The sequence below is a fragment of the Asterias rubens genome, chromosome 16 (assembly GCF_902459465.1).
Source record: "Asterias rubens chromosome 16, eAstRub1.3, whole genome shotgun sequence".
NCBI lineage: Eukaryota > Metazoa > Echinodermata > Asteroidea > Forcipulatida > Asteriidae > Asterias > Asterias rubens.
This window is the reverse complement of record NC_047077.1, coordinates 13,075,419-13,147,507: the sequence shown is the minus strand read 5'-3', so window position 1 is coordinate 13,147,507 and position 72,089 is coordinate 13,075,419. Positions and strand designations below refer to the sequence as shown.

The window sequence follows — 72,089 nt, the reverse complement described above, 5'->3', positions numbered from 1 at the left end:
AGTGTTTGTGTATGTCGGGGTCACTGACACATGGGGCAAAACACTGTGCACAGCCTCTGTGCCGTCAATGGGGCGGGGTGCGCTTGATAAGATGGCAACCGATGTGGACAAATAGAAAGGAAACAAATGCAATGATTGACAACATACTCCGACTTCGTTAATGTTTGGCGACATCAGTGATTCGTCCTTGTTAAGATGGATTACACATAGCGTCACGGTATGTCATAATTATTTGATGATTTATATTTGTCAAAGTTATACAATAAAATAAGTGAAACTGAAGCAGAATCCTATACTCAAAATCCCATCGCTTTCTAAATCAGCCTGACCCGAATGAGTCAGTCACATTTAGACCCAGGTAATTTCCGACCCAGTTCTTTCAAGAGTTCAGCACTGATCAGCAATCACATCTTATACAACCCAACACCACCTTTGTTCAGTTGGCTGTAGACAACTTCTCCTACGGTTTAAAGCTACCGTTTGTTATGTATTTGTTACAAAGCTGCAAATTTTTCACTTTCTGTCCAAGTCAGAATTTCTCTGAAAGGTCATGTCATCTAATACATTTGCTGTCGGACGTCTTCAATCAACCTGTTCTTAGCTTACTAGGTTTACAAGCCCCAAGGTGCGTTATCAAAACTCAAACGACCACGCATAAAACACCGATACTACGGAAAGAAAACATACTCTGGTCGAGTTGACTTACCAATAGCAGAAGATTATATATTGCCCGAGTACTGTTTCAACTATCAAGATATCGCAAAGAAGATTTATGTCTTCCCACGACCTTTCCTGTTTTTTAGCGCTAGAAGCCCATTTGCAAAACGATAAATTTCTCACCTCAAGATCTTTATTAAAGTGTGTCATTTTTTATGTTGAGCTATTAATTTGGTTATTTTGTAGGTGAGATTCGCCTGTCAAGCTGAAACACCTCCGGAAGCTATTCGCTGTTTAAAGGCAGTGGACACTATTGGTAATAACTCAAAATAATTATTAGCATAAAACCTTACTTGGTAACGAGTAATGGGGAGCCGTTTGTAGTATTAGTATAAACATTTTTAGAAACGGCTCCCTCTGAAGTAACGTAGTTTTCGAGAAAGAAATAATTTTCCACGGATTTGATTTCGAGAGCTCAGGATTAGACTTTGAGGTCTCGAAATCAAGTATCTGAAAGCACACAACTTTGCGTGACAAGGTTTTTTTACCCGGTCATTCTTATCTCGCAACTTCGACGACCAATTGAGCTCAAATTTTCAAAGGTTTATTATTTTATGCACATGTTGAGATACACCAAGTGAGAAGACTGGTCTTTGACAATTATCAATAGTGTCTATTGTCTTTAAGGGGATGACAATGATTGAGAACGCTCGCTACTACTCCCATCACATCGAACTTGTTCTCACTACGTTCTGAAAAAAATATATTCTTGTTGCAAGACGTTGTTTATTCACATCACTCAACTATCGCGATCCACCACTCGCTCCCTCCTCGTCGTACACATTACTATTGACTTGCACCAAGACTACAATTTTAAGAATGTATTCATACTTTTTTCTTTAAATATTTACACATCGCTTGTTTTGCTTCGTATGATGTTAAAAAAATAATGTACTGATTTTTGTAAATTATTCACCGATTATTATTGTTTGTTACTTAACCTTGAGCTCAAAATGGTCTCGCAGTTGCAAGAGAGTACAGCAAGAAAAGAAAAAAAACATTGTTGCATTGCTTTGTGTGCTTTCAGATGCAAAATAAAAGTCTGCAGCTAAAATATTTGTTTGTTATTTGAGTAAGAAATTACCTCTTTCTCAAAAACTACTTTACCTCAGAGGGAGCTGTTTCTCACAATGTTTTATACTATCAAAAGCTATGCATTGCTTGTTACCAAGTAATAGCGTTTATGCTAACAGTTATATTGAGTAATTACCAAAAGTGCCCATGCCTTTAAGAGTGCGCCCCTTATAAAGGTAACTGACCGAGGGACGGTGTAGCAGCCCAGCCATATCGGCCGGTTACACAAACCTATTGGATGAAAACCTATACCATAAAGGAGTAATACATGGGTGTCGCGTTATGCGTAACACGGTGTGTTTGGCATGGTGAATATTTGACGTTGTTGGAACCCCAAAGGTGTTTGATGACACTAATTAATAGTAAAAATTAAAGAAATATTCGTTAGAGATGTCATTTTATACGGTGTTGACATTTTGCTTTGTGTGGCTATACTGCTTATGTATTCAGAGTGATTTATAGCGGGTGCAGTTTGAAACTGCTACGTATTTTGTATAATCTACTTTGAAGGCAATGGACACTTTTGGTAAGTAACATAAGTGTTAGTATAAAAACTTACTTGTTAACGAGCAATACATAATGCAAAATATTTTGAGAAATTACTCCCCCTGAAGTAACGTAGTTTTGAAGAAGTGGTAATTTCTTCAGATATTAAAATACTAAATAGTATAGCCTTTTTGGGGCCATGTAAACACCAATTTGTGCACAGGGTGTTTTTCTTTAACTATTCTCTTGCTATACTTCGATGACCAACTGAGCCCAAAATTTCACATATTTTGTATTAATGCATGTTGGGATATAGTAAGTGAGAATATTATACCTTACAAATATTTGTAGATGGGGGACAAGAACTATCGCATGATTGACAACACCGTCCACCATAAATCAGCATTTACAAAATACCATCTATTTTAACCACATTTAAAACTCAGTTTAGTATTTTTCTTTAATTATTATTCACCCAACACTTTCCCCTTACTCAACTTGAACACGCTATACCAGCAAGTGACGTCAGAGTAATGTCTGCTTTTCGCACGACCACAAATTGTAGGGATCACTATCTCCGTCGAACAGTGAAATTAAGGAATAAATCACTACGTGGGGGAAAACTAGATTCTAAGCTCTCTTAATGACTTCATTATAATTCAGAATCCGAACGGTGTTTTCACCACGACACACCACACACGAGATTGTATCTCTACTTTTTCGAGTAATAGAAGAGCGTATAAATCATGCAAAACACGTAGTAGTGATCAAGGGGCCAATTTTACAAAGCTGTTTACCCGTAAGCAATTTTGTGTGATTAAATAGAAGAAAAGTGTGCGTAAGCATAAACGTATTCCACCATGGTTTATAAAGTAAGCAGATCAACTCTCGACGCGCATGCACGTTCACCGTGGGTTTGCATTGTTACGTCACTCGTGTGCTTAATTACCGCGGGTTAGCCAGCATTTACCATTGCTTACGGTAAACAGCTTTATGAAATAGGAATTCTACTTAGGGAAGCTCCGTAAGCACAAAACGGCTGCTTACTTGCTTTAATTGGGCCCAGGGCCCAATTTCATGGCTCTGCTTACAATAAACAAACAATCGACGCTTGCAGAAGCAGGCTTAGCAGGGATTTTTGGTTTGTGTACGTCCGTACTCTACGTTTCATGGGAATAGGAATTATATGCCTAATACACAGCTTAACTCAACTTAAAGGCAGTGGACACTATTGGTAATTACTCATAATATTAGCATAAAACCTTACTTGGTAATGAGTGATGGGGAGAGGTTTATGGTATAAAACATTGTGAGAAACAGCTCGTTCTGAAGTGACGTAGTTTTTGAGAAAGAAGTAATTTTCCATGAATTTGATTTCGAGACCTCAAGTTTAGAATTTGAGGTCTCGAAATCAACTATCACTGTAACAACAACAACACAACTCCGTGTGACAAGGGTGTTTTTTTCTTTCATTATTTGACGACCGATTGAGCTCAAATTTCACAAGTTAGTTACTTTATGTATAATGTTGAGATACACCCACTGTGAAGGCTAGTCTTTGACAATTACTAATAGTGTCCACTGCCTTTAATTTATTTATAAAGCGCTTGTCAATTTTTCAAAGTGCCGTACAGTCAAATAAATAATATATTATAATAAAACATGAGCAAGAACAGCAATTTTGTATACAATTCGGCGCTTTCAGAGAATGGTAATTGTAACGCAGAATTCGGCGGTAAGCAGAGCCATGAAATTGGGCCCCTGTGGGTTATAACCACGTGTTCTGTCCATCCATCATGATGCAGCACTGACACACTTTACCTCGACTGAAATGTCAGATTGATTGTGTAAGAACACGACTTGCAATTTCCCTCTGTGACTCGGCTTCTTCAATCCTAAGACACGGTGATTCTCTTGAACTGCTTCCTTATTTCCCATATTCTATTTCTTTCACCCTTTTCTGGAAAGCATTTTTTTCTTTGGTTGCACTGAGTTTCTATCCTCAAAAATATTCCCGAATTGTTTGTTTGAAGGCACTGGACACGTTTGGTAGTTGTCAAAGACCAGTATTCTCACTTGGTGTATGTATCCTAATTTAATGCATAAAATTAAACCCTGTGAAATTGTTGACTCAGTTTTAAGGTCAACGAAGTTGCAAGACAAAAATGAGAGAAAAAAAGCACCCCTGTTTTACAAATTTGTGTGATTTAATCTGCCCATAAAAGGCTTCAGCTGAAGTATTTTATTATTAACAATATAAAACACCTCTTTACGTTTTACTTCAAAGGGAACCGTTTCCCACAGTGTTTAATACCATCAACAGCTCTCCATTACTTGTTACCAAGTAAAATAATGTTAATGCTAAACAATAATATTTTAAGTAATTACCAATAGTGTCCTCTGCCTTATAGGATTCCCTTTTTTCAATCGATTTAAAAAGACAAATTTCCCCATTGAAAAGCACTATACGACAGTGACAATTTTGATGTACAAAAAAAAAAAAATGGTTCCGGGAAAAAGACAGACCTTCTTCGCGGAGAGGAGCTCTCGCGATAATAACCGAAAATGGAGTGTGTATTTACGAGACTTGGAACATGAGAAGGTGTAATGAGATACTGAATAAAGGATCGGAAGACTGGAGTGAAGACTAGCATGAAAATGTTATGTAGGCCATAACGAGCATACATGCTAGTCTTAAATACCCGGGAAGGCACAAAGTTTGATTTTGGGGAGAGGAGTTCTCGCGATAATTACCGAGCATGGAGCGTTTTTTTTTTACGAGACTTGGAACAGAATGAGAAGGTACTTATAATGAGATACTGAAAACAGGATCGGTTGACTGGAATGAAGACTAGAATGAAAATGTAATTTGCTCTACGTGGAAATGCTTCTTATTAGCGTACGTGTAGTCTTGAATACAGAGGTATAGACACAGAGCTTGTTTCGGGAGGGGAGTTCTCGCGCCAATAACCGAAAATGGAGCGTGTATTTACGAGACTCAGAAAAAAATGAGAGGGTATTCGCAATGAGATCGGAAGACTTGAATAAAGATGTATGATGCACTACGTGGAAACGGCTCCAGCGTACGTGACAATCTTGAATACCTGTCTTACACATCGTCAATCAAACTTCACAGTTGAGCAGGGATAAATTACGACTATAGAACACAAAACTATAGATCGAAATAGTAGATTGCCCCTTGTACTCAACAGATAATAATAACGTATAACACAATGATATTTGAGATTACGAATAGTAATGATAGAAAATCGAGATGGTAATAATTTTAATAAAGGACGACATTGTGAAATATTTTCTCGAAATAATTAAGGTGCCTTTCTTCAATAACACCACGAAAGAAAAGGGATTCCATGATTTCTTTAATTCTTGGTAGTTTTCAGGATAATAATAGTAATAATAATATTGAAGTTTTATATAGCGCACGTATCTACCAAACAAGGTATTCAAGGCGCTGAGTATATACAAACTTTCAGAAAGATAGATTCATGCAGAACCAATTTGTAGCACCTTATAAGGGTTTACATGGTGCTAGGACGCATACAGCAGCCACAGCCAGGAACAATGGGGTGAACCCCTTCTCTTTTCAAAAATTGCACTGGGTTCTTTCACATGCGTTACACAACACACGGGACCAGCGGCTTTACGTCACATCCGAAGGACGAAGCAATGGTGAAGTGTCTTGCTTCAGGACACAAGTGTCACGCCTTGGAATTAGAACCCACACTCTGCTGATCAGAAACACCAGAGCTTGAATTCGGTGCCCTTAATCGCTCGGTCACGGCACTTCCGCGATTTGCAATTCGGTAACTAGTAGTGGGTCAACCGTTGACCTCTTGTAAAAAGGCTAGGAAGAGGTACATCATCATTACAACTTATCAACATTTTTCACTTCTTCAAGACAGTATTATTTATATTTGGAGGAGCTGATAAATATTTGCGGACGGTGTTCATGTTTTGTGTGCTCAACATTAATTCTTACAAACCAATGATATCCTATAATAATTTTCTTCACAAAGTGAATTAATACTCAAGAACGAGAAAATTATAAACCACATCCTTCGTCGAACATCCTTGGAAACTCAAGTAACGTTTACTCTGACTTTAAACAACAAGACGAACAACAAGTACCACTCGCACAAAGTACACACATGGCTCGACTGAAATTAATTCATTAATGCCCAAATCAGTTGATTGGATCGTTTTCACATTACAAACCACATCCGTGGATCATCCTAATAGAAATTATGTCAAACATAATGCAAATTGCGGCATTCGTGTGGCTTCTTCTTGTGTTAATCTTAAATAGTATGATGTTCGAAAGTTTCTCTCAAAATATTACTTGCCGAAGTGCAGTAATTTTTGAGAAATTAGTACAACGATGTCACGAAAACAATTGCCGTCTCGGGAGATGGCAATTGTTTTAGCACGTACAACATATTAGCCAGTAGTGGTATTAGTAAAAGTACTGGTACAATACAAAAGTAATACCGTACTTTATGTGACTCTCCTAAAAACATTTCATATGTTTTTCCCTCAAAAAATGAAGCTGAAACTTCTGCAGGTACATAATTATGACATACGTCTTCATTCGCAGTGAGTAAGGATTCATGTCATGGTCAAAAACACAATGTATCAAAAAACCTTTTGAACAAAAAGGACGAAGAACAAGTGCATTATGCACATTTTAATGTCCTGACTGAAATCGAGACCGGTCTCGAGACCGAGACCGGTCTCGAGACCTACAACACTGGAAATTAGTTCATTAAAACTCAATCAGTATCATTTTCACATTACAAACCAAATCGTCGTGGAACCTTCCTTGGGAACTCATGTAAAACATAAGGCACTATTTCGATCAGAGCCAGAGCAAACATTGCATGTAATAAATATAAATGGCTATTTAGCGTGGGCAACGATTGCTTGACTTAAAGGGATTTGGAATAAAAGTAAAGGCAAATATTACATTAAGTTTTTTGGAATCATTATATTGTTTTAATCCTATAAATATAGTTGTACACAGGGAAGCTTATCTGAACAAAATAGAATCACTTTCGTTTGGTGTTGTTTGTTAGATATCGACGAAAATCATAAGAGGTTTTGTTCACGCATCAGGAAGAATAAATGAAACACACAATCTGAGAAACGGTTCGTGCAGAAATGTTTCTCAGAATTAATGATTTGAATCCCTCATAGAGCTATATAATAGAACATAACTCAATCGAAAATCTCTTTTCTTTTGAACAGTTTGTTTTCTTTCAAAATTGTATACATCATTTACAGCTGCAATTCTTCTAACTGAGTCAGTTGCTAATGTCAATAGTATTATATAGAAAGGTTTGCGGTAACACCATGTAATGACTATCTCTATTGAGCTGGGGTGGTTCTGAAAAGAACCGTTGATTTCAACTCGACGTTTCGATCAGCAGAGCATACTGATTGAAACGTCGAGTTGAAACCAACGGTTCTTTTCAGAACCACCCCAACTCACTAGAGATAGTCATTACATGGTGTTACCGCAAACCTTTCTATCGTATTTACACCGCCCCCCTCCCCCCATGCAAAGTTTCAAATCCTACTTGTCAATAGGAGACTTTCGAGCGCTAGGTGGCAGCAGACATACCGGGTAAATTTCCATTGTTTACGTAGTTCTGAACATGCGCATAATTCTGAGAACAATGGATTTACCCGGTAAGTCTGCTGCCCTCTATCGTCCCAGAAAGTCTCCCATTGTATTGATGGTGTAATTACCGATAGGCCTACGGACTACAAAGTTTCCCTTTAATTATACCAAACTTGTAAAAGAATGTAAATAAGTGTTGCCAGCAGAAACCGCAAAATTTATGTTGTCTTTTAGAACGTTTTGCTCTTATTATTTTGTCTTCAGAACAAATATTTAAACATTATTCCTCCTGAGACAGGGTAGATTAGTTCAGAATTGTTTATACAACTTACAGGTTTTATAATGCTTTCTTTTTGTAACTGGGAACACACAATTACTTCAAAAAACCAAAACAAAACAACAACACGTAGATTCTCGACATTTTGATAGGTAGAAACACGCATCACGTATCCTCCTTGATTTTGCCATTTACTAAAAAGTAACAATCGCGTCAAATACACATACTGAATCTGTTGAGAGTGTGTACCCTTCGCGAATGCTGCAGCGAGATGTGCGGTTGATACCCGCTTTCACCTCGGTAACTGTGGATTGATCACGAAAATACAATACCAGTTGTGCTATTACAGCCAAAAGACATTTTGACGGTTTCTTAACTGTCACAATTACGTGGAGCTTAACCTCTCAAAAAAAAAAAAAACTCTGTGAGAAAATTAAGAGGTATTATGTCTTTCATATAAAGCTGTTTTAAATAATTTTAAATATTAATAGCAACTAATTTGTTGTATTTATATTTAGCCCGTTCCATAAAATGTACACATGCGCATAACCAATGAACGGGGGGACTTTAGGATGCTTGGTGGAGTTACCAGGTAAAATCACTTGTTATCGGTAATGTGTGCATGCTCAGGAGATACGCGAGCAATGAAAATTTACCTTGTATATCTGCTGCCACCTAGCGTTCAAAAGTCTCCCATTAGACATTGATTAACAAGCTAGCAACCAGTAAAAAAAAGGAAAACAAATATTTATCCTAACAGGACTTCACAAACAGTAAAAATGCGTTAAAGGCAGTGGACACTAGTCTTTACAGTTGGTGTATCTCAACATATGCGTAAAATAACAAACCTGTGACAATTTGAGCTAAATTGGTCATCTAACTTACGAGATAATAATGAAAGAAAAAACACTCTTGTCACACGAAGTTGTGTGCGTTTGGATGGTTGTTTTCGAGACCTCAAGTTCTAAATCTGAGGTCTCGAAATCAAGTTCGTGGGAAATTACTCCTTTCTCGAAAAAGCCGTTTCTCACACTGTTTTGTACCATCAACCTCTCCCCATCACTCGTTACCTAGTAAGGTGTTATGCTAATAACTATTTTGAGTAATTACCAATACAATGCAGTGTCCACTGCCTTTAACAGTTGCTTTGTTTTTGTATCATTGTCGCGCGGGGGGGAGGGGGGGCAAAAACAAGCAGTCAATGTGTGTTTCTATATAAATTGTATTGAAAAGGCGAGGGAAGAACGTTAGGAAAACTCAGACGGAATTTGAGACTGACGGTGGGATCGGGTCAACGAAAACGGAAACAGAAACATAACGAAGATCGACCAGAGGAGAAGAGATTGGAATACGAATAGAAATGATATGATAAACGTGCTGCACGTGAAAGAAGTAGAAAAGTATCTTACTATCCTTTTAAGGTCTTTTCACAGACATGATGAAAATACACCATGGGAGCAGGTGTTCAAAGATGCAGTGGAATGGGGAGACGAATTAAATAGAAGAAAACAAAATCAGTGACAGTCAAATACTGCTACAGAAAACAGCTTTTTGGTAAGGTATAGAAGACCACAATGTTAAGGCGGCCATAACCACGAATAAGACATTTGGATTTGGATTAGTTTACCAAACTTGCTCTCCAACTTGCACTACATTATACCAACTCTATACTCAACTGCGTATTAACACTTCAAAACTGAACGGTGTTTTAAAGTCACCTGGAAATATATGTATTGTTTTCAAACATTAGAGTATATGTTTCTGAACAATAAAATAATTTGTTTAGTAATTGTTTTTAACGATTTATATGTTAACAAAAATAAATAAAGTTGTGTGGGGGTGACTCCAGCTACCCCTTATGTGACGTCAATCGAGGCAGACCCCCCCTCTTCCCCCCCCCATAAAAAAAACCTTGAGGTTACACAGGAGCAAAACTAATTTGACACAGCTGAAAACAACTACTTTTGCCCCAGTGAGGGATCAGGGGTCGAGTTCACAAAGAGGATCTTTTGTTAGGAAAAGTACTAGGAGTCATTAAAACATTAAGGCTAGTCCGAAGTGAGGATGGATAGCTACTCCTGACTTGAGGTAAGACTAGTTATTTTAGAAATTCACCCCAGGCTTGCTATAGACACCCCGAGTGGTATACGATTTTTCAAAAGACCGTCATTACTTCAGAGGTAACGTTAAGTGCATGAAATCAAATATACTTAACGCACACGGTATAGGATTGGCCGAGAAGCTTGCAACGACGATCATAATGTAATACACACACGCACTTACTGCACACGCACTTGTCCTGCAGGTGTGTGACTGGGTGTGTTCAACCGATAAACGGAAACGCATAACAGACTTCACCCCCATATTGCACTAAACGCAATGATCTCTGAGCTAAACTTTCAATCAGAGCGCTTAAGATTAACCTACATTTACAATTTTGATTACATGTTGTCATTAAGAAGTGCGCGAGGGTTCATTGTGGGACGTTATAACATAACTATGCCATTATTAAATGGCATGGTTTTGACAAATGGCAATGATTTTCTCAATATACTAGTCCGATGGAAGGATACTCTAAATGACAGCAAACCCACGGTCCATATTAATTGTTAATACCATTCCACGGGCGGGGCCATGAATATTTACACGGGTGAGGTCAGTTGTGTCATCAAACAATGGTATAACTACACAGAGTCAATGATGGAATTCCCCTGAGACAGCGGACCAGTTTATGTTGTAAAAAATCCGGCGGTTAAACGACCTTGCCCGGGCCACCCAACAATTCACTTATGTTTTTAAAGCGTATTCTCTTTGAAGTCAGGGAAATTGTGTTTAACTAATCTCATATTTAGAGTAATTAAACACAACAAATAATCAGCAAGTTGCTATACTGGCAATATACCGCACTAATGGTTAAGAAGATGGTAAACAATGCGACAGATAAACAATACATTATGTTTACAAAATAATACCAGTGAATCCTGAAGTAAGAAACAGTAAAAGCCAAAATAAAACACCATTACCTTGTACTCTTCCCCGAGGCGAGATCAACAGCTCTTAACGCGTCGAATCACACACACATTCAACGGTGTCCGTCAATCAATACGGGGTCAAGACGAAGCAACCCATATAGTGCTTATAGGCTTCTCTTTCCTCAACAGGCATTTCGAAATCTAAAACAGAGCAAAGGAAAAGAAAAAATATTCATGCAATTGCTTCATATCTGTAATAACTTACTAACAGAGTAATTGTTGTTTAGATGTTAATTATTATACCATTGCTAATAGCGAAGGGAGCTCTGTTATGAATTGATTTGCAATCTACTTATAAAAATGGTAAATTAGCTGACACACATCCAACATACATTAAGAAACAGTAAACAGGTAAACAGTGATGCCACCTGGGTCATTGGCAAATGTAGCAAAGTACATTAAAACACGAATTGTAATGGGGAAATATTAAATCGCCACAAGCACTTGCAGTTATAATTTTGAAGATCTGAGGAACTATGTGTAGATTAACTTGTTTCAGATGCAGTAAACAAAAATAAATTGTTGAGGCTCGGCAAACAATTAATTTGGAAAATGTAGGGCTGGTCCGGGAGTCGAACCCGGGGCCTCTCGCACCCAAAGCGAGAATCATGCCACTAGACCAACCAGCCTCCTTGAAAATTGTCCATGAAATATCGGACAATATCTTCAAGCTCAAAAGAGTACCCCCTTTTTCGCTGACGAGGTTTGTTAGATTTGTAAGTTATGCTGTGTGCCACATGCCACATGCCACGTCTGCGTAGTCTAGTATGCACGTGTCAACGCGGCCTCGGCTAACAGCGACACTGGACCCATTTGCACAGCACAGGGGTCGCCACGGGGTTAAAAGTATAGTGCATAGGGCACAACTTAACCCAGGGCTCAATTTCATAGAGCTGCTTGGTAGATTATGCTTGGCTACTTTCTGCTAAGCAGAAATAAGTAGGATACCAGACACAGGTTGTGTATTCGACATGGTAGTTTGATTGGTAACCTTATTCCGGTAAGCATAATGTGGTTGTGCTTACATGTAGCTACTTGTTTGTGTTTAAAGCAGGTCCATGAAATTGGGCCCTATATGGTTGACATACAACGCGACAATTAAAATCAAATTTGTGTTCACATTGCAAAGCGAAAGTTACGGGAATACAATTTTTCCTTAGATTTGTTCTTGAAAGATAATTATTATAGATACAACTAAGGTCTCATGTCTACACACATTACAAAGGGACGGAACTAGTCATTCTAAAAGATTTGTCCTACTTTAGCTGGTTTGTATTATAGGGTTGAATGTTGTATTATCTTTCACCTGCTTAAAACAAAGACAATGTAGTATTTTGAGAAAGAGGTCATTTCTCATTCACTATTAAACCTTCAAGCCTTGAAGCCCTTTCTGCGTTAAGGGATCACGTTGCCTTGGATCGGTCGAATTGGTCCTGGAAAAGCGTTTGTAACCTTTTGTTATAAAATGAAAATGATTTTAAAGATATTTTAGAAGTATAATTTAGGGATCCGCACAAGTATCACTCGAAATTGCGTGGTTTTCCTTTTACCTCTTCGACTTAAACACGGTCGGCTATTTATGGGAGTTAAACTTTTGACTCACATAAATGGCAGACCGTGTTAGTTCGCAAAAGTAAAGGAAAACCACGTAATTTTGAGTCACATTTGTGTGGATCACTGAATTATACGTTTAAATTATCTTCCTAACCATTATGTATCTTACAACAAACGGTTACAAACGTTTTTCAAAAACCAACTCGGGGTCGATCCAAGGCAGCGTGTTCCTTTAAGCACAACAAATTGTGCAACAATTGTTGTGGTTTTTTTTTTCGTTTTTTTTTTCATTATTCTCTTGCAACTTTGATGATCAAAAGAGTCAAAATGTTCAGAGATTTGTTATTTAAAACATAATTATGTTAGAATAGACCAGTACTGGTCTTTGACAATAATTACAAAAGCTGTCTAGTGCATATAATGATTTTTTTATAAATCAACCACAAACAATCGCATGATAATTAATATACAGCGTTCAATACTGGTGCATAGCTTGCTCCAATTTAAAATTTGGGTTTTAGAGAGGGCCTTTTAAAGCCAGTGGACACTATTGGTAAGTACTCAAAATAATTATTAGCATAAAACCTTACTTGGTAACGAGTAATGGGGAGAGGTTGATAGTAATTGTAAAAAACGGCTCCCTCTGAAGTAACATAGTTTTCGAGAACGAAGTAATTTTCCACGAATTTGATTTCGAGACCTCAGAATTAGAATTTGAGGTCTCGAAATCAGCCATCTAAACGCACACAACTTCGTGTCGCAAGTTTTTTTTTTTTTTCGTTATTATCTCACAATTTTGACGACCGATTGAGCTCAAATGTTCACAGGTTGGTTATTTTATGTGTATATTGAGATACACCAAGTGAGAAGACTGGTCTTTGACAATAATTACCAAGAGTGTCCACTGTCTTTGAGTAGTAAAAAAAGAAGAAGAAAAAGTACTTAAGACACTGACATAAACCACCTTGCCAAAATGTTGCTGTATGTTTGTTTGTCTGTTGATAGTCTGTTTGTTTCTGTATTTGTATGTATGTTATTAATTGTTCGTTGTTTGTTGTTGATTTTTGTCCATACGACAAACGCTCGTCCTTGCCGGTAATAATTCCTTAACGAAACAATTTTGTTTGACTCTAAATTTAAATACACTGGACACTATTAGCAATTGTCAAAGACCAGTCTTCTCACTTGGTGTATATCAACTATGCATAAAATAACAAACCTGTGAATATTTTAGCTCAACTGGTCGTCGAATTGGTACGTTAATAATGCCAGGAAAAAAACAACTTTCCAACAAAGTTGTTTGCGTTCAGATGTTTGATTTCGGGACCTCAAAATGTATAATTCTGAGGTCTCGAAATCAAGTTTGTGGAATTGTTTTTCTTCTTTTTCTTGAAAACTACGTTTCTTCAGAGGGAGCCGTTTCTCATGATGTTTTTACCATCAGCTCTCCATAACTTGTTTACCAAGTAAGTTTTTATGCTAACACTAATTTTGAGTAATTACCAATAGTGTTCACTGCCTTAAAACTCTCTGTCCTGAATAATAGAGAGATGTGTGCTTAGATCGAGAACAATTGAACCGTGGGATTAAAATGCTCACAGCTTGAACGAGGCGTAGCTGTGATCTATAAATATTACACAATCTGAAACAACTTTGGGTATTGACCGGATACATGAATAAAGAAAACGTCTAACAAGTTCTGCGACATCTTTATGACTTTTGTCACTCTTCGTGGTTATGGGTATAGGCCTATATATTTACCATGACGCTAGGCACTGAGTACGACTTGAATTTGATACGCTTGCTGATCTGGGGTGCCGACCATAAAACACTTTGAACACCCGCTTCATTTGCTGATTTGGGGATGCCGACCAAAATACACTTAAAGGCAGTGTACACTAATGGTAAGTACTCAAAATAATTATTAGCAACAAACCTTACTTTGTCACTCTTCGTGGTTATGGGTATAGGCCTAACCATGACGCTAGGCACTGAGTACGACTTGAATTTGATACGCTTGCTGATCTGGGGTGCTGACCATAAAACACTTTGAACACCCGCTTCATTTGCTGATTTGGGGATGCCGACCAAAATACACTTAAAGGCAGTGTACACTAATGGTAAGTACTCAAAATAATTATTAGCAAAAAACCTTACTTGGAAACGAGTAATGGGGAAATGTTGAAAGTATAAAACATGAGAAACGGTTCCCTCTGTTGGAAGATTTCGAGAAAGAGGTAATTTCCCACGAATTTGATTTCGAGACCTCAGGTTTGGAACTGAACGTCTCGAAATCAAGCATCTGAAAGCACACAACTTCGCATGACAAGGGTGTTTTTCATTTCATTCATATCTCGCAACTTCGATGACCGATTGAGCTCAAATTTTCACAGGTTAATTTTTTATGCATATGTTAGATACACCAAGTGAGAAGACATGGTCTTTGACAATTATTACCAATAGTGTCCAGTGTCTTTAAAGCTACTTATTATGCATTGTACAACCGCTTCTCACATTACAAAGAAGTTACCCCCCCCCCCCCCCCCAGCATCTCGGCCACTCTTAAATAATGCATGACATTCTCCTAGCGGCCCTGGAAAGAAGACTTTAATCTTTATTGCGAAGGGCGGTGTACCGGTTTAATTTTCCGTATCCTGCCACCACTTGTTCACTCATTTTTAAAAAGAGGATTATCCCTTTAAAGGGTTCGGGTACTTTTTTTTTTTTTTTTGCAAATGTCCACAGATTTACATTAAACTTACAGGGTTTGAAGATAAGGATAGTATGGAAAGCTTCCCTTCAAGTACGTATGGGGTGCTGTATCTTTTGAGAAATGAATAAAACAAGTCACAAAATAGTTTATGATGTTATACCATAACTATAGCATAACTGGTTGATACGTTTTTACATGCTAAAACTGAGACAAAAATTATTTGTTTTACTCATTTCTCAAAAACTACAGCACCTCAGTAAGTAAAACTTCAAGGGAAGCTTTCTACTATCATAATCTTCAAACTGTGTAAGTTTATTATGTAAATCTTTCGACATTGTGCAAGTTCATATACCCTTTTAAGGCACTGGTCACTATTGGTAAGTACTCAAAATAATTGTTAGCATAAAAACTTACTTGTTAACGAGCAATGGAGAGCTGTTGATAAAATAAAACATTGTGATGAACAGCTCCCTCTGAAGTAACGAATATTTTGAAAGATTTGAATCGAGTTCGAGACCTCGGCTTGGGTCTCGAATTAAAGCATCTGAAAGCACATAACTTGTTCGACAAGGCTTTTTTTCTTCTTCCATTATACTCTCGCAACCTTCGACAACCAATTGAGTTTAAAATGTTCACAGATTATTTTATGCATAAGTTGAGATACACCAAGTCACGAGAAGACTGGTCTTTGACAATTGCAAAAGGTGCCCTGTTTTTAAGGCAAATTTGTATGGAAAAATTTAAGCATATACGGAAACGTTTCGGTACTAAAAACCACTGGGTACTAAAGGCCCCAGAAAGATGCATCACAGATAATTCCTAGTTAAATATCTCTAAGAGAAAGACAACAACATTATGTTTCTCTGGAATGGAAATAGTATTGTACCTTGAGCAGAATTCTTACCGCCTCGTTGATAAATTTCAGAATCCTTTCACACATTTTGGTTGACTGTATTTCCTTGCTACCTTGCCATGACTCTCCCGGACACATTGGGGTGTGGCTTTTCTTGAGAGTGGCCCATTTCGGAATCTTTGATTGGGTTCGGGTCTTGGATTAGGTTCTGTAAGTACACACATTCCGCTTTCCTTTATGTGATTCAAACAGAGATAAGGTGCGCAAAACCATGGGCCCAAACTAGAACCCAACCCAAGCTGGAACCTAACCCAAACTGTGGTTTTAAAAGAGACCTCAGTGTGGGGCCGCAATATAGATTGTCCCGCACCTAAGAAACACCGCAAACGAACCATTACAAAGTCTAGGTACTAGATTCACAGACAGTGGACTGTTTTCTTCTTGCCGAAAAGAAACCCCCGTTGAAACAGCTGTTCACATTCCATCGATTGCGCATTATGTAAAACAGAATCACTCTCTCTCCCGCAAAATGTTGGTTTTTGTCATCCAACACCAAACAGATAAAAGCTGTACGTGAGCGGGGACAAAAGCATCCCATCAGGCGGGTAAAAAGTGCGCATGAAAAAAAATACACAATTAACCAAGAATGTCCGATACATTCTTGGATCTTACAATTCGAAACTGGTGAATACACCCACGCCACTGTGAAGAAAAAAAAATAAAGGAGAAGAGTTTAATTGTAAAGTCGCAGCTCTGCACTGTGTAACCGACAACTGTTCACTCCCATACATCACGTTCATTCTTTTGTTATTAAGTATTCTGAATTACAGATTGTGAGGGTGTCAGGCTCAACTTGAAGTCATCCATGGAAATACATGCAGTCCATATCAAGGAAAAAAGGTGATATTTAAAACCCGTGTGTTTTGTGGAAATAAATATTAAATATTTTTTATAAATGTATTGATTCTGGTCATCTGAGAATGTGGCATTAATCTATGATGGTAGATGTCGTGGTTGTGTGTAGGGAATCTTAAACCCCTAGCGTAGGCCCAGTCCCCACGTAACTTCATTAAGAGTTTCGAAAGAAAAATTACTTTTTGAAACGATCCGAGCCATTTTGTATGATTTTTTTGTGCCAAAATTAACACCCCCGTAGCGGACCTACTCCCACGAAAAATTCCCCCCTCTGAAAAACTAAGACGCCCACATTCTTCGACTTTCATTTTGTGAGTTTCTAGACACCTTTGTAATTATTGTCTAAAGACCCGTATTCGTGGTGTATCCCACCATACGCATAAATCTGTGCAAATTTTGACTCAATTGGTCATCGTATTTGTTTTTAGTGAGAAATAACCTCTTTCTCAAAAACTGCGATACTTCAGAGGGAGCCGTTTATCACAATGCCTTAAACTATAGCAGCTCCCAATTGCTTGTTACTGGGTTAGTTTTTTTTAATACATTGTTTTTTAAAGTAATTACCAAGAGTGTCAAGTTGTGTTAAGTCTCTGATAAAAACAAATTCAAAACATACACATAAAAATCCAAAAAAAAAAAAAAGAGGTTCGCATGTATGCCATGATTATTGAAGCCCACAATATTGTAAAACCATTCTGGAAGTAATTCGTCAACAGAATCATCATTAGCTTAATCTCTCACATCAATGAAAAACATTGCCTGTTCACTGATGATATCTCCTTCATCAGCATGTAGGGGGGGGGGGCGTAAGAAGCTTCCGGACTATTGCATTTACAGCAAGCACTCGATCAATCACGTAAGAATCGAGCCCAACTAAACCGGTGAATATGAAGAAGAGTAAAATATAGCTTTGCTTTTGTTTTTGATCTGCACTCTTCGCCGGGAGAGTAGACTCTCAATGAGATTTACGGTGTACTTGTTACGCCAGGCATCCCCCTACCGTATTTACTCTCATTAGCTGGGGATGTTTTTTTAGTAGTACTTGCTCAATAGATTGTAATTAGCACGTTGTTTTCGTGTTCCGGACGGCAGTTTATCTGTGAACTTCAAAGTTTTATTGGGTTCGTGAAGTAATTTATAACTATGGCTGATTTGGGGTCTGATGTTGCAGTCCACGGGAAAGGTAACACGTTGGTTGGTGATTAATGATGTGCCACAGTCTGAGGCCCCCTCCCATAAACTAAACACAAAGAGCTCCAGGAAATGACGGTTTGTCAACGTGAGTCGTTCCTAAACTGTTCTTGTATGATATTTTACAAGTGAACTTGACTCTATGGCCGAGTTCGGGCGGTGTGTTCTTGGCCCGAGTGGGCTGTTCCCACGCCCGAACGATGAGAACGTGACCCGAGAATGATTCACTCGGAACAAGATCACACACCACCTTTCATCGGGGGTTTCGAGAACAACACTTTACTAAATGGCAGCACAACATCAAGAGAATAAGTAAATTAGATGCAAAATGATCCTCAAATAGAAAGTGTGGTCTCTTTTCTACTGTCGGGTTTCCAACTGTTAAAAAACATCTTATTTAACTGACGAACCACGTTGTAACATGACCTGTACCGAACCTTTTTTCGTGTGGCGCTTTAATCACATCGTCGTTTGAGCGGATGAAACAAGAACAGCGATCCGTCTTGTTCTCGAGCATCCAAGAACACACCGCCCGAACTCGGCCTATTAATTGTGTGTCCCCCCCCCCCCCATTGTAGGCTGAAGGAAGTGGAGTCAATAGAGGGCGCAGTCATTGTAAGCTGAAGGAAGTGGAGTCAATAGAGGGCGCAGTCGCACAATGTGCATCAGTGGACGTAAAGGGTCTATGTACCTTTTTTGTGTAGGAAAAAAAACACAATGTTAACAGATTTACACTAAACTTATACAGTTTGTAGATAATGATGGTAAAAAGTTTCCCTGAAAATATTAGTTGCTGAGGTGCTGTAGTTTTTGAGAAAAAAATGAGTAAAAACAGTGAAATGAAAATAATTTTCGTCTCAGTGATCATGAGACGAATATTATTTTAGCAATGTAATAATATATTTTCATGATTATTGTTTTACAAATTTTTCAAAAGCTACAGCACCTAAGCAACTAATATGTTAAGGTACATTTTCTTCAAATGGTGTAAGTTTAATGTAAATATGTGAAAATTGTGTTTTGTGTTACAAAAAGTACCCAAATCCTTTAACACGATCGACTTACTTTACGAAGGCATTACACATAATTTCAGCCCGAGATTGCACACATCTTTCGTTTAAAATGGTTTTGTTTGTTCCTTACTCCGAAGTGTTACTGTCCCCGAGTCGTGTATACAAATATAATGGAAAAGTGCGGGGACCAAAGGTCCCGATCCAAACTCACTTGGTTGGGATGTGAACCAGAGACCCTTGTCGTGTATGTGTGAAAGTTTAAACTCAACATACCACTAAGCTGGTTTCTAACTTTAGGTTTGGTTGTTTGGGCAGACATTGCTTCGAGGCTGTCCGCCCATCTAGTAAAATTCAAAAGAGATTCATCAATACTGCGATCATTGAGTTACCATACGGCTGGTAATAATTTACCAGAGACTGGCTACTCACGTTATACAGATGATTTGAAGGTTCTGTCTGCGTAGAGGAAACGTCTGTTATCCTTCCTATAACAATGATATATGCATGCAAAGGGTGAAGCAAATCAAAGGGTGAAGCTTAGACTTGATGACAAGTCGTAAGTGAGTTTATATTTGTCTGTCAGGGCTGCCTGTTCTACAGTCCACATATGACAAATATTATGCAAACCAACCTTATGAATATATTTATTTGTGCACAATTATGTCATTATCAAGCTGCCAGAAGATGGACGTCATGCTGTACTCTTATTGTAACAACTACTTTTTTTTCTTATTTAAGTGTGGTGCACCCTTGGTGGTTACATCTGCCGCCCTCTTGTGTTATTTCTACATTTGCTTTTAATACACTCAGTAGCCGAGTTCAGAACTCAGTCAGTGGTTGCAATACACGCGAGCATAGGGTGCGTTCGATTAGCTTCCCTGGGTCCACCGCGCGGTGCTCACTCGAGTGAGCCCCAGCCCCAGACAAGAGCTAAACGAACGATCACTCACCGCTCTCGTAGTGACGTCGTTTACCTGGGGCCAGCCCCCAAGTGACCCACTACACAAGCAGGGCACTGGGGCTGGCCCTGATGAGCCCCTGGATTGACGTCAAAGCTATTCGAACGCACCGGGGGCAGACCGGAGTTGACACAGGGAAGCTAAACGAACACACCCATACTTTACACGTTCACCCTTCGCATGTATGCTGACTAGTTGTGGGTGCCTCTGCAAGTTGTATAGAGCGCCCTCATTCGATCGATTATGTGAAAGTTTAGTCAGGGATAAAATCTCGTATGGCTCAAGCTTAAAAGGCAACCTACTGGGACTATATTCAATGCACGTGAAAACACATAATGGGCGCCATTTCAGTAAGCAATGTTTGTCTCCTATAGCACTGAAAGCAATTGGCACTGTCTGCATTTGCTTTGACGAGTTTACTTACAAATACTTACTAATTTTTAGCTCGAGATTGCAAATATTATTTTGCTATAAGATTTTTTTTTTTAACCATGCACTGATGTGTAAAACACTGTATAATCACTACCTTAATTTAGGTTATTTTTTCAAAATGGGTAAGTCTAAGTATTTAAAACTCAATATTTTCCAGAGTGAGCAAAAAGCCCCACAAACAAAAACAAACAGAAATCCAAATGAAATGTTTTGGTTGGATTGGAACCCACCTCCTTACACCAATCTTGATTAATGTTTTACCTCTAACCTTCTACAACACAGATTTCTAATTTTAGATTTGATTGTTTGGGCAGACATTGCTTCGAGGCTGTCCGCCCGTCTTGTAAAATTCAAAAGAGATTTATCAACACTGTGATTGTTGATTACAGGGCGGCATAAACTTCTAGTACAAACTTAACATATCACGTTATCCTGATGGTTTGAAGTTTCTATCTGCGTAAAAGAAACGTTTGTCACCCTTCCCTCATGCAAGAGAAGAGCAGATCAAAGGGTATACCAACATGTATGGATACGTCCAGTGACACCCAGCACATACGCAAAAGTACAATTTAAATACAGTGGTATCTGCTGCCATCTTGCGTTATTGTTCAAATAACTTTGACATCATTCCAGGGGCTCACGTCACCACGTAAGGGCGAGTTATCGTTATCGTTAGCTCTTGTCAGGGGCTCACCCGAGTGGCCAAGGGAAGCTAATCGAACGCGCCGATTGTGAGAACGTGGAGTACGGACGACGGGCACCATCAGTAAGCAATGCTTTTCTAGCATTGATAGCAATGGTTATAATTTCACTGCTCAATTTTTGCATCGTATAACTTACTAAACATGGCGTATTTCGTATACAATGGTTACTGTTTAGCCATACACCGATGTGCGTCTGTCACAGATTTGTGTACAACTAAAAATGGAAATGCACGTGGGATCAAGACAAAATTCCAGGGGTGGATTTCACAAAGAGTTACGACTTATCACTATGATTAGTACATAAGACTCATCCCTGTCGTTCGACCCATGATCTATGGTTAGGATTGACTACAAACCTATGTTCCGTTCTCGGGTGACGACTTAATCCACTACGCTGCTTTCTAACTTTAGATTTGTTTGTTTGGGCAGACATTGCTTCGAGGCTGTCCGCCCGTCTAGTAAAATTCAAAAGAGATAATCAATACATCGATCGTTGACTCCTACACGACTAAAATTCTACTACAGACTGAACATAATCACGTTATCATGATGGTTTAAAGTTTCTATCTGCGTAAAAGAAACGTTTGTCATCCTTCCCTCATGCAAAGGGAAGAGCAGGTCAAAGGGTGTACGACGATGGATGGATATACGTCCAGTGAAACCCAGCACATGCGCACAAAGCACATTATAAAAACAGTGGTGTCTGCCGCCCTCTTGCGTCATTGTTCTACTTGTTTTGAAAACATACAAGTGTCGCTAAAACACGCAGGCGTAAACAATACAAACGTTTCCAGTTGATTAGCTACGTGGGTGTTTCTAGTTGTAGACGGCAGCGCCATCATTTTATTATTTGAAAAAAAGAAAGGGAAAAAAAAAATCCATTATGGAAAACAAAAACTGTTACTGTGTTTTGAGCAAAGATCGCGTAGCCCAAGATAGGCAACTCTGGCTCTAGTTTATTGTAAGAGCCTGAAGTACAGAATGGGCGCCATTTCAGTAAGCAATGCCTTGATATAACATTGATATAATTGAAAATTATTTCACTGATCTATTTTTTGCATGGGGTAACTTATTAACATGGCGTTTTTCGTTTACGAAGTTTGTTTTTATTCATACACCGATGTGTTTCTGCTACAGAGTCTTGTACACACATAAAATTATGGAAATGCACGGAGGACAACCGTACGTTCCCAGTCCATGGTCTTTTGGTTGGCTTTGAACTTAATACCTTGTCCGTTAGCGGGTGATGACTTAACCCCCCTACGCTGATTTCTAACTTTGGTTTGATTGTTTGGGCGGACATTGCTTCGAGGCTGTCCGCCCGTCTAGTAAAATTCAACAGAGATTTATTAAACATCGATCGTTAACTACAATGATGACTAATATTCTATAACAGGCGGAACAAATAACGTTGTGCTGATGGTTTGAAGGTCCTGTCAGCGTAAAAGAAACGTTTGTCATTCTTATGCAAAGGGAGAGCAAGTGGAAGGGGGGACCAGCATGGATGGATGAACGTCCAGTGACACGCAGCACATGCGCAAAAAGCACAGTAGTGTCTGTCGCCCTCTTGAGTTATTGTTCTATTTGCTTTGAAAACAGTACAAGTGGTGCTAAAACACGCAGGCGTAAATACAAAATACACATAACATACCGGCAAGCTGATGCTACCAATGGGAGTGCGTGTACAAGTCGTAGACGACAGCGCCATTATTTTTGAAGTTTTGATTATTTGAAGAAGAAAACAATTGCATCAGGGATAAAGAACTGTGTTTTTTTCAATAGATTGTTTGACTCAAGATGGGCAACTCTGGCAACAACGTGAAGTACAGAATGGGTGCCATTTCAGTAAGCAATGCGTGGGTAATTTGCTGCACACGTTCGTCCTGGAAAAACAAAACGCCACACACCGGGGTCGACCCGGGGAAGCTAAACGAACGCACCCAATAATATTTGCATCGGGTAACTTACTGAAATTTCGTATACGAAGGATGTGCATCCATCACATAGTCCTGTATCAGACATGCATAGGCCTATGCACGGAGAACAGTCACTACGCTGATTTCTAACTTTATATTTGTTTGTTGGGCAGACATTGCTTCGAGGCTGTCCGCCCGTCTTGTAAAATTCAAAAGAGATATATCAATACATCGATCGTTGACTTCCTCATGGCTAATATTTTACTACAGACTAAACAGTTCACGCTCTGCCGACGGTTTATGTTTTGACCGCGTAAAAGAAACGTTTGTTGTGCTTCCCATTATGGAAGTTTATCCAAACGAAATTATGTCCTGAACGATTGAACCAAAAGAGGGCGCTGTTAGACAAAACGTTGACACGGTTTGCTGTACGGTAGGTGTGTGTGTGTGGGCATGTCTGCTATTGATAACCGAGGACTTTAACAAAAGGGATACAGGAAAAAGTCACACCGGGACAGTCCTCGGTAGAATTTGTGTACAAAACCAAAGGGGACGGCTGAAAAATAAACAATGGGAGAACAAAGAGAAGTCGTCGGTCTGCTGCACCATAAACATGGCTGTATGTGTGCGTGTGTGTGTGTGTGGGGGGGGGGGGGGGTATAAGCACTGAAATTCGAGCGAGGGGCGCAAAAGAAAGCACACCAAAACAAACCTATCCATCCATAGCAGGAAGAGAAGTTTAGCCAACCAAAGCTATTAATTTACAAACAAATTGTGTGGCAAAGAACCAATAATGCTTAGAGTGAAGACAAAAGATTGTGATTGTGAAAGGGTGGATTACTGCGTTGTATATATTACAAGGCGGTAAACATGAAAGGCTTACTAGAGGGAAAGCTCCATTGGGATAATGCTAATAACAATGGGCAATTATACAATGACTGGGTCAACGATATAATTAATAATTGTCTTTTTAAACGAGAAAGCCCAGAGAGAGCGGGTTATTAAAAACCTTTGCTAAAGAAATAGGTTATATAACGGGTTGATTGAAAAAAAAAAAAAAAAAAAAAAAAAACGTTTAATGAGAAGAGAACAAACCCACAAAAGATCACGGCTGTATTTGAAAGCACAATATTTCTACCTCCATGATGATATAAAGGGAACTGCTTTGGCCCTCGTGCAGACATTTACATACACGTTTGGTCAGTAGTAATGTTTATAATATTGGTGTTGGAGCACGATAATATATATTTTCTGAAAATTGTCATGAATGTGCTTCTAAACAGAACGTCATGATGGCATCCCAGCTTCTCAAGCCTACAGTTTTAAAGCATATCCTTGAAGCGGTGAAGCACACATACACCGTTGGTAGTTGTCAAATACCTTGTTTAGTGCCTGCAGTTTATGTTATCAACATACGTGAATGAACAAACCACTGAAAGTTTGATCTCAATCGGCGTTTTTTCTTTTTCTTCTTTTCTTCTTCTTCTTCATTTTCTTTTTAATCCAAGTTCGTTAAAACAATAAAAGCCACTCGTGTTGATGGGCTACAAGGAGCATAACAGTCCCGGGAATATTGTCCATGTAAATACAAAAAGAAAAACATTACGCTGGAAGCAACTCTGGGAGATGAAAGTAGGAATTGATATCATCTTAAAACGGTGATGGATGGAAAACATTCACCAGGCGATGAGTTTACAACTACAACACTGTTTAAAGTAGGACTTTCAAACATCATGATTCGTTCCCAAAGATCCGGTTGTCCACATAATATTCAAAACTACAGCAAATCATGAAAACTATTTTAAGTGAAAGTATGTGTTTAACACGAGCATCTGTATGCCAAGTAAGTCTAGTGTACAAATCTAACCTATGCGTATACACCATTGAAGTCTAGGGGCTTGCTCCTTTTTTATTTTAACATTTCAATAATATCAACATATGTTTTCCTTTTATTTTGCGCTGGATGAAAAAACAAGTGCAAGTTTCAATTATTTTGAATACCGAAGTATTGATGTGAGACTGGAGGTGATATTTTTCTAAAGTCCTCGTCGGCAATTTATAGAAAATCAATGAGCACATTTCAGAGTAAAAATAACAAAAAGCTTTCATCGATGTCAGGAATTTATTACCATTGTCAGTGTCAAATCTACTCAGCCCCAACTTTTTCATTCAGTGTGTCATCACTCATGTATTTATATTGCAACTATCTTTGTCAAATCTACTCAGCCCAAACTTTTGCATTTAGTGTGTCTTCACGCATCTATTTATATTGCCACTATCTTTGTCACATGCATCGTATTCTGGCAGCTTAGAGGATTGGTAAACCCTACGATCATAAAACTGAAGTTAACAGCTCACTTCCATTTCATTGCATAAAAAAAAGAACATTCGGAGCAGAGGCCCGAAGTCAGCTGGGCCACGTGATGCCTTATTCCCGGCTCATCATTTTTTCTTTAAATCGCCCACTGTCTCCATGTTAGTGTTTAAAATTTGTTGGTAAAAAAGCACCGGGCACTATTGATAATCATACATTATTCATTGTTAACAAAATTTCTCGTCACTCGATTTAGATCCAGTGAACAGTGATCCCTTTATTTTAAGTCAATTCGAAAATAAATTTCAAAAGTAAAACTAAATAAGTAAAGTATTTTGTTATAGTTTTTGCAAAGGCATTGTGCGGACATTATCTCGAAACCTTTTCAGATTATGGATATCTTTTGTTCCAGGCACCCACATAATATACATTATTCATTATAGCATCAAACGACACAAAAGAAAACATTGAATAATAGTCAATCATAATTTTTGTTTGATCGTGAGGCAGTTTGCCGCACACTATTAAGATCGACCTGTTAATCATGTTGGCAACTGGCTCAATGTATCAATTGTTTTTTTCGCGAGCTGATGAAATGATAATGCAAAACTATGTTTGTATTTATGGTCCGGTGATCCCTGCAAAAAAATATTTAATTTCGAAAATAGACTTTAAAGCCATTATACACTTTCGGTACAGAAAAAATAAAATAAAAGCTCACAGACTTAAAAATAACTTACAGGGTTTACAGAAGGTAATGGTGAAAGACTTCTCTTGAAATATTATTCCATGAAATTCTTTACCTTTTGAGAAAACATTAAAACAATATAAATTCTCGATAGCGAGAATTATGGATTTATTTTAAACACATGTCATGACACGGCGAAACGTGGGGAAACAAGGGTGGGTTTTCCCGTTATTGTCTCCTGACTCCGATGACCGATTGAGCCTAAAATTTCACAGGTTTGTTATTTTATATATAAGTTGTGGTACACAAAGTGTGGGCCTTGGGCAACACTGTTAACCGAAAGTGTCCAAAGGCTTTAACCACAATAAGTAAATAATTTTACCTTTCACCCAAAAGTTATTATATTTCATTGTGAAATCATCCTGTATCATATTTGTACATATTTTGCTTTGTTCACACATTCCCTTCTCTATATATCTACCACACCAGCTCGTGTTACACTTTTGAACAACAATCTCAACCAAAACAAACTTGCTTGTACTTTGGGCGTTTGCAACAGCATTATTCTCGACCTAACTTATTTTCAATTTGAATAAAAAAAATTACTCGATCTTTTTTAACATGAATTAGAAACTCTCACCCCAACACTAACTCTGCCCTTACACCTATATAAATCTTACCGTAAACCAGAAAAAAATCAATTTTAGAGGCCATTCACAAATTAGTATTGCGTGTACCCTTACATGCAACGCCTGATTAATTCTTACAAATTTACACAACGGTTTTCCCAATGGACATAACAGTGCAAGCTCCTCTCACGCAAGTCTTTTGTTCCAACGTATGTTACGGTCATGTATTGTAACTCTTCAAATGATTGTCATTAGTACAATATCAATTGCAACGCGACACCCACTCTCGCGGGGAATTTGTCTGAAAAGCGCAGTTTGTTTATTTGTAACCATTATTTGAAAACAATTTCTACTCCTACTTGACTCCCACTCGTTCAATTATTTTAAAGGTCATCTCCTGTTTGTAGTGAAAGCCACATAGTCACAATCGCACATTGATTTGTCATTTAACCAAAATATGTTGTTGTATCAGGGGAGAAATAAGTGTTATTCGTCAATGGACTGGATTTCCTTTCATGTTAGCCTTAAAAGATGATACCGAAAGAAGTTTACGTTTATGTAATTTTGTTTTAGGTAAAACATACATGTACCGTCAATCAGTGATGTCGTCAAGACCGGTAAACCCGAGACAAACCGGTAAACCCGAGACAAGGATAAAGACCAAGACCAAGGGACCTACACAACAGATGTCATTTTGACAACCCTTTGGTATTACTCATTTATGGCTGCATTGATGAAACAAACGTAAACGTAAACGCGTACAGTTTCTCTCAAAACAAATCTCAATTCCCAACGTGACATTTTGGTTAAACTAATATTGTTTTATACGAATAAATAAGGGAATAAAAGTGCAGTGACTCGTTCTTTCACGGCCGCCAGAACCGGCAGGGTCGTTCCCATGTGATAAAGGACCGAGCCAAAGGCGATGGCCTTTATCACACGGCAACTGTTTTATTCGCATTTATAAATGCCTTTTTGGTTAAAAGGTGTAATAAAGGAAGAAACTCTGTAAAGTTATCCGTTTCCGATGTGCTGGAGCTCTGTATGTGTACATGTACAATATGACCTCCGTGTGTTGCATTGTTATGACTGAGACGCTTCCGACAGATTCCGGCTCCGTTCGCGCGCATGCGCGTATAGTCTTGGCCACACGTTCTGACTTCTGACTCGTTTTCCTTTCACACACACGCAGAGCGGCCAACTTACCGACAGCGCCCGAATTGCCCGTAACAAGAAACGTATTGCACCAAGACTAGCGCGGAGTATCCGCTCACAACCGGTTATACATGCTGGTCATTATCAAAAAGGTTTAAACACCCCACGTGACGGGCTCTCCGCCAATAGGAAAATCGAAACTGTCTGAGGTATTTATGAATCATCGTTTAAACAGCAGTTTGATGTCAGTTAACAGTTTGATTAAGTGCATACAGTTAACGTTAACGTACAGGAGGACACATCACACCTTTAAAGGCACTGTACACTAATAGTCGTTACTCAAAATAATTGTCAGCTTAAAAACTTAATTTAACAATCATTGGAGAGCTGTTGGTGGTATAAAACTTTGTGGGAAATGGTTCCCAAAGAAATATCATAATAAAACATAGTCTATGAGGTAGGTAATTTATCACTCAAATAATAAAATACTTCAAGCCTGAAGACCTTTATAAGACATCTGAAAGCACAAAAAATAATTATGCAACAATGGTGTTTTTTCTTTCTTTATTCTCTTGCAACTTCGATGACCAATGGAGTCAAAATTTGCACAGACAGTGTTATTTTATGTTTTGTTTTGATACAACAAGTAAGAATACACTGGTCTTTGACAATTACTAAAATGTCAAGTGCCTTTCACATATCGCATCTTTAAGTAATATTATACTCAGTCTTTTAGGAACGACCCAATGGTCCTTGTGTCTTGGGTTCAAGACCGATGAGAGCCCCCATCAGGCCACTACGCGTCGCGGTTCACGAGGTATGACTTTTATTAAGATCTTTTGAGACTGGACACTGGCAATTCATACCCGAAGACAAGATCGGCCTCTTCAAAGGCACTGGACACCTTCGATAATTGTCAATTTGCCAGTTTTCTCATTTGGTGTATCCAAACAGAAAAAAAACACTTTGTGCGCAAATCATTGTGTGTGCCTTCAGATGCATAATACAAGCCTGCTATAGGGCCTGAGATATTGTATTTATAATTGAATAAGAAATTATCTCTTTTTCAAAAACTACGTTTTTTCAGAGGGAGCTATTTTTCATACTATAAACAGCTCTCCATTGCTCGTTACCAAGTAAGTTGTTATGCTTACAAATGTTTTAATAAACAACAATAGTGTCCAGTGCCTTTAAAATATGTTTGAATGAATGGTTACGTCTTTAACAAGTCACACCACCTCACAGCACTTTGTCAAGATCACAAAATGACACAGCAGTGAGCCTTGAGGGACACAGCAGTGAGCCTTGAGGGACATACCAAGTCAAGGTTGACGTCAGTGTAATTAGGGCATCGGGGTCAGGGGAACAAAACCGGCGGGGATTGTATCGCCTCCTCAACAAGGGGAGTTAAAGACAGTGGACACTATTGGTAATTGTCAAAGACTAGTCTTCACAGTTAGTGTATCTCAACATAGGCCTATGGATAAAATAACAAACCTGTGGAAATTTCAGCTCAATTGGTCATCGGAGTTGGGAGAAAATGATGAAAGAAAAAACACCCTTTTGTGTGCTTTCAGATAGGAGTGAAATTCCAAAAAACTAGAAGTCTTTTATTATTTTAGTGAGAAATTACCTCTATTTCAAAATCTATGCTACTTCCGAGGGAGCCGTTTATCACAATATTTTATACTATCAACAGCTCTCGAATGCTAGTTACCAAGTCAGTTTTTAAGTTAATATTTGTTCTGAGTAATTACCAAACGTGTACCTTCCCTTTAACTATTTGTTTAAAAGTGTCGGTTAATGTCACGGTATTTTTTAGACTTTAACCCGAGAGATGGAATAAGTCTTGCATTCCACAGATTTTTACGAGAATGCGGTCAGTTTAAACACAAGTATTGAGGAAACGATGACGGCACACAATTCCAATTCCTTCCACACATGCCCGATTTATAGGAATCGTAAAGCATACAACAAGTGAGAAGACTGGTCTTTGTCAATTACCAAAGGTGTTCAGTGTCTCAAGCCGAAAAAAAAAAATTGTAAAACAATCGCCCACGTGTTCGATATGGGAATATTAATTTCAATGGTATGAGATTTACCGACAGTTAATAATTGTTATGTGACGCAGACTGGTCACGAATCCGCCTCACTTAAAAATGTCACCTGTCATGAACAGGCGAGTTTCGTGCATGATCCCCACGGTATTTCTATTTTTATTTTGTTGTCTCTTTTTTTTCTTCTCGAAATAGTACACAATTTGAATAAATAACTGTGTCAAAACAACCTGACGGATGTGTTTTCTTTGAACCGAACGAGTTCCAGGGATGAAATAGTAAGGAATCACCACTGACCAGGATTTGGGTCGACTTGACCCCTCCCCATATTCTTTCCACTGGGGAAATTTGGACGCTTGATGTTATACATTATTGATTTGTCATGTTTTTTTTTTCCATGCACCTAAGTAGTTGTGCAATGTATCGCATAATGTTATGTTTGCCCGTATTCTGAACCCTGATCGCCATGGGGATAGATTTTTTAAAGAATGAACCATTATACCTAATGAATGAACGATTTAAGTGATTAGCGTGTCCTTGATCACCAAAATAATTAAAAAAATGACAGCCATGTGATAAAATCGACACGGGACATTAAGCACCGGGGTCCGAGTTCAGTCAACTTGTCCAAAACTGAGTCATCCGTTACCAGCGTGGTCTATAAATGACATGATCGTTTGGGGTGCTACCATGTTAGATGCCAACTCGACCGTGACTTTTATTACTGCAATATTTCCGGCTAACCCAGCTCGGCTGAGCGAGTGCCAACCCGTCATTAACTGATTGGGTTATTCGTGGACGCGTTTCGTTTGAGACGATGTTAAAACTGGAATCAATGAGTATGGGAATTGCAATTGGAGACGAGAACACAGTTGTTGTTGACCACGAGTCTTTAATAAAATAAGTTTAAAAACAAAACAAAACAAACGCTAACATTTCAGAAATTTAATGTTTGATTACTTATTACCTGGTGGGTTTCGTGTTGTAAATATTTATATATATTTACACTTGTTAAATGTAACAAACCACACGGGAAACTGACCGGATACATTTTAAATGAAGTAACATCGTTTTTGAGAAGGAGGTAATTATTTCTCCCTAAAATATTGGACTATGAAAACAGATCTCAGGCCTAAAGTCTTCTTTTAGGCACCTGAAAGCACACAAATGTGGTCCAACAAGAGTTTTTCTTTCACTTTTCTCTTGCAAATTCGATGACCAATTGATTCAAAATGTTTACAGGTTTGTTATGTTATGCACATGTTGGGTCGGGTACACCAACATAATACTGATCTTGGACAACTACCAAATATGTTCGCTGTCTTTCAAGCGTCGGACAGAAGTTCTTGAGGCTTGGCCATCGGGGTGTGGGTCCGAATCCCGGTCATAGCAATTGCGTACTTGACTTCCCCATACTTATAATCGCCTCTCATCACCAATGGGCAATTGGGTTGCGAGTGCAAAATGTGGTTCTTGTGATTGGTTTAGCCTGGCATGCTGCATATTTTGGCAGCCCACAGGTTGTATACTCCCAAGGGAGCTGAGAAATAAATAATTGGCTCAGTGACCAGGAAGCGACATGAGCGCCATCGAGTGAAGGATTTGAGCACCAACGAAGAAGAAGAAGAAGCCCCCTTGTTACAATTACCGCAACAACACAAAATGAGTAAATAAAAGCCATGGCTAATTTAAAAAGAGATTACACCCAACATCACATCGTGTTTGTGAGAAGTAGGAAGCCGTGATCGCTGCCACCTTGCTATCTGGCTTGTTAATCCCATCATGTCAGGCTAATTCACCTGCATAAGTCAGCCCACCACCCCTCTTTACAACAATCATGAGCTCCTGAACCCGTTGGGGATCAAATCTCATTAGACAAAATTAGCTTTTTCTAAGCCTATTATGTTTATAAATAATTTTGTTTTTTATTATTATTATTATTTTTTTTTTTTTTTTTTCGTGAAGAGTGTTGGTTTTGATTGATCAACACCGAGTTTTACGCTATCAGACAGGTTGAACAGGCATTCGAAGTGGAAGCGGTAAATTGTGATGATTAGGTAATTTATTTTGTTTTAAATTTAGCTTTAATTCTTTGGGCATTACAAAATGAGACGAGTTGATGCCGTCCAGGGAGAAACATGACAAAAGGTGTGCACTCACAGAACCAGACCCTGCTCTCCAGCAATCAAGCAATCCAATTATGACAATATTTTACAAGTGATCATGTACAGTACACAAATAGTTGTCCTTTTACTCGAGGTACATTTTGTAAAAATGATGCAGCCTTGCTATAATTTAGCAAGGGACGATTTCTAAGCTCTTTTTATGGGGGGGGGGGGTGCGAATGTCTGTCTACGAATTGGTTTTACAAGTCGAATATTTGGTGGTTTTCTTTTATTCTGTTGTGTGTTTAAGTTGATACATGACGGAGTTTGACAAGGGAACAAAATGATTTCACCAAAACACTTTGTGACCTATGAAGTGCACAACAGATCAAACGAATGTACATGGGGTATAGTATAGTAAGGCAGCTTAACACTAAATCTAATAACAATATTGTGCATGTTGTGATAAAAGCAAGGGATTTATTTGGTTAATGTGTTACAAAAACATTTGGATATTGAACCATTTCAACTACGCAAACGATTAGTGTGTATACGACCTAATTTTCATTTTGAAAAATTCATACGCATTAGCATTCGCATGAAGTATGAACCGGGCTTAAGCATGGCTTAAGTAAGCAGGAAGTGCTCGCACATCAAAGGCGGGTAAGGACCTAATACAACTAAACAAATTAAACTGGTTTATACCTAAAAGTGTCCAATTACAATCAAAGAAGCGGCAATAATTATCTCATCACGATGAGTGTACACAGTGTACACTTGCATCGTGCCTCATAAACAATACGCAATTAATATCGACTAACCCACACAAAACTCTGTAGTTTTAAACTTTACCTTATTATTCATGTGAATGATTGTATAAAAAAAAAATGCAAAGACTACAAACAAACAAGGACAAACATACTTATAATTGATACAATTAACAAGAATCAAAAACATTTTTGAAGTTTTCTTTTTTTCAAAAATTAATGTACATTCTTGTATTTTTCATAAAAACGATATTTTTTTTGTGAACGTTGTGTGCTCTGCTAGGTGAGTGGACAGTCGCAATGTGAAGACAATGGACACTGTTGGTAATTCTCAAAGACCAGTCTTCTCACTTGGTGCATCTCAACACTGCATAAAATAACAAACCAGTGAAAATTTGAGCTCAATTGGTCGTCGAAGTTGCGAGATAACTATGACAGAAAAAGAAAAAAACAGATGCTTGACTTCGAGTCCTCAAATTCTAAATTTGAGGTCTGGAAATCAAATTCGTGGAAAATTACTTCTTTCTCGAAAACTGCGTTATTTCAGAGGGAGCCATTTCTCACAATGTTTTATACTATCAACCTCTCCCCATTACTTATTACCAAGTAAGGTTTTATGCTAATAATTATTTTGAATAATTACCAATAGTGTCCACTGCCTTTAAAGCTCGATCACAAAATAAAAGTGGTAACGATACACTCGGTCTTGCAATATTGGGACCGGAGCAAGATCTCAGCTCGGGATTCGAACCAACTTGCTTCCGGTGCATGTTTGAAGACAGTGTGGTAAAACAAAAATCTCAAAAACCTGCTAACAAATTTACATCGAAATCCATTTACCTCTAAGGTTTTTTGACACCAACCGTATGGACAAAAGACAAGGTGTGTAATGACAATACTGGGGCTGGAGCTTTGGCAGAGAACAACCCAGGATTATTAATAATATTATTTTTATTATTAACATAAAAAGATTTATATAGCGCATTTCCGAAATAGACCAATGCGCTTCACAATATAAATTGAAATTAAATACAATAGAAAGCAAATTTATGCACACACATAAAAAGCACAAGAAACGGCACATGAAAGGGTCTATGTACCTTCTGTAGGACAAACAAAAACACAATGTGCACAGATTCACACCAAACCCACACCGTCCGAAAACAACGACGGTAGAAAGCTTCCCCGAAAACATCAGCCGCCGAGGCGCTGCAGCTCTCGAGAAACGAGTAAAACAATTCGAACCATTTTGCCGTCAATGCATGTTTGGAAACTGTGGAGTTTCACAAAATCCTCCAAGCTGTTTACAACAATGGCTTACATAACAAAAATCACTGTAGGTTGTTTGACACTCACCATGTGTTCAGAGGGGAAAAAGATTCGACATACCCAGTATTATAATAATAACAGAATGGGATTCGAACCAGCTTGTGGTCGGTGCATGTTGTGGAAACTGTGTGGTATCAACAACAACAACAAAGCTGTTTACAAAAATTACTTAACATCCCAAATAATGTTCCTGTAAGGTTTTTTTGACACCAACCATCATAGAAATGAGACAAAAAAGATTTGACATACCCGGTCTTATTATAATAACAACATGGGATTTGAACCAGCTTGTGGTCGGTGCATGTTGTGGAAACTGTGTGGTATCAACAATAACAAAGAACAAGCTAAAATGAGGCAATATCAATTCTCGATATCTCTTCACAAAAATGAAGGCAGTGGACACTATTGCTCAAAATAATTACTATTATAAAACCTTAATTGGCAACTAATAATGGGGAGAGGTTGATAATATAAAACATTATGAGAAACGGCTCACTCTGAAGTAAGAAAGAAGTAATTTTCCACGAATTTGACTTCGAGACCTCAGATTTCGAATTTGAGCGTACAACTTCTTGTGACAAGGGTGTCACACCAAGGGAGACGACTGGTCTTTGACAATATTACCTATAGTGTCCAGTGTCTTTAACTTCTAAAACCATTTCCCTCTAAGATTGTTTGACACCAACCATATGTACAGAGGACAAGACAATGTCTTCAATGACGAACGGAGTCTGTCGATGACGCTTGGAGTTTAAATCCCAGTTATAAACAATATTGAGGCCAATGGCCTCGGGTATAAAGAGGGGAAAAAGGAGAAGAAAGTCACGAGAACAAAAACACAACCTAAATCAGTGGTTTTACCAACGTCGTGATATTAGGGGTTTATCCAAATTAACCATGACGGATATTACTAGCCAAGTTGGTCACGATTTCATCACGGTGGAATAGTTGTGCTGTTGTGATGATAGTGTATAAAAGGAATTGACACACTGGGAGTGTACCTAAAACATAAGTCAGAAAGTTCTGTCGGTGCTGGATCCTCAGGAAACTTGTGGAATTGAGGGGTGAGTTCTTTTATTTGTTATCCACAACTAAATTATTGTTTCAAGAACCAAGTTTAACTTGAAGGGATTATAGTCAGATCATTTGCAATCGTGGCAGTGTCATGGCCGAGCGGTTAAGAGCACCGAATTCAAGCACTGGTGTTTGATCAGCAGGGTGTGGGTTCGGATCCCGGTCGTGACACTTGCTACATACAATTGGGGAGGTAGTGCTCTGTGCTCTACCGACCAGGCTTCGAATTGATGATACCCAAGCCTACATTCGTATGGACTGTAAAATGGGTAACCCTGTTTGAGCCCTGGGAGTAGGTGGCAATGGCCTCTGGAAAAAAATAATGGTAGCCCACACCTTGAAGTGGCCTTAAGGCCTTGTGTGTCAGGCGACTTGCATAAAAAAAAAAAATAATAATAATACAGAAAACAAAATATGGGTTATGGTGTTACCAAAAATAACACAAACACCTTATTTCCATCAGTGTTTTTGTTGGCAAGTGAATGTAACAGTTTGACACTTATTAGTGGATTCTAATGCCAGTAAGAAATCATTTAAATTCACTAATTTTTCAAAAACTACAGCACCTCAGTAAGTAATATTTATCTTCAATGAGTAAGTTTAATGTTAACCTGTCGACATTATGTTTTGTGTTAAACAAAAAAAGACCAAAACCATACTATAGGCACCTAATTGGTTACAAATATTTTTACTTTGCGGAAATAACGAATGCCTATGTCAGCTGAAACTTCCACATTGTTTGACTTGTTATGTAACTTTTGATGCCTTTGTCTGTAAAACGGCATAATGTTGGGTTGTCAACCACCACTTCTTCTCAGAACAAACACTACTGAAAGAGATGACACGTGTTGCTGCGGCAAACCTCAGCTAATTGAGCATAACGGTGACAAAAACGACTACAATGTGAACCTAACAGTACGAATGATTGCACATGCCATTTTTATGACCCTATTTACATCGCTTGATGTATGATTATTGACGCAATGTTCGCGCAATAAGCCGTCTAGCCGCAATAAACTCCCCCGAATGTGTTTTATATAGCTATAAGGTTAATTAGAAGAACACACAAAGTTCTAAAAATAATGACAAATTCTCGTCACGCATCGTGGGCACAATTGGCCGGCTAGCTCCTGGAGCTTTTTTCCATACAAATAAGAGATTGATATTATGTATAATTATACGCAGACAATACATCACATTAAGTGCGTGGATGTTCCACCGATCGGGCGCAGATAATTTGGGTTGATTTAACACTGGTTTCTACCATCGTGGTAAAGCAAAGTAAGTACCTTACATAACTTCACAATTTAAATTTGTAAGAACGTTGGGAATATGACGAACTTTTAAAGAGACAACAACATTGCCGACGTTACCTATGAATTTTCGAAACATGTTTTCTTCTTTTAGAATGTGGTTATATTCATCAAGGAAGAGTACCTTTCATGTCACATTTTACGTTTGTAACAGCGTTGTGTATTATCTGACGTACTTTTGAAGGCAGTGGACAAAATCATTAATTAGCATAAAACCTTACTTGGTAACGACTAATGGGGAGAGGATGATATAGTATAAAACATTGTGAGAAACGGCTCCCTCTGAAGTAACGTAGTTTAGAAGTATTTTCCACAAATTTGATTTTGAGACCTCAAAATAAGAGTTTGAGGTCTCGAAGTCATATCAAGCATCTGAAAGCACACAACTTCGAGTGACAAGGGTGATTTTTCTTTCATTATTACCTCGCAAACTTCGACGACAAATTGAGCTGAAATTGTCACAGGTTTGTTATTTTATGCATTATGTTGAGTATTATTGTTATTATTATTATTATATTTTTTTTTTACCCATACACCGATGTGTGTTAGCACTGTATACTCATCACTTTCCCGAGTCCTGTGGAAAAAATATCACATGCATGTTACTCGGGTGGGATTCAGACCCACGACCCTTGCAATTCTAGAGCAGTGTCTTACCAACTAGACTACCGAGGTTGCCCGGCAGCTAGAGGCAGTTCAAATCCTATGTTTTGGCAGCGGGTACCGCAACGATATAATAGATATTAAATTTGCATCGGGGATAAAGAATATTATATATATATATATATATATTTGTTTTACCCATACACCGATGTGTGTGAGCACTGTATACTCAGCACTTTCTCGAGTCCTGTGAAAAAAATATCACATGCATGTTACTCGGGTGGGATTCGAACCCATTATGTTGAGATACACCAATATTGCGAAGACTGGTCCTTGACAATTACCATTAGTGTTTAGTGTCTTTAAAGGGTCTTTGTACTTTTTGTAGGACAAAAAAAACACAAGGTCTACAGATTTACACAAACTTACGCAGTTTGTAGATAATGATAGTATAAAGCTTCCCCGAAAATATTAGTTGCTGAGGTGCTGTAGTTTTTGAGAAATGAGTAAAACAATGTCATGAAAATAATTTTCGTCTCACTGATCATGAGACGAAAGTTATTTTAACTTGTAAAAACATATTATCATGACATTGTTTTACTCATTTCTCAAAAACTACAACACTTTTAAGGCAAGTTTTCTACTATCATTATCTTCAAACGGTGTAAGTTTAATGTAAATCTGTGGACATTGTGTTTTGTGTACACAAATCCTTTTAGTAGACACAACTCTGAGTGTTGATATTGTATGAACACTCTAGAAAAAAAATCGTTTTCATTTTAAATTGTGCCCGTTTATATGAAACTGTTCAGTAGATTGTGTACTACAATTTTGTTTTGTATCAAGTATTTTATGATAAATCGCCTAACATCACAAGGCCGAGGTCCACTTCAAGGTCAGGGCTACACTCAACTGTATTTTGGCTGAATACCATAATCAACTGTTACCAGGGGCACGTTCGAATTCCGTACAGATAGGAATTAGTGTCATCCACTAGGAACCTGGGCACAGTTTCATCATACTGTTAAGCAGAAAAAACTGCTTTCTTAGCAAACATTGAGTTGGGCAACCAGTCACAACAGTGTAAACTAATTTTGGTTAGTAACCTGTTTCTGGCAATACTGGTCAGTGCTCGGCACGTTTTCAGGTTTTATGAAATGTTAACCTGGGGTGGATTTCACAAAGGTAGTCCTAACTTAGGACTAGTCCTAGGCGATGCTAAGAGATAGGACCAGTCCTAAGTTATGATGGGTTACTGGTCCTAACTTAGGACCAGTCCAATCTCTTATTATTGCCTGGGACTTCTCCTAAGTTAGGACTACCTTTGTGAAATCCACCCCAGGTCTGTAAACCAAAATGCAATACCTTCCCATTTTTATGATGAAGCATAAAGATTAAGTGCCTTGCTCATAGGCACAACTGTCTTGACCGGGATTCGAACCCATATACTGATGCTGCCAATGCCAGAGCTTGGATAGACGGCTTGGCCATGTCACGCCATGCATCATGGTATACTAGTCATTGACACCAAACTTCAAACCAATAAAGCCAGCTGGAACTTGTCTACTTGATAGCTAAAACCAACCAATTGATAACGATTACAATCAAATATATCATTGTCAAGCCATTATGCTTGGTTTTTGAACGGGCAAGGGCATAAATGCTTTTTCATCGTGGTAAAGGGCACCCTGAGGAAATGGAAATGATATGATAGATCATTTCAAGGCAGAATTGCAATAACCAAGGGGCATGGGGGCAATCGCCTTCGTTGCCCCCGTGAAGTATCATTGTTGATTCGACACCACGGTGTATAAGTTGCACACATAAATACACCCACTCGAATCCCAATTGACATCATTGTTTTAAAAGGGTCTATGTATTTTTTGTTGGCCAAAAAACACAATGTCTACAGATTTACACTTAACTTATCCGTTTGATGATGGTAGAAAGCTTCCCTGAAAATATTAGTTGCTGAGGTGCTGTGGTTTTCGAAAATTTGGTAAAACAATGCCATGAACATAGTTTTCGTCTCAGTGATCATGAGACGACAATTATTTCAGCATGTAAAAACGTATTTTCATGACAATGTTTTACTCATTTCTCAAAAACTACAGCACCACAGCAACCAATATTTGAAGATACGCTTTCTTCTATCATTATCTTCAAACTGTGATAGTTTAATGTTAATATGTCGACATATTTTTGTTGTGTTTCAAAAATATACCCAAATTCTTTGAATAACACCAGTGTAGTTGTTTTGACATAATTTAGTCTAATTGTAACACCCTGTGGTGTAAATGTCGATTCTTTTTGATATCAATTGAGTCAATTTTAACACCCCAGTTTTTAAAGTGTATGGGAGAAATGTTCTTGAATTTAAAGGCAGTGGACACTATTGGTAATTACTCAAAATAATTATCAAAATAAAACCTCATTTAGTAACGAGTAATGGGGAGAGGTTGATAGTATAAAACTTTGTGAGAAACGGCTCACTCTGAAGTGACGTAGTTCTCGAGAAAGAAGTAATTTCCCACGAATTTGATTTCGAGACCTGAAGTTTAGAATTTGAGGTATCGAAATCGAGCATCTGAAAGCACACAATTTCGTGTGACAAGGGTGTTTTTTTCTTCCATAGTTATCTCGCAACTCCGACGACCAATCAAGCTCAAAATTTCACAGGTTTGTTATTTTAAGCATATGTTGAGATACACCAAGTGAGAAGACTGTTCTTTGACAACTACCAATAGTTTCCACTGTCTTTAAATGAGTATAAATTGTTTTGTTTTTTTCTTCCTGGTACGTCATACAAATTTAAAGTTTGTTAATGTTACTTTTTTCCAGCAGGCGTTTCGAAAATGGCTGTGACCAATTGTTTAGCTCTAATTAGTTTGCTGGTGTTGAGCGTAATCCTCGGTTTGTGTTCTGCTGCGCCATTGGACAAGGTGAAAGAGGACAGCAGTAAGGCTATCGTTGATTGGCCAATAAGAGACACAGAGCAGTTTGAATACAACCCTTTAAAAGGTAGGCCTTTTGTACAAAGTTTGGAAATGTGTGTTTTAATATTTCCATCCAGGGCCCAATTTCATTGCGCTGCTTCACGGTAAGCAAACTTGCGTGCTTACTGTAGCGGAAAAAAATGCTTAAGCCTTAGCGTATTTCACAGGTTAGCAGAAAAATTGGGCGGCAATATTGCGTGTTTACCGTGGGTTTGTATTGCGACGTCATTTTTTTCGTGCGGTAAGCACCGGAAGTTTAGCATGCCTTTTCGTGTGCTTACGGTTAGCAGCGATATGAAATAGAAATTGCAAAGTAAGCACAAAATCGGCCGCTAAGCAGCGCTATGAAATTGGGCATATTCAATAGAGCTGGTGCTCTCTTAATGTAAAATAGTGATAAAGCATTCTTTGAAGAGCCCTGGGATGGGTATTAATAAGGGGCATGTTTTGGGGGTTTCGTGGTCCCCATCTCTGCACTGCATGAAATTTGACGCACAAGGGTTTTCAATGGTACTGAATCCGAATTTGGTTGTTGCTAAGCTCTAAAACTGCACAGTTCGTGAACAAACCAATTTTGGGGTCATTTTTGGTCAAAAAAAAACAGTTTTTTTTTTGATAACGTCTGTATTCACTGGGACTATTTACCCATCGTTCACGGCAGTGCAAGACCCTTTTCCAAGTGTTTAATGTGAACGATGTCAATTTTCCCCTTTTCTTTCCGATAAACATGCATAGGCCTACAACGAAAATCCATGTTTTTTTATTGATTGAACATCAAGTACAATGCCATTTGTTTTTCGTTGCTACGACGTGCGTGTGTGTCAACCATAGATATAGAATTAAAATAACTAGATCGGCCGCGCGTACATACGCGCCATTGCCTGTGTAGAAAAAGTTGTTGTTCGCCATGGACGCGATTAAAAATTTCACGTCCGAAAGAAGACGCGCGAAAAATGAACACGGGACGGGAGATAGTCTGGTTCCCAGACCCAAAAATCTCCGACTAGGCTCTGTCGAATTTTTAACAAGAGACGTCAAGGAATCTTTGGTCAGGGGACCAGACTAGACGGGAGATAGGCCTTTGACGCGCTAAATGTCACGTGCTGACGGCAAAAAGTCACGTGCTGGCGACAACGCACAGAAAATGTACATGGGAGATAGGCAAAGGCGGCCCCGTGCCAGAACCCGTGTATGTACGCGCGGCCGATCTTGTTATTCTCTTCAATACGCCTCTCTTAAAGGGTCTATGTAACTTTTGTAGGACCAAAAACACAATGTCCACAGATTTACACTAAACTTACACAGTTTGAAGATAATGATAGTAGAAAGCTTCCCTGAAAATATTACAGGCTGAGGTGCTGTAGTTTTGGAGAAATTAGTAAAACAATGTCATGAAAATAGTTTTCGTCTCATGAGACGAACATTATGTTAATCATTTACAAACATATTTTCATGACATTGTTTTACTCATTTCTCAAAAACTACAGCACCTCAGTAAGTAATATTTGAAGGGAAGCTTTCCACTATCATTATCTTCAAACCCTGTAAGTTTAATGTTAATCTATGGACATTTTGAAAAAGTACCCAACTCCTTTAATACTTATGCATGACGTCACAATTCCTACCCAAAATGAGGCTATACGCCTCTCTTAATACTTATGCATGACGTCATAATACTTACCCAGAATGAGGCTATGGGCGCACTTCCCCATCACTTGCAGTGGCTGCGCCCATCGCCTCGATTTGACTTAGCATTGTGACGTACCTCATGCATAAGTATTAAGAGTGGCGTATATCTATGGTACCAACATTTTATTGTCAAATGATCGAATTCTTAGTATTCCACTTGCGCTTGTGTGATAACTTATAATTTCTTCGAACGAGCCTGTAAATCGGCATATTTTTATTCAGCGGTTTGAAGAAATACACTGTATGTTAAATGGTACAGTGTGGGAACGAAACACAATAATGCTTCAAATGACGTCACCCACATCGCAGGCTTCCGATGATTTTTACATCACTTTTTGTCGCAGTAATTGTTTGGTGCAGAATTTTCGCCAAGCAACGGCAAGTAATGGATCTTCTGTATTTTATTTCATACCTACATATAAAAATTGCGTGGTCCAAAAGTTGGGGTTACGGTTTTGAACAATTCTAGCGATCAACCCATGGTCTATATGAAGGTCAACTCTTTTTCGAGTGATTTTTTGACCTTTTTGAGTGATTTTTTATTAATTTTTATTTTATTTTATTTTATTTTAAATCTTTAGACATTATACACAATAGTTACAAGTTGTACAGGGGCTGTCAAGGTTAAAACAAACGTATAAAAACTGTCATCAAAAGATGTGTAAACCAGACCCCTGCCAACGATAAAAATATAATTATACAATGATTGCACTGAAACATTTTTAAAATCACACACAAGAAAACATTAAAACACAAGCAAAACCAGACTATTGAAAACAAAAAACTACACCCACAACAAAACACCGCAGCGATAAGAGGAAGGGACAACAATGTCAAATAAAAACCATAGAATGAACTAAAAACCCTCAACAACCAAAATAAAACTCTGACCTGGAGTGAAACCCCTCTAAAAGAGTGAAATAACCACCACTCTTTTTGAGGAGCCATATAACGGACAGCTCGAAACGTAAAGGGTGGTGTTTTTCACTCTTTTACATTTAGAGAGTGTCCCTTGGGGTTTGAAAGTTGATTGGCAGCAATAATGTATTATCATAAATTGCAGAGTTGTTTGCAGTACGGTTTTCTGAGAAAAAAACAGAAAGAGAAGCATATGTAAAGGCACGTGGTACCTTTGGTAATGAAATTATTTAAAGGCAGTGGACACTATTGGTAATTGTCAAAGACTAGCCTTCAGAGTTAGTGTATTTCAACATGCATAAAATAACAAACGTGTGAAAATTTGAGCTCAATCGGTCATCGAACTTGCGAGATAATGAAAGAAAAAAAAACACCCTTGTCACACGAAGTTGTGTGCGTTTAGATGGTTGACACTTCTAAATTTGAGGTCTCGAAATCAAATTCGTGGAAAATTACTCCTTTCTCGGAAACTATGGCACTTGAGAGGGAGCCGTTTCTCACAATGTTTTGTACCATCAACCTCTCCCCATTACTCGTCACCAAGAAAGGTTTTATGCTAATAATTAGTTTGAGTAATTACCAATAGTGTCCACTGCCTTTAAGGGACAATTTTCCTTTGTTGTATCCCATTCCCAACATATTATGCATACAATAACTAATCTGTGAAATTTGGCTCGATTTGTCATCGAAGTTGCAAAATAATATAGATATAAAACACCCTTGGTGCAAAAATGTGAGTGCTTTGAGATGCCTGAAGTCTCAAACACTACGTCACTTCAGAGGGAGCCGTTTCTCACGATGGTTACACTCTCCATTCCTGTTAACAAATAACTATTTATGCTAACAATTATTTGGGGTAATTACCAATAGTGCTTACAAATCTTTACACAACTTTTCTTTCACGGTAATTAATGACATGTTCAAGGGGCATGTTTGTCTGCGCGCTCAAAATGCAACGCACGTGTCAATTCTAAAGATCTTCCAGGAATGGAGAAGAATAGTTGCTGAAAGATCCATCAAATTTGGCCGTTTTAACGCATTTTTCATAAAACGAAGGTCACGTGGGTTATCCGAACCACTTTTTTGGTTCGGATAACCCACGTGACTTTCGGAGATAGTTTTACTTCCAGCCGTATAAAAAAATAAATTAAAAATAAACTACTAAACAAAATTGTCTAATTGTTGGTTACAATTATTCATGAATATTTGACAAAAGAGACTTTGTATACAGACTGCGGGTAAAAACTGTTAATAATTATGAAAAAGGGGACGTAAGATTCTCATTCAGAGAGTCCGCGCAACGGAAGCGTGTTTTACAGCGCCTCGGCATGGGAGCAATCGGAACGTAAGCCTTGGGGCATATCACGTACACTATGGTAATTACTCAAAATAATTGTTAGCATAAAAACTTACTTGGTAACGGTCAATGGAGAGCTGTTGGTAATATAAAACATTGTGAGAAACAGCTCCCTCTGAAGTAACGTATAGTAAAGAAGTAGTTTTTTACAAATTATTTGTATTTGATTTTGAGACCTCAGAAATAGATGTTGAGGTTACGGAATCAAGAATCTGAAAGCACACAACTTCGTGTGACATGGGTGTTATTTCTTCGATTATTATCTCGCAACATCGACGACCAATTGAGGTTAATTTTTCACTGGTTTGTTATTTTGTGCATAAATGTTGAGATACACCAAGTAAGACTACTGGATTTGACAATTACCAGTATACAGGGTCGTTATGATGGTACATCTTTACTCAAAATAGCTATAACCCCGTCAAGAAAACAAAAACAAAAACAAAAACAGAGATGAACAATTTCCTTATCAATTACGTTATTTCACTGTTCTACTTTTTTTGTTAATAAGATGACAAAGTCAAGCGGCAGAGGTTTACCGGCATTGCACCATTTGATCTGATGGGAAAACGAACTGATGGTGAGTTACTCGACTTAAGAAAAATTGATTACGGAACGACAGTGTAGTCCATGTTCTCTTTCAAAAACAGAAACAAATTTACTTACTTCTAAACTTCTTTTGAAAAGAAAAAAAAAAAAAAAAACAGAATTGAAACGAAGGCAATTAACAACGGACACCGACAGACACAAACTAGTTAAAGCCAAATTTAACGAACTTCTTCTTATACAATGTTTGCTTATTTTTGTTTGTGTTTTTAGAAGAAGACAAATCAAAGCGGCAGAGGTTTACCGGCATTGCACCATTTGATCTGATGGGAAAACGAACTGATGGTGAGTTACTCGACTTAAGAAAAATTGATTACGGAACGACAGTGTAGTCCATGTTCTCTTTCAAAAACAGAAACAAATTTACTTACTTCTAAACTTCTTTTGAAAAAAAAAAAAAAAAAAAAAAAAACAAGAATTGAAACGAAGGCAATTAACAACGGACACCGACAGACACAAACTAGTTAAAGCCAAATTTAACGAACTTCTTCTTATACAATGTTTGCTTATTTTTGTTTGTGTCTTTAGAAGAAGACAAGTCCAAGCGGCAGAGGTTTACCGGCATTGCACCATTTGATCTGATGGGAAAACGAAGTGATGGTGAGTTACTCGACTTAAGACAAAATTGATTACGGAACGACAGTGTAGTCCATGGTCTTTTTTTCAAAATCAGAATAGAAAAAATTACTAACTTCTTATTTTCTTTTGAAAAAAAAAAAAGGGAATTTAAACAACCAACGGACACCGGCAGACACAAACTAGTTAAAGCCAAATTTAATGAATTTGTTCTTATGTTGTTTGCTTATTTTCTGTGTTTTTTAGAAGACAAATCCAAGCGGCAGAAGTTTACCGGCATTGCACCATTTGATCTGATGGGAAAACGAAGTGATGGTGAGTTACTCGACTTAAGATAAATTGAATTTGGCACGAAAGTTTAGTCCATGCTCTCTTTAAAGTTTAGACAAGTTTGTTTAAAGACAAACTTAGTTTGTTCTCTTGTATTTTGGGAAAAGCAGGATTGAAAAGGACGAGAAACAACATTCATGTATTTCTTCTTATGTTTATTTTTTATTTATTTTTTTTTGTTCGGAAAAATCCATTTATTAAATACTTTGTTTGAACAAGGTAGGACTTAAACAGACGGGGGAAAAAAAAACGGAAAACTAAAGTCAAATCGAATTAATGTAAATATCTGTACTTTCTTCTTAGTTTTTACGTTGTTTGTTTTTATTTGTTTTTAGAAGAAGACAAATCAAAGCGGCAGAGGTTTACCGGCATTGCACCATTTGATCTGATGGGAAAACGAAGTGATGGTGAGTTACGAAAGTTTAGTCATAAGCTTATTTTTGGAGACAAATTTAGTTTGTTATTCTATATTTTGGAAAAAGCAGGATTAAAAAGGACAAGAAACAACATTCATGTTTTTCTTCTTACGTTTATTTTTTATTTTTTTAAATTCGGAAAAATCCATCTATTAAATACTTTGTTTTTAACAAGGTGTGGCTAAAAAGACGGGGGGAAACGGAAAGCTAAAGTCAAATCGAAATTAGGTAATTTCTGTACTTTCTGTAGTTTTTATTTGTTTTTTACAGAAGAAGACAAATCGACTTAAGATAAATTGAATTTGGCACGAAAGTTTAGTCCATGCTCTCTTTAAAGTTTAGACAAGTTTGTTTAAAGACAAACTTAGTTTGTTCTCTTGTATTTTGGGAAAAGCAGGATTGAAAAGGACGAGAAACAACATTCATGTATTTCTTCTTATGTTTATTTTTTATTTATTTTTTTTTGTTCGGAAAAATCCATTTATTAAATACTTTGTTTGAACAAGGTAGGACTTAAACAGACGGGGAAAAAAAAAACGGAAAACTAAAGTCAAATCGAATTAATGTAAATATCTGTACTTTCTTCTTAGTTTTTACGTTGTTTGTTTTTATTTGTTTTTAGAAGAAGACAAATCAAAGCGGCAGAGGTTTACCGGCATTGCACCATTTGATCTGATGGGAAAACGAAGTGATGGTGAGTTACGAAAGTTTAGTCATAAGCTTATTTTTGGAGACAAATTTAGTTTGTTATTCTATATTTTGGAAAAAGCAGGATTAAAAAGGACAAGAAACAACATTCATGTTTTTCTTCTTACGTTTATTTTTTATTTTTTTAAATTCGGAAAAATCCATCTATTAAATACTTTGTTTTTAACAAGGTGTGGCTAAAAAGACGGGGGGAAACGGAAAGCTAAAGTCAAATCGAAATTAGGTAATTTCTGTACTTTCTGTAGTTTTTATTTGTTTTTTACAGAAGAAGACAAATCAAAGCGGCAGAGGTTTACCGGCATTGCACCATTTGATCTGATGGGAAAACGAAGTGATGGTGAGTTACGAAAGTTTAGTCATAAGCTTTTTTTAGAGACAAATTTAGTTTGTTATTCTATATTTTGGAAAAAGCAGGATTAAAAAGGACAAGAAACAACATTCATGTTTTTCTTCTGACGTTTATTTTTTATTTTTTTTAAATTCGGAAAAATCCATCTATTAAATACTTTGTTTCAACAAGGTGGGGCTAAAAAGACGGGGGGAAACGGAAAGCTAAAGTCAAATCGAAATTAGGTAAATTCTGTACTTTCTGTAGTTTTTATTTGTTTTTTACAGAAGAAGACAAATCCAAGCGGCAGAGGTTTACCGGCATTGCACCATTTGATCTGATGGGAAAACGAAGCGATGGTGAGTTAGATTCATGAGAAACAAATAATAAACTACATTTACTTGGCCTTACTTTAAATATTCCTCGTGTATTCTTCTGAAGCTTTCTATGTTTACTTCAGAAAGAAGAATCTTAAAGCCAAAAAAAAAAAAACACCCTTGTCACACGAAGTTGTGTGCGTTTAGATGGTTGGCTTTACGGACCTCAAATTCTAAATCTGAGGTCTCGAAATTAAATTCGTGGAAAATTACTTCTTTCTCGAAAACTATGTCACTTCAGAGGGAGTCGTTTCTCACAATGTTTTATACCATCAACCTCTTCCCATTACTCATCACCATGTAAGGTTTTATGCTAATAATTACTTTTGAGTAATTACCAATAGTGTCCAAAGATTTGGGTACTTTTTCAAAATGTCCATAGATTTACATTAAACTGAAGATAATGATAGTGGAAAGCTTCCCTTCAAATATTACTTACTGAGGTGCTGTAGTTTTTGAGAAATGAGTAAAACAATGTCATGAAAATACGTTTGTAAATGATTAAAATAATTTTCGTCTCATGAGACGAAAATTATTTTCATAACATTGTTTTACTCATTTCCCAAAAGAACTACAGCACCTCAGCACGTAATATTTTCAGGGAAGCTTTCTACTATCATTATCTTCAAACTGTGTAAGTTTAGTGTAAATCTGTGGGCATTGTGGTTTTTTTCTTACAAAAGTTACATAGACCCTTTAAAGAGGAAAAGTCAAAATATTCAACACTGTTTGTTTTTAGAAAGCGAGACTGAGAAGTCGGAAAAAACAATACAATTAAGTCAAAGTGATTGCAAATACATTCCAGTTTTTCTAATCATGTTGCTTGCCTATCTGTTGTTATTTTTTCTTAGAAGAAGACAAGTCTAAGCGGCAGAGGTTTACCGGCATTGCACCATTTGATCTGATGGGAAAACGAAGTGATGGTGAGTTACTCGACTTAAGACAAAATTGATTTTTAATCGAAAGTTAGTCCATAATTATGTTCTCTTTCAAAATCATATGGCATATTTCCTTATTTCTTTTTCAAAAAAGCAGGACTGAAACGACGGGAATAAAAACAAACACCGGAAGACACAAACTTGTCAAAGCAAGCAAAACCAATTGTAACAATGTCTTTATTTCTTCTTACGTTGTTTGTTTATTTTATGTTTGTTTGCAGAAGAAGCCATATCGAAGAGGCAGAAGTTTACCGGCATTGCACCATTTGATCTGATGGGAAAACGAAGCGATGGTGAGTTACTCGACCTAAGATAAATCTGAAATTGAATCGAAAGTGTTGTCCGTGTTTTCTTTCAAAATTTGAAAAAAAAATTACTTACTTCTTAAATATTTTGGAGACAAAAAGCAGGATTGAAACGACGGGAATCGAACGACGAAAAAAAACAAACATTTTTTTGTTCTAAACCATTTATTTGCTTATTTTCTTGTGTGTTTTTAGAAGAAGAAAAATCGAAGAGACAGAGGTTTACCGGCATTGCACCCTTTGATCTGATGGGCAAACGAAGCGATGGTGAGTTACTCGACTTAAACAAAATTGATTTTGAATCGAAAGTGTAGTCCGAGTTCTCTTTCAAAATCGGAAAAAAAAAATACATAATTATTTCCTTATTTCTTTTTGGAAAAAGCAGGACTGAAACGACGGGAATCAAAACAAACACCGGAAGACACAAACTTGTCGAAGCAAGCAAAACCAAGTATAACAATGTCTTTATTTCTTTTTACGTTGTTTGTTTATTTCATGTTTGTTTGTAGAAGAAGACAAATCGAAGAGACAGAGGTTTACCGGCATTGCACCATTTGATCTGATGGGAAAACGAAGTGATGGTGAGTTACTCGACTTAAGACAAATTGAATTTGAATCGAAAGTGTTGTCCATGTTTTCTTTTGAAAATCTGAAGAGAAAATAAATGACTAAATTCTTAAACATTTTGGAGACAAAAAGCAGGATTGAAACGACGGGAATCGAAACGACGAAAGACACACACTTGTCGAAGCAAAAACAAAAAAAAGTATTTCTTCTAAACCGTTGTTTGCTTATTTTTGTTTGTGTTTTTAGAAGAAGAAAAATCAAAGAGACAGAAGTTTACCGGCATTGCGCCATTCGATCTGATGGGAAAACGAAGCAATGGTGAGTTCGTTGTTTATTTATGTTCACTTTTAGTTACAATTGAAAACATTATCTCATAAAAATAGTAAGTCAAATAAAAAGGAAAATTAACAGGGTGTTGCTAAAAAAGAGGGGAAAGAAGAGGCAAATAGAAACGTGGCCAACCACATTGACGGTATTGTATGGAAGACGGGGAGAAACGAAAACGCAAACGAAAATAGACATTCCAACATAGGACTGGGTAGCTCAGTTATCTGAGCGCCGGCATCTTAATCCAAAGGTCAATTTAGTATTGTTTTCTTTGTTCAATTTGAATTTATTTTAAAGACGGTTTCACGAACAACATTAAAATATTTGTGGCTGGTAGAAAAAGGCAGTGATATTCTAAAGCGAATTATCATTTTACTTTTCGAGCTATTCATCAACAAATTTAATTCCTGATAGCTATGCGCCCCATGAAACCTTTGCTCGTCCTTTACTGAAAACAGGCTAACGTAAAACGTAATTTAATTTCCTAAAGAGTGACTAATTGTCACGAATGCAATTTTCAACACTGTTGTTCAGTAATCGAATTGTCCTAACGTTTTCCACCAATGGATCAATTTGTATCAAAATAAGTACACCATTGTCATTCAAACATACACTTGTCAACCACTGTTTCATTGAAACACAAACTATACAACGACTGTTTGAGGTTCCTCATTTATGTTGAAATTCATGCTGTTTACCTGTTAAAGCTGGACGTTAAGTTTCATTTTAAATAACTTCATGTATTTTTTTTACAAAAAAAGTCATTAATACAGACACTGATGTACAGCTATAAAACAATTGACCTGTTTGGCATGGGTAGAATTAAAACTGGTTATTGCGAAAAGATTACACTTTATCAGCATTACCACTAGCACACAGTTTTTTTTTTTTTTAATAGATTTGTTTATATCTACAGTGAGTTTTTTTTTTAAAGGCTTCGGACACTGTTGATAATTGTGAGCATGTAAATTAATTGTGGAAAGAGTAATTAATGGGAAGATGTTGACAATATGAAACGTTTAAGCCATTTGTATGCATCTGAAAGCACAGAAAGCTGTGCAACGAGGTTTTGTTTCTTTCGTTAGTTTCTTGTAACGTCGTTGACAAATTGAACCGGAAATTTGCACAGGGCTGTTCATGTATACTTATGCTGAGATACACTAAGTGAGGAAAACTTATCTTTGGCAGTTACCAAAGGTTTCCAATGCTTTTACACGTGTTGAAACAGTAAAAAAAAACAGCCAAACGTAAAAACTAGACAGAAATAGCCACCAAAGCTTAATCTAACAGTTAAGCGCCACAGTTCAAACAGCGCACTATAATTATAAGCATAAAACCGCTTTCTCATTTCTGGGCCCGTTGTCGATGTATTTATTAATTGATGTATTTATTTATTGATGTTTTCATTGGTTGATGGATGAGTGGAGTAAAAGGCACTTGTTTCGATAAGTGCTTTTTTTTTTAACAGCAAGTTAAAAAAAGTAAAATACAGTAGAGCGATATATAGTAAAAAGCTTACAAATTAATATTACAATAGAAGTACGTATAGTAAATGTAGTCACTGATCCTTATCATATAAGTGCGTTTTTAAGCTGTTTTCTTTACCTGATATTTGACACATTCAAGGTCTTTTTTAAAAACTACAGCAAATCGTCAAAAAAGAAAACAAAAATATAACTTCAGATCAATTAATATTTAGAACATAATAGTAGTATTAAACGTAGTCAATGGTGCTTATAGGTGCATTTGGTTTTGTTTTCCATTGTTCCCGATCATCGAAAAAGTCAAGCTCATTTAACAAAGGGTTAAAATATGCCCTGTTAAACAGCAAACGATAACAACAACCACAGAAAAAAATACGTATAGTACAATAAACCGTAGGCAATGAGGCTTGGCCCGTCTAATTGTTAATGCTTTTTGTTTTCCACTGAGTTTGAATTGCAACCAAGAATAATTCATTCATATATTCATGCATTCAATGTATTTTGGCATATCGGACTGTAAGCAGCAGAGTGGTGGTTTGATACGGGTTATGCACTTGTGCCATTGAGCAAGGCATTTAACCATAATTCTTTCGTAAAAAGTTGGGAGGGTAGTGCACTCTGTTCTACCAGCCAGGCTCCTAGTGGATGATACCCATGATACATATCCTAACGAATTTTGTAGGGAATAACCCCGAGGTGGGGTTTTATTTGGGTTGACAGACAAAATTGGTTAATATCGTACTATTATAGCCTTGTGATATAGTTAAGGGAAACAAAATACAAATAAATGTTTAGCGTCCTTTTTGAAAACAAATGAAAAGAATAGACCATTTTATTTATTTGTTTATTTTATTTTTTAATGGCTGACCGACACATTACTTCTAAAGACAACTGGCTGTGCTTAAAAATAAAAACGTGCGCTTAAAATGCACATTCAAATACATAAATATAATAAGAATAAGAATACAAACTCAGTAAATAAATAAACAAATACAATCAATATATAAAAAGGCCTAAGTGTTCCTTCCATTAAATAAATACAACCCAACTTAAAAGAAAAAAGCCTTGGAAGTTTTGAAATGGCCACTTTTTGAAACTGAATGCTGATTGTCCGCGGACTACATTTCAAATTCACACAGGGATGCCCATTGAGAATATGTGTTCAACAGTTCTGTGTGCGCCATCAACAAAATAACACAGACTGTACCGTAGATTTGGATACTTGTGACTATACATCAGCATTTAAAAAAGGCACTGATGATAAACTGTTTTAACGCTAAACCAGGCACGTGGGGAAAGACCACGTGAGACTGCCCCATCCAATGATATCGCGCCAATTGGATCTTCGCCTCAAAGCATCTGACTTCACCACGTGACTGGGTGATCATTACTCTATTATAAGTTTAGTGTTGGATTTACGTGTACTGTGGGTAAGATTTTAAACTTGGCATGGTGGGAGTATAGTCAGGTGCGGTTTACGGTAGCACCATGTGTAAAGCTTCTGAGTAGGGTTGTTATAGTAGAAGAGCCGGTGGTTGACAACTCTACGTTTCGATCAGTTATATGCTCTGGTCGTCAGGAGAAGAATATGATAGGAGCATACTGATCAAAACGTTGAGTTGTCAAACACCGGTTCTTCTACATAACCAACACCCTCAAAAGAGGTGTACACATAGTGCTACTACAAAGCTCGACTAAACTATACTGTGGGGCACGTCAACAAAAAGCAGAAGTATAAATTAAACTTAAACCATAAGGGAAACATGGTTGCGTTTACCCAGAACAAACTATATGCGACATACTGCGCAACAATAACGGGGCTTCACCATGTAACTGACGCACATTGGCAAGGTCATTATTGTGATGTTTGAAATCAACAATACCAGAAACGCCGGATCATCAATTCATCTGCCAATATTAATGGATTCATTCAGGGATGTTGGCCGTACTATTTTGTGCTTAAAACATGTAATCAACAAACATTGAACTGGTGAAACACCTTGTATAATTCCAGTATATAATACTTATTTAAACATACTTTTGTTTTGAATGTTTAATTGTATCACCCGACGAAAACAATAGATTATTCGGCGCAGAGACCCCAAGTCAGCTAAGCCGTGTGATGTCTTTATTCACGGCTCAACTTTATTATTTTGTGTTCTCTTGATGTGGAGTTATGCAACTCTGTTTATTCAACAACAAACATCAGTAACAACTTACATCAATAAAACAAGATCCAATAAATACTGCTATTATATAGCAGATACAGAGAGCTAGGGGAGTTAAATTCAGTGGACACTATTGGTAATCGTCAAAGACTAGTCTTCACAGTTGGTGTATCTCAACATATGCATAAAATAACAATCCTGTGAAAATTTGAGCTCAATCGGTCGTCGAAGTTGCGAGATATTAATGAAAGAAAAACACCCTTGTCGCACCATGGTCACACGAAGTTGTGTGCTTCCAGGTGCTTGATTTCAAGACCTCAAGTTCTAAATCTGAGGTCTCAAAATCAAATTCGTGGAAAATGACTTCTTTCTCAAAAACTACGTCACTTCAGAGGGAGCTGTTTCGCACAATATTTTATACTATCGACCTCTCCACATTACTCGTAATCAAGAAAGGTTTTATGATAATAATTATTTTGAGTAATTACCGATAGTGTCCACTGCCTTTAATACAAAGACGGTAAATTAATAACATACAAACAAACACAAAAGACAAAAATATTTATGTATACATTTTAGCGTGACCTAATCATGGTGTTTGAGAAAAACAGTGGGTTGAAATTACTTCAGACGATAATAGTAAACTAAAAGTAATAATTTGAATGGAACACTGCCTCCTTTGTTGCTGGTTAACTGCAGTGGACAATCTTGGCTAATTTTAACATTAAAACTTCTTTTGTAACGAGTACGCCCATTTGTACAATGGGGGTGTTTTTTATTTCATCATTCCCGTGCAGCTTCGATGAACAATTGAGTCAGAATGTCCACAGAATTGTTTTGTTATGCATATTATGTTGGGTTACACCTGCCAAGTGATAGCACTGGTTTTGACAGTTATTATCAAACATGTCCCGTATCTTAAAGCAGCTTATATGAACCTATTGAGCAGCTTTATAAGACAGCCGGGCAATTGTTTGTTTGTTTGTTTATTAATGCTCTTTCATTGGATGCAAAATACCTGTTATGACTTTATAAAAATGTGTAGTAGGCGTGGTGTTTATATTATACTATTAATCAGTTGCAAAACCATAATTGAATGCCTGACGTTTCGACGCTTTTTTTTTTGTGGCATTCATATACCTGTAGGTCATTTTGGTTGATGAGCAGTTTGCAACAGCTGGCTAATCATTTTTTTCATTTATCAATGAATTATTACAATGACATGACAGATTCCAGGAATATGGCTGACTTTGACGGGTCACGACTACCCCCACATGTTGCTTTGCTTGATCAAATATGAAAGTGATCACCTGTCAAGTGATTGCAATGTAATTAGCTGGGGGTGGGGGGGTATTTATTATATACTTCATGTATAGAATCCTCTAATCTGATTGGTTACAAATGGAGTCATGGAAATAGCTATCCCCCTTTTTCTATCAATTTGACGTCATAGTGACTACGCCCGTGACTATTATATTGTATAATTATATTTTTATCGTTGGCAGGGGTCTGGTTTTACACATCTTTTGATGGCAGTTTTTATACTTTTGTTTTAACCTTGACAGCCCCTGTACAACTTGTAACTATTGTGTATGTCTAAAATAAAGTCTGTCCCGTTGAACAGATAAGCAGAAATTACTTGTGTCCCAATAAACCAAAGTTAATGTTACATCCCTAACAGATATGTGTTATTATTATTATTTGCCTTGGGGGGGGGGGTTAATGGCCCGCTGCCCCCATGGAGTTGCCCCTGAACACCTTTTAAAATAAACAAAATGGAGGAAATAATCAAGAAAAAAGACTGGTCACCGGGCCGCTATTTTTTTTCTTTTCTTCTGCCCCCCCCCCCCCAAACGGCATTGCAATGATTTGGTAAAAGAGCATGCCAATTTCATTATGACGTAATGTTGACGGAAAGGGCAGAGGAAAACAAATATTGCAATGTCGTTTGGGGAAAAAAAAGTCGCGGGACAGAACAAAAAAACACAGTAGGGGGGTACGTCTGTCCACAAAGAGTAACAACAAGTTTTAACTTGTGTATGTTTTGAATGTTTTTCTTTCCAGACCAGGCAAAGCGTGCGATGTTAACTGGTATTTCAGCATTTGACATGGTTGGCAAACGAGCAAAAGGTTAGTAATACATGCTTGTTGTTGTCACTTCGCATTGTGTCCTCTCATGTCCTCTGTATTCCAATGCTCTTGACACTTTTGTTAATTCCTTAAACCAATGGTTAGCATTACAACTTACTTGGTAATGAGCAATGGAGAGCTGTTGATGGTTTAAAACATTGAGAGAAACGGCTCCCTCGAATGTTTAAAGACTTCAGGCCTGAAGTCTATATTATAGTTATGCATCTGAAGTTGTGTGGAAAATTACTACTTTCTCGAAAACTACGTCAGAGAAAGCCGTTTCTCAGAATGTTTTATACTATCGAACCTCTCCCAATTACTCGTAACACATTATTTGAGTAACCCGGGATCGTAAATAAACTTAGCTCAATCCCTTCATCGATATTTTCCAATATACAACAATTTCGGGAAAAGCCCGTATACCTCCTCGCAGTATAGTAACATTCTTCTTCATTTACTTAAAACAATATTCAATGTTAACTGCCAGATTAACTGATTAAATTATACGTCCCCATAATATATTTAAAGACAACCTCAGCTGTTAGTCTTGGCAAACTACTGACCGTAAAATCCCACTTGCGACATGACTCCAAGACATTGCTGCTACAAAGTTATGTTACCATCTACCGATATTTCTCGAAGTTTTTCAGAACTACCTGATATAGTTCTTTATCCACTAGTTTAAGTTGTCTGGTCAAACCGGATGTATTTTTATTAAATTTATTAATTGGTTTATTATTATTATTATTATTCTTTTGTTTATCGTTTTTATTTGTTGTTCTAGATGAGGAGGAAAAGCGAGCAACACTGACTGGAATCCCTGCATTTGACCTACTTAGCAGGAAGAACAATGGTAGGAACAATTTTACAAATATTGATTTAGATATCTGAGAAAAAAAAAATGAAAGTTATTTTGTAAACATGTGAAAGCTGACTGGTTATAAGCTCATAATATTATCTATTACGATCACCACAGATGGTTAGAAGCAAGGAATATAATGGTTAATAAAGAAACAACTCATTACATTAAAAAACCTTCATGAGCTCTCTATCAACAACTACGTCATAATGATGCAGTGATTGGGCAGGCAAAGTACATGCTATTGGCGATGTGACCTGTGACATGTTTACAAAATAGCCACAGAGCCTGGACTTCCTGCAGGCACGATTTGTACACAGCCTAATGGAAGACATCATAAAATAATACATTCTATGGAGATTGCACTGTCTAATTCTTATCAATTTTTGATATGATGAAAGGGGGCACATCTCAAAACCTGTCCAGCTTTTACTTTCATAATTCTTGGATTTATGTGGAAATTATGACACAAAATGTAAACTTTCCGTATTGTGCCTGCCAGAATATTCAAAGAATGTACAAGGTCACACTTATTGTAAACAATGTTCTCATGGTCTATATAAGATAGAAGTTAGGGTTGGATGAATAAAAAATACAAAGACTGGAGTGGGTGACTAGAGCATCAGCTGTTAAATTACACATCTGTGAAAGTTTTGACTCAAATGGTCATCAAAGTTGCAAGAGAAAAACTAAAGAGAAAACACCCTTGTTAAAGGGTGTATGTAACTTTTGTAGGACAAAAAACACAATGCCACAGATTTACACTAAACTTACACAGTTTGAAGATAATGATAGTAGAAAGCTTCCCTGAAAATAGTACGTGCTGAGGTGCTGTGGTTTTGGGGAAACGAGTAAAACAATGTCATGAAAATATGTTTCGTCTCATGAGACCAAAGTCACCTGGAAATATTTTTTTTTTTTCTTTCAAACATAAGAGTATATGCGTATATACGAATAATAAAACAATTTTTTTAGTAATTGTTTGTCACGAATTATATGTTTAAAAAATATATAAAGTTGTTTGGGGGCTGACTCCGCCTACCCCTTTTGTGACGTCAATCGAGGCAGACTTTGTCTGCAATGCGTATAGTAAACACACGTGCAAAGTACATGTACGTCCAAGTCGTGAGTTGGTACATTTCAAAAAGTGTTTTTCTGCATTCAGCAGCAATACACCTGGTCGGCATTGCCGGGAAAAAAAATGTTTTTTTGTGTAAACGTACAAACTCACGACTTGGTCCGTACATGTACTTTGCAATTGTGTTTACTCAACGCATTACAGGCAAAGTCTGCCTCGATTGACGTCACGAACAGCGCTCTCTCGGGTCGGGGTCTACTCTTAAATTTGTAAATAACATAAGAACTGATTGTTTAAAACCTTAGTTAACTGTTTATTCACATTCCACTCATCAAAACACATATATTAGTGACAAAAGCTTTATTTTGAAAAAATACCACTTCCAGGTGACTTTTCATGACATTGTTTTACTCATTTCTCAAAAACTACAGCACCTCAGTAAGTATTTATTTGAAGGGAAGCTTTCCACTATCATTATCTTCAAACCCTGTAAGTTTAATCCTTTAAAAAAATTCTTTAAACAAATTTGTGCTTTCAGATGCCTTACATTAAAAGACTACAGGCCTGAAACCTGTAAAATATTTAAGTAACAATTTACCTCTTTCTAAAAAAACTACTTTACCTCAGAGGTCAACCTTTTGCTGAAACATTAAGCGATAACTGTACTCTGCCCGACTTTGCTATCATAAGCCTGCAAAACGACTTCCTAAACCCTAAATGGAACGGTACCTCCCATTCCCTCACTGCCTTTCCCTGATGTCATTCATTCCACAAAATGCATTATAACCATTTATTATGAAACCATTACTTCATCTCTCCCTCAGAATTCGACACCGGATCACTGAGCCCTAGTTTCTTCACCAACGACAAGAGAGACGACAAGAGAGATGGAGGTAAGATTAGACGGAACCTGAGCTCCGAGTCTAACAAGGTCTTTATGAACAAACCTAGATTTCAATAGCCTAGATTTTCCGACCTGTGGCCGGCTATCTGTTTCCTTTCTTGATACACCGTGAAATCGAATTTACCGTCTCGAACATGGAGGACGTTTGTTATTATTCAGTATAGAGCCAAATAAGTTGCCGCTGTGAGAATGGCAAAAACCATTACAGACCGACCGGGCATTTTGTGAGTTGGTGCGTAAAAAGTCTACATTACTAAAAGAGAAGTTATGTAGGGGGGGTTGAACATTATACAAAGCTGTTGGATTAAATACTCAATGCACTGGATACTTTTGGTAATTACTTTAAACAATTGTTGGAATTAAAAACTAATGATCTCTAACAAGCAATGGATTTAGCTGTTGATTGTATGTAACATTGTGAGAACAGCTCCCTCTGAAGTAATATAGTTTTTGAAAAAAATAAATAATAATAATTGATTTGAATTGAATTCGAGACCTCAGCTGAGGTCTCGAATTCAAACACTCTTAAAGCGTGACAAGGGTGGCAAGGATAGTTCCCCCCCCCCTTTTTTCTAACAACTTCGATGACCAATTGAGTTCAAATTGTTACAAGTCTTTTATGTTATGCATTTGTTGAGATACACAAAGTGAGAAAACTGGTCTTTGACAATTACCAAAAGGGTCCAGGGTCTATAAGTGCTACCAGTTGTGTTTGTTTCTTAAACACGGTTAATGTTTAGTATGGACTAAAACACAAATAAATACAAAAACGTAAAACATCGTCCATACCTCTAATCAGAAGCGAGTTAATTTATTGTGTTGAGGTTTAACATAACAACCACACGGTTGCTTAAATTAAATTGGAGACTTTTGAACGCTAGCTGGCAGCAGACTTACCAGGTATAGTTACACTGCCCACGTACTTCTGAGCATGCGCACATTTAACGTGATAAATAGATTTTACCCAGTAAATATTGCCACTTTGTGTTCCAAAAGTCATCCACTATATATCAATAAGTTTATAATAATGTTATGTTTTGTTTGAATAATTTCAGGTGATGGGATACGTTTCCCGGTGCTAATCCTCTCCGACCCGCTCGACGTCAAGCTAGGTAGAGTAGTGTAAGGACGTACAGGTACTAGACGACATAGACCCTTTGATGGTTTTCGTGCACCCCTTTAGTAACCCGATTGTAAATAGGACTTTGTCACACATATTATTATACGAACCCAGATACATTTAACGGATACACTGATGCCAGCTGTTCCAGATTTGATTGTTCATTTACCTTTCGAAGTTTCATAATGTCATCTTCAAAACTGAAATGCGTGCGTTTTCTAAGAATCTTTGTTCAAGTATTCCCGTATCATCTTAATCTGCGGCTACAGCTACTGCTAAGGATTCCGCTAAAGGTATGCTCATGATATGCCATTAGTTTAGCGTGATACAACGTACTTTATCATGATGATGTATCGTACTTTAGACACATGGCCACTATTGTTAATTGTCAAAGACCAGTTTTCTCACTTGGTGTATCTCAACAAATGCTTAAAATAACAAACCTGTGAAAATTATAGCTCATTTGGTCGTCGAAGTTGCGAGATAATAATAGAAGCAACAAGAAAGAAAAAAAACTTGACAGACAAAGTTGTGTGCTTCGAGACCCCAGAATTAGGTTCTGAGGTCTCGAAATCAAATTCGTGGAGAACTACTTCTTTCTCGAAAACTACGTTACTTCAGATGGAGCCGTTTCTCCCAATATGTTATACTGTCAACCTCTCCCCATTACTAGTTGCCAAGTAATGTTTTATACTAATAATTATTTGAGGAATTACAAAATAGTGTATACTGCCTTTAACACGACATTCACCGTACTTCATCATTATATACTGTACTTTAATGAACGATGACGCGGCGGTCAAGCAGTAGCCATAGTCGCCATACCGTAGTCGTAGCCGTAGCCGTGTCTACCAGTGGATACTTTTGAACGCTAGGTGGCAGCAGGCTTACCAGGCAAATTTCCATTGTTCACGTTGTTCTAGCTGAGCATGCCCACATTTTCAAAAACAGTGAATTTACCTGGTAAGTCTGCTGCCACCTAGAGTTTGTAAAAGTATCACATTCATCGGACATTGCCTTATATCTGCAGATAGTGTCCTCATCTTGACTGGCTCCTCTTTTTCTTTTTGAACGTCATAATCAATATTCTTGTTTTAGTAGTTTTATTGAGCGACGGTATTTTTGCAGAAGATTGATCTGGTTTTGTTTTGGTAAACATTTAATTAATTCTCAATCCACGTTTGTTTTGAACTAATGTGCACAATAGTGCCTTACACGTAACGTAGTTGTAGTTTTGAAAATTCTTATTAAACTGTATAAAATAAAACATGTTAAAAATTATTAATAAAAACAGTATTTAGACCTTGAATGTGTCAAATGTGCTGAAAGCGTTGAAACGTCGCACCATAATATTAGAGCTTACAAATAGTTCAAAATTAATGACTAGACATAAACTAAAGACAACTATCATTGTTTAGACAAAGTGAAACAAAAAGTCAATGTAATCTTATTCAAATATTTTAAAGACTTAAATAAAAAATTATATGGGAAACAATAATTTTAAAACAATGTGCAAACTTGTTGTGCCCAATCTTCTCCCCTTCTGTCAACCCCGCAAAATCTACAAACTCCCGAGTCAGAAATGACCTGGATACCCGGCCCCATATGACCGGGGTCGATTTCGCAAATATGGTCCTTACTTAGGACTATAGTCTTATGACTCCTTAGAAGTTATTAAAAACTTAAAGGATTTGGACTTTTTTCAAAATGTCCATAGATTTACATTAAACTAAAGGGGTTTGAAGATAATGATAGTGGAAAGCTTCCCTTCTAATATTACTCACTGAGGTGCTGTAGTTTTTGAGAAATGAGTAAAACAATGTCATGAAAATACGTTTTGTAAATTACGAAAATAATTTTCGTCTCATGAGACGAAAATTATTTTAATGACATTGTTTTACTCATTTCTCAAAAAATACAGCACCTCGGCAAGTAATGTTTTCAGGGAAGCTTTCTACTATCATTATCTTCTAATTGTGTTGTGTAAATCTGGGGAAATTATGGGGTTTTTTTCCTACAAAAAGTACATACACCCTTTCGGTAAACAGTATTGTCCAAGGCCCACACTTCGTGTATCACAACTTCTATATAAAATAACAAACCTGTGGAAATTTAGGCTCAGTCGGTCATCGGAGTCGGGCCAGAAACGAACGGGAAAACCCACCCTTGTTTCCGCACGTTTCGCCGTGTCATGACATGGTGTTTATAATAAATCCGTAATTCTCGCTAACGAGAATTTATATTGTTTTGATGTTTTTTCAAAAGGTAAAGCATTTCATGGAATAATATTTCAAGAGAAGTCTTTCACCATTACCTTCTGTAAACCCTTTAAATTATTTGTAAATCTGTGAATTTTTTTTTGTTTATGTACCGAAAGGGTCCAATTGCTTTAAAGGCATTGGACACTATTGGTAATTGTCAAAGACTAGCCTTCACAGTTAGTGTATCTCAACATATGCATACAATAACAAACCTGTGAAAATTTGAGCTCAATCGGTCATCAAAGTTGCGAGATATTAATGAAAGAAGAAAACACCCTTGTCACACGAAGTTGTGTGCGTTTAGATGGGTGATTTCGAGACCTCAGGTTCTAAACTTAAGGTCTCGAAATCAAATTCGTGGAAAATTACTTCTTTCTCCCAAACTATGGCACTTCAATGGGAGCTGTTTCTCACAATGTTTTATACCACCAACCTCTCCCCATTACTTGTCACCAAGAAAGGTTTTATGCTAATAATTATTTTGAGTAATTACCAATAGTGTCCACTGCCTTTAAGGATACATCCTAATTAATAAAGGAATCAATGTGTGGTGAAGAGGTTTTCAACTAGTGGTTTAAACCCGCGCCAACGCCTGGACTTGATAATTGTACCGATACGAAGTCAGCACGTGACTTTTTGCCGTCAGCACGTGACATTTAGCGCGTCAAAGGCCTATCTCCCGTGTTCATTTTCGCGCGTCGCCTTTCGAACGTGAAATATTTACCGCGTCCATGGCGAACAAAAACTGTTTCTACACAGGCAATATTTTCATTGTTAGCCTTCATGGCTGCCACGCAAAGCTTTCATAAGTGTGTGCATGAAGTCTCAACTACATCATCATGTATTTGTTATGTGACACATTTCAAGTTTGTAATGTCAAAACTCAACCCCTATCCCCACACAGACACCATAGTTCCAGTGTATGTTGCGTAGAAGCGTTGGACCAGACGTACACACAGACAGCTGTTCGTTGATTTATTGATGATGATACAGCCGCGTTTTTGTTTTGACTTTGACAATGAAAATATACACAGAAGATAGATATACATAATCAAGACCACGCACATTGAATGAAGTTGCGCAACTGTGACGCATTATTCATGATGTAGAGTTTCTTGGAAACCAAGGGGCTCATACATTCATACTAAAAAAAAACATGTACAATAATTAAACTTTTTTTTTCTTTTTTTTCAGTTCAATTCATACGTTTATTTTCTATGGCAATTTACGACCAACGCATGAATGTAAACATCGTGTAACACATCGACAAGTAATAAATAATCAAAAAATAATAATTTTAATAATAACAATAACTTGGGAGGATAATCATCCTTACAGGCAGCGAACAGCTTATAATTCATTATGACCACGGAGCCCAGCCAGAGATCGAAAGTGTCTGATTTTTCCCAAGGGAGGAAAACCGGTTGGTCTGGAAAATCCTCGTGCCACAGCAGGGAACCAACGCACAACTCGACTCAAATTTGTATGGCCCTGGCCGGGAATCGAACCTTGGTGAGAGGCGAGCGCTTTACTCACAAGCCAACCATGCCACCTGTAATAATTCAGGAGGCCGGATGGCTGAAGATTGAACTTGATTTAATGCTTTTATTGCTGTAGCTCATTTGAGACAGTTAAGTGTGTATATCGCCTTAAAACATGGCCGCCTGCATACAACATTTACTTGTTACACACGGCCTCGTGAGGGCGCTCTTCTAATAACAAGCCGTATTACAACACCACCCTAAATTTAAATAATTTGAGTGAGAAAATAACTCTTTTCGACGTGACTTCAGATGGAGCCGTTTTCTCACAATGTTTATCAACATCTCCTCATTGATCGCTAACAAGTAAGTTTGGCATACTTACAAATATTTTTTTGTAAATACCAATAGTATCCAGTGCCTTTAATCATGGCAACATGATGTATGACAGACCCACCTTGAACGTGGTTGTAAAGATTAATATACCGTATTGAATATGACGTCACGGGGCTCAAATATCTGACCTACGAGATGGCGTCTGTGCGTGGCGTGCGTGTGTGCGTGAACGTGCCGTGGAAATCAAACCGGGAATGTTGCGTGCTGCGTGCTTCAATGATGTACGCGTTTGGACGCACATACGGTTTGCCCTACAAGATGGCAACTTTTCATAGCATAAAGGGGAAATTCAATACGGTCTATTCACTTAGAGAACATTGAGGATTCGAGGTCTGTCACATTCATTGCATTGATTTTCACTTACTCTTAGTATAAGACAATAAGCAAGTAACAATACACATTCAGTTTTCCTAATATGAATAAGGAAACTAGAAAAAGCTTAAAAGCTTTTAGCTAATTGTGTTCGTAATGGTTAATGGTTAATGGTTATACGATTCAATTGGTCGAAAGCAATTTCTCGCGAAACATAAAAATCATATTATATTATTTGTCGGTACTTCAGTAACTATATGAAATTACATCAATTACAGTTAATTGTTTAAAAAATTAATGAGGGCAGGATTTAAAAACGTTCGCAAAGACGTCATGGAAGAGGGCAAGGTGTCAAGGTCAATCGTTTTTTTTATATGTTTTTTGCCCTGGGGGTATTTTGCCAAAGAGATTTGATTCGGAAAAGGAGTGTTTGTATACAAAATTAAAATGTGTGACAGAATTTAAAGTAACTTATGCAATGGTTGTCACTTATGTGATAGGGATAATAGACACGTTAAATACTTGATGTCTTATTGGGGTTGTGTGGATTTGACAATGCATTTCCAGCTCAAAGAGGTTGACAGAGTTGCGAACTTTTGTTTCAGTGAGAGGTGATAAAGGAAATTGTCCTTGGTCAGAGTTGACCCGGTTCACGGATCTGACCCATTTCTGGGTCAGTGTTAGCCTGAACATCCGACGTCACACTTAATGCCAGAGACCGGCCTCCAGCCGGCGTGTATCTACACCTTTGACCTACATTCATTTCATATAGAGATACGCAGTCAAATTATACACCAACATTTTGCAGACGACCAAAAGTAAGCTTTCCACATCTGTGTTTTGATTGGTCGTCCGAGGTGACCTCAGACCAATCAAAACAAATACAGCTACGGCAGCTTTTGGTCACTGCGTTTATCAAATGACAATCATTGTATCCAATGGAATCACTGGCTCTGGGTAGCAGGTACCTGTCTTTATCAGGTGACCAGTTATGTGCAAACAAAACAAGGATCCAAGCTTTCTGCCTGTGGCAGCCTGACCTGGAAAAAAAGGGTGTGTGCGGGGACCTGGGATCAAAGTGAGTTCTGCCCACTAGTTTTTTAGTGTATTTTGTAGAAACACACTGTTAAAGGCACTGGACAACATTGGTAAATACTCAAAAGTGTTAGCAGTGTGGCATGTTGGTTCGTTAGAGTGCGCTGCCAGCGGCGAGGAAAAGAACATTTGTAAAACAAAAGTGTTTAATAAAATATAAAGTTTGTTAGTTTTTCCAAATTTCAGCAGAACTGCAGCGCAGAAAACTTCAAGCATACGACCAAAAAAATAACTTAACTCGAAACGAACAAGTACGATGAGGCAAATTTGTTTTAGTGATTTCGTTCAAGTTTATTTTTAATAAATATTGATAGTGTTGCTCTTTTCGAAACAACGGATTCGGCTTTGTATTCGGCTTCAGGCTCCGTCCTCTCGTCTGAAGCCCTGAGGGCGTACGCAAAGCACGCGCATCATACTAGCCTGAGCCACTGTAACGGGGGAGTACGCACGCGCAGAAGCTAAAATTCGCCACTAACCCGTGTAATACGCTTGCCGTAAGCACAGAATTTCCTGCTACCGTAAGCGCCAATTCGGTGCTTACGGTAAGCAGAGCCATGAAATTGGGTCATGTATGTGTCAGGACTCAGATGCTTCCGGTAGCCATGTTGTATTTCAATTAAACCACGTCCCCTGAGCAGACATTCCGAAACCGTAATTTGGCGCCAAAAGGCGGAGACTGTACTCGCTAATAATTGATGATGAGGTTGACGATTATTCATCCTGTGTCGGTCACGGGATTACTAACGACTCACTGGGATCCTCAACACTCTGTCAGGAGAAGGTCGACACCTTAAAACCCCTCCGAGCAGCCCCGGAAACAAGTTTGACGCTAGACCCACTGGGCGTGGTCGGAAGGCAGGTTGCGTATAATTACGTTAAAGACAGTCGACCATATTGGTATATGTCAAAGACTAGCCTTCACAGTTGACGTATCTCAACATATGCCTAAAATAAAAAACCTGTGAAAATTAAAGCTAATCGGTCATCGAACTTGCGAGATAATAATGAAAGAAAAAAACACCCTTGTCACACGAAGTTGTGTGCGTTTAGATGGTTGATTTCGAGACCTCAAGTTCTAAATCTGAGGTCTCGCAATCAAATTCGTGGAAAATTACTTCTTTCTCGAAAACTATGGCACTTCAGAGGGTGCCGTTTCTCACAATGTTTTATACCAACAACCTCTCCCCATTATTCTTCACCAAGAAAGGTTTTATGCTAACAATTATTTTGAGGAATTACCAATAGTGTCCACTGCCTTTAAGGAGAATGGACAGGAAAGTGTAGATTCGTGTGCAGAATGTACGAGCCGCAGGCGAGTATACATTTTAGTAACAAATACACTTTATAGAGTCTGTAAAGGAATAACCGAGAAAGTGTAGATTCGTTGATATAATGTGCGAGCCGCAGGCTAGTACATTGTAGTAACGAATCTACACTTTATAGAGTCTGTTGAGGAAAATGATGAGAAAGGGTAGATTCGTGGATAGAATGGGCGAGCCGAATCTACACTTTTGAGTCTATTCTATGACTTAAAAACTATTACCCATAGACGTTGTACTTTGTCAAACGAATTTTGGTCACATGTCTATTTGGTAAACTTGTTAAGTTTATTATTTTTTAGTACCGGTCCTTGCAACCTTATTGATCGGTTATGATCGGTTTACAGCTATGTTTTTACTAAAAAAGGTAAATTTAATAGCTGGGGAGGGGAGGGGGGTGCAAATCATGTAATTGCTCAATTGGGAAAGACATTTATTTCAAGTTGAACTATCACTTTAGTTTGCGACGAATCTTTAGTTAAGTTTACATTCGTAAACAAAATAATACTCGACACTTTCATCAACGGAGAGACGTCACAGAAATAACGAGTCCATATATACCATGTGACCATTGTTCACAATAAGTGTGACCTTGTGCATTCTTTGGGTATTCTGGCAGGCAAGATACTGCACTGGTATCTTATGAAGGTAAAAACTGGACATTGCAATTTTGATATTAAAAACAAAACAAAAATATATGCTGCACCCAGCGGGAGTACAGCCCTAACTCCACACTTTCCGAGCAGAGTCAGCAGGTATGTTGTGTTATGTTCTGACGTGATCTCTGGTTAATGACTCCACCGCAATTTAAACCCAGCTGACGTCATGTCTAGCCGCAAACTCCATCCTAAGGAATAATTCTAGGTAATGATAAAGTGATTAATAGGTTACCACACCATGCGCAGCTGAGGGAATCCCTGTTTCAGGTTCTAGGTAATGATAAAGTGGTTAATAGGTTACCACACCATGCGCAGCTGAGGGAATCCCTGTTTCACGGTGATGCCCTTCTCAAACTCGCAGAATAGACTCAGTCCAAAATTCCATGGTCCTTCGGATGGTGAGAACACGTTTGTTACGCACGATTGTGTCCGACGGTGACGATTAAGTCCGACATCATTTATGAACCATTGTGTCCGCCCCATTGTGTCCGTAGAACCATTGTGTCCGACCCATTGTGTCCTACAAACCATTGTGTCCACCCCATTGTGTCCTACAAAGCATTGTGTCCGACCCATAGTTTCCTACAAACCATTGTGTCCGCCCCATTGTGTCCTACAAACCATTGTGTCCGACCCATTTTGTCCTACAAACCATTGTGTCCGACCCAATGTGTCCGTAGAATCATTGGGTCCGACCTATTGTGTCCTACAAACCATTGTGCCCGACCCATTATGTCCGTAGAACCATTGTGTCCGACCCATAGTGTCCGTAGAACCATTGTGTCCGACCCATTGTGTCCGTAGAGTCATTGGGTCCGACCTATTGTGTCCTACAAACCATTGTGTCCGACATATTGTGTCCTACAATCCATTGTGTCCGACCCATTGTGTCCGTAGAACCATTGTGTCCGGCCAGGACTCCACTCAATTGTTATGCTAAGTAAACAACAGCTAACTACCAGTCACAAGCAATGTATATGTCATGAAATTTTTTCCAGTAACATGTGTAAAATAAGCAAGCTATTTCCGTGCTTAAGCAAATTTTGTGCTTAAGCAGCTCTATGAAATTGGGCCCTGATGAGAAGAAGGTATAGAAAATTGGCTGGGACTACTACTTTAGCCTATATGATCCTTATTAACTATAGTAACACTGCCGTGGATTGGGTTCTTAAATTGGTCCCAGCGTTTAGACTAGCCTGATCTTGCCATCGTCAGGAGACTGTCGAGCATAACTCCAACCGGGGCATGTAGCCCCAGTGAAAGACTCTGCTAGGGTTAAAACTACAGACCTTTAACTTTAGATTAATTTTCGCTCAAGGTAAGACGAATAGATAATAAGAGATAATTTGCCTTGAAGTGAGTTTGACTAATTTCAACAAGTCAAGCGTAACTCAAACAAGGACAATGCTGTCATCCTAATTTATGTACAAATGCTTTCAGCGACTCTCAATTATTAAGGGAGGCAAATAACATTTTGATGTAAAGAACTTTTTTAACCAATAGGAGGTAAACTGTTTACAACGTGAGTCTGGCTGGTTGCAACAAGCCAAGCGAAACTCAAACATGGATAATGCTTTCAACAAAGTTGTTTTCGCCAAAGTATGTCTGATGAAACATGTTTGACACACGTTGTTTTATATTAAGTCAACGCCGTTTTGATTTCTTTGAGATAAGTCAATGTTTATTCTGGGCCCCCAAACTTGACCAGTGTTTTGCTAACACTAACAAAAACATGTGGCTGTGCTGAACACTAACCGAGTTGAATATGTTTATAAACAAATTTTGAATAATTAATGTTAATTGCTTAGAAAGCACTCTATTTTCCCTAGGGAGAACAGACCGCTCTGGGGATCGCCAAGGGACTCGTAATTTGAGCAACAGCACGAGTAAATTAACCTCCTTACGATACATTGCCAGACGTGGTACCGATAAAAAAGCTTTCGTTGCCACAGGTAAATATTACTGTGGGTATTTGGCATTAATTTGTCGCTACGGATTTATTTGGTCATGTCCTTGCGGCTTTGTATAAGTTCACAATGTTGAAATTACAAAGTCATAACATTCAATTTGTGAAAGGTTTAGATGAATAATCTAATGGGAAAATAATATAATAAAATAATATCGAAGTCTTATATAGCGCACGTATCTACCAAACAAGGTACTCAAGGCGCCTAGTATATACAAACTGTCAGAAAGATTGCAGTGATGGGTTATTGCAGTGATGGATTCTGAGACCCAATTATGTAGCACTTATAAGGGTTTACAAGGTGCTAGGTGCTACGGCGCATGAAGCAGCCACAACCAGGAACACCGGGGCGAACCCCTTCTCTTTCCGATAAGTGCACTGGGTTATTTTACATGCGTTACACAACACATGGGACCAACGGCTTTACGTCCCATCCGAAGGACGAAGCAATGGTAAAGTGTCTTGCTTAAGGCCACAAGTGTCACGGCTGGGGATTCGAACCCACACTCTGCTGATCAGAAACACCAGAGTTTGAATTCGGTACTCTCAACCGCTCGGCCACGACACGAAACTAGCCGTGGCTAGATAGGGATAATCATAAGAACTTGGTTTGAAACAATTGAATGCAAGTTGTGGTATAATTTGGAATGGCAAGATGCTACAAAAACTTCTATAACATACACCAAATTGAAACTGAATTAAGCCCTTGCCACTCCACGTATACATCAAAAATTGCGACATAACAGCAGCTTTTGCAAAGCAGGTCACATTATGTGATAGGGAAACAAAAACAAAAACAGCTTCTTTTAGCCACATGTTTAACAAAAAAATATTAGCAAAACACTGGTCAAGTCGTTTGGGGATTTTGGGGCCGATAGAAAAATATTGACTAATCTCAAAGAAATCCAATCGGCGTTGACTAACTTAAAAAACAACGTGTGTCGAACATGTTTCATCAGACATAACCTGGCGAAATTCGGACACAACGAGGCAGACACATTGGTTTTATAGGACATAATGGGACGGACACAATGGTTTGTAGGACACAATGGGGCGGACATAATGGGTCGGACACAATAGGTCGGACACAATGGTTCTACGGACACAATGGGTCGGACACAATGGTTCTACGGACACAATGGGTCGGACACAATGGTTCTACGGACACAATGGGTCGGACACAATGGTTTGTAGGACACAATGGGTCGGACACAATGGTTTGTAGGACACAATAGGTCGGACACAATGGTTTGTAGGACACAATGGGTCGGACACAATGGTTCAACGGACACTATGGGTCGGACACAATGGTTCTACGGACACTATGGGTCGGACACAATGGTTTGTAGAACATAATGGTCTGTAGGACACAATAGGTCGGACACAATGGTCTGTAGGACACAATGGGTCGCACACAATGGTTTGTAGGACACAATGGGGCGGACACAATGGTTTGTAGGACACAATGGGGCGGACACAATGGTTCAAAAATGATGTCGGACTTAATCGTCACCGTCGGACACAATCGTGCGTAACACACGTGCACTCTAAAAGCTAAAGAGTTAAATCCAACACTTGCATGAGTTCGGTGAGTGACTACACTTTGAAAGTGTTGGATCTAGCGTTTTGTTTGTTAAATCTAGCATTTTAATTGTTTGATCCAACGCAAAAAAAGGGTTAATTTAACAATTAAAGTGTGGTTTCAACATTTCTCAAACAAAATCCTTGGAATTGTTGGATCAGCTTTTTAAACGTTAAACTGACACTTAAATTGTTGACCGAATACTTTAAAATGTTGGATTTAACATATAAAATATTGGATTCAACACTTTCAAAGTGTAGTCACTCACCGAACTCATGCAAGTGTTTGAGTGTACAGTCTACTTTCTTGGTGTATGATTGGAAGTGCTCGTAAAATAACCCAAAACACTTATCTTGGAAGAGTCATGGGTGATACCATAGTGTTTCTGACCCACCCAGCCAGCACCCCTGAGTGCCGGCTACCTCCCGGCCCGGCTTGAGAGCTAAAAATGAATAGGTTCACTTATGAGATTTCCTTTGCTTCATTTTTTACAAATAATATCAATTACTATAGTTTCACTTTTGTTTCACTACCAATCATAGGCCCTACATGTATATAACAAAACAAGATAACTTTTGGGAAACCTTACTTCTGTTTTTCCCCTTTCTTTTTTTTGAGGGGGGGGGTGAGGTAGCTTGTGTTACAAGCATAGTTATGACATGTATTAACGCTGTAACATCTTGAGCGTGTAAAGACTACTTTATATCAACCCAACAACAACCCCCTGGGAATATGTGCCATCAGAGTCGTCTCAAAATAATCAGCTTCATGTGAATTTTGATTATGGCCTTCAAGGATCTGCAGGAAGATGATAATTTATGTATATTTCTTAAGGGTCCATGTTTTTCAATAGCCTTTTTGATGGATCTCAGAAAATTTACACCATTCACCTTAATGGCTGCGTCAATTAAGCCAAGGAACTTCATGCCCCATATTTTTCATGTTTTAATGAGAAATCAATTAGTATAGAAGTGTGACGGGGCGAGGTAATGACGCGACCTCGCTGCCACACTGTTACTTGTCCGAAGCTGTCGGCCATTTCGTGTTAGCGTGGTGTTGTTAGACTCCTCCCCCAGCCCGGGGAGCTAAGAAGCGGGGGAAGGTTACGTTTGAGGTCGTGGGGCATGAACAATGTCCAGAACTACCTCTAATATTTATGTTGTTGTTTTTTTACATAAAATGCACTGTACACTTTTGGTAACTAGTCAAAAACAATTGTTAGCACAAAAAGTTACGAGCACTGAGGAGATCTAGATGGCGAGGGCACTTAAGTGCAAATCATTGTGAGAAACGGCTCCCTCTGAAGTAACACAGTTTTGGAGAAAG

General features: G+C 37.9%; 1 protein-coding gene and 1 non-coding gene across 2 annotated transcripts; one reads left to right on the top strand and one right to left on the bottom strand.

Annotated features, from left to right (window-relative positions):
* Positions 1–11,784: 11,784 nt before the first annotated feature.
* Trnap-ugg lies at positions 11,785–11,856 on the bottom strand. The gene has a single exon. It is a non-coding gene; the product is annotated as a tRNA-Pro (tRNA).
* Positions 11,857–36,814: 24,958 nt separating this feature from the next.
* Positions 36,815–59,739, top strand: LOC117300599. Its single transcript, XM_033784260.1, has 18 exons — positions 36,815–36,876; positions 40,356–40,532; positions 44,983–45,051; positions 45,291–45,362; positions 45,606–45,677; positions 45,900–45,968; positions 46,319–46,390; positions 47,022–47,093; positions 47,373–47,444; positions 47,723–47,794; positions 48,664–48,735; positions 48,972–49,043; positions 49,251–49,322; positions 49,869–49,940; positions 55,666–55,731; positions 56,516–56,584; positions 58,493–58,561; positions 59,628–59,739. The coding sequence occupies exons 2-18, from the start codon at positions 40,367–40,369 to the stop codon at positions 59,696–59,698; spliced, it is 1,299 nt and encodes a 432-aa protein (XP_033640151.1). The 5' UTR covers positions 36,815–36,876; positions 40,356–40,366; the 3' UTR covers positions 59,699–59,739.
* Positions 59,740–72,089: the final 12,350 nt, after the last annotated feature.

Coding starts and splice junctions, on each gene's coding strand:
- LOC117300599 (XM_033784260.1), top strand. CDS start 40,367: ATGGCTGTGACCAATTGTTTAGCTCTAATTAGTTTGCTGGTGTTGAGC. Junction 47,445..47,722: donor GATGGGAAAACGAAGTGATG/GTGAGTTACGAA, acceptor TGTTTTTTACAG/AAGAAGACAAATCCAAGCGG. Junction 47,795..48,663: donor GATGGGAAAACGAAGCGATG/GTGAGTTAGATT, acceptor ATTTTTTCTTAG/AAGAAGACAAGTCTAAGCGG.